Genomic DNA, 72,089 nt, shown 5'->3' with positions numbered 1-72,089 from the left:
ACCTGCGCTCCCGCGGTTCACCCCGTCAGCCTTGCCGACTCGAACTCCGCGGCGCTGCGTCGCTGCGTAACCCTTGACGTCTTCTGCGCTCCTGCGGTTCACCCTGTCAATTTTGCTGACTCGAACTCCGCGGCGCTACATCGCTGTTCCACTTGTGGCCTCTGCGGCATTCCTGTGCTGTCCGTCTCCGAGATTTCTGCAGCTCCGCTCAGCAACAATGAGCCTGCTGCTGACTGTCCAGCTTGCAGCCTTGCTCGTAGCTTTCTGCGCCATCCTTCCGACGCTGATGTCGTGTCCTTTCTTGGGGCCTCCAAATGCTCTCCCGCCTGCTTGCTCTCCGCCCAAGCAACCAACACGTCACTTGCCTTCAGAAGAAAGACGTCGCGATCCTGTCGACTGCGCCAGTTGATGTTCGCCTCCATGTCAGTGAGGGAAGCTTGAAGATGTTATGGATGTCGCAAAGTCACATTACAGTGGGCAAGCCAGCGACGCTGATTGCAATGGGGTTAACTGTTTATTTAAGATAGAGCAGGCAAGCGATAGAATGGAAAGTATTTACACGGACATCAAACTACGAGTCAAAGGTTAGAATTTTGTCTTCTTTCTCAGCCGAATTTCCACCGAATCCCCTCCAACGGCCCCGCACGTACCTAAAGGCATCCCCAGCAACCCCCTCGTCCCATCGTTCGTCCAATCACACTGCGGCGCGCGCAGTGTGCACACAACGGGGCTCCAAGGTGACACTATCGGGAGTTCCAATATGTCCAGGCCGTTGCCACAAATCCTTTGCAGTGCAACGAGTCCCCTTTTGTCTTACAACCTCGCAAAAGACACACTTCCCCGAAGAAAGCACTTCCACGCTCCGTTGGGGCATCTGGACAGTTTGCGAATGTCTCGGCATGGTGCGGTTCAGCGACGAGGGGTTGACTTCAAGGCCAGGGCACTGCTTCCGCGAACCGACTGGCGGAAGCCCGACACAGTCACTCCGCCGACGCGCTCGTCGTAGACCGCGGGTCCCCCACCCCCGATGGCTATAAATCGCCGCCGTCTTGGTGTCGAACCACGCGTCTCTTTTGACCACCCCGCGCGACCCTTGCATGCAGCCGTCCGCGCAAACAACGCCGAACTCTACTGCCACTATATGTGGTTCACGATCGAGCAACAAGTTTTCAAATGGCTGTACCTTATTCAAGACACTTCGACTGTTAACGTTTAACAACGTTTTTTTTTGTTTCTTGCGCTAGTATTGGCGTGTTACCGGGCGGTTTACTTCGTTTTTTTTCTTTATTTCCACGTTCGCGTTCTATGTTTGCTCAATTTGTCGTGCTTCTTTATTTCTACCCCGTTATTCTTTTCGTCATCCCAGATGAAAACACTGTTGTTAATGAATAGTTGTACGCTAACGACACCTTGCCTTTATTTTCGCGGTTTTGCTCAGCACTGTCCCAGAGTGTCTTTCGGGTCTCGAGAAGTTTTCGCGAGAAATCTTCCCCTATCGAGAAGTCTGAGTTCTTTATTTTAAAGCCGCTTTTAGTATGGCACTTTTATGTGTTGCGTCTAGTAATTTAAATATGACTGGCCTCGTCTTGTTCGGTCCTCGTTTTGCTAAGCGATGTATGCGCTCAATGGCCACAGGTTCGAGTTCAAGGATTTTTTTTAATTATTTCCTCGTTTACGGCCTCTTCTAGCGCTTCGCTTGTTCCTTCTTCTATTTCTGGTAGGCTATAAACAATTAGGTTTGGCCTAAAGCTTCGGTTATCTAGGTCGTCTATTCTTTCTTCAAGACTATAAACTACCTTATTCATCAAAGCCATGTCTGTATGACATGCGGCGACTTCAGCTTCAAGTTTCCTAATGACGTCGAGCCTGCTATGTATATCCGCGCTTTTCTTTGATATCTTTAACGCCCGAAGCAATTTCGGTAAGTTGACGATTTTCTCGAGGTCAGGGCCGAGGTTGCTTTCAATATCCCCGCCCATCAACAATAGCTTCTTAAAAGATGTCATGCACGATTCACACACAGCTCTGCGCTGCCATGGGCACGGCAACACCAGCAAGAAACGGTCACGCGAGCAGATGCATTTTCCAAACCGCTTTCTCGCCTGCAAAATGTAGACGAACAGGCGGTTTGTGAACCGCATGCCGACGGTGCCGCCGTGTCCAGTGACAGGGGGTATACTGTGGAACACGCATATACAGCCGCGGATTGTGCAGACTCTAGGTGGCGCTCTACAGCAGATGGGTAGGCGCATGTGCCGGTAAGCTGATGCGGCTGGTAGTCGAAGATCCGTGTTGGCAGCGTCGGTGCGTAGTCGTTCGTTGCACGCCGGTCCAGCGCAGTCGCAGCGGTCCCGGTAGTTCCGTGGCGCTAATCGCCTGCGTCGAGCAGCAGGCCGAAGACGAGCTGCAAAATGTAGACGAGCCGGTGATTTGTGAACCGCAGGTCGACGGTGCCACCGTGCCCAGTTTATATATATATATATATATATATATACGGACCACACGCCGGCTTCCTGAGCGAGACGTCGGCTCCCTCGCAGACAACTTCTCTCGCCCCAAAGCATCGCGTCGACGTGTCTCCTCCGTCGAGGTGCGCTGGTGACGTGGCATCGCGGCGATGCCATCTCCCCTTACGGAATAGCTAGCGCACTATCGAAGCAGCAGGTGTTCCTATTCGCCCGCCCTGCTCTTCCCAGGCGTGCTCGTGACCTGGTGTCGCGGCCAATGGAAACTTGGGCGCCGTCTCGCTGCTACAGAGGCCGCCTTTCTTGCTCAATGGACGATTTGATGCTTTCGCATCAATAAACGTCAAGGTACCTCCAGCCGAACGTTTCTTGAACACTGACCAACACCGACGCTTTCCTATGTGTCTCATTTCGTGCGCCACCGAGGTGCGGCGCGCCTAACACCGTCTCCAGCGTCCATCATCGCGCAATCGTTAAATTAAATTTAAATTATGGGTTTTTACGTGCCAAAACCACATTCTGATTATGAGGCACGCCGTAGTGGGGAACTCCGGAAATTTTGACCACCTGGGGTTCTTTAACGTGCACCTAAATCTAAGTACACGGGTGTTTTCGCATTTCGCCCCCATCGAAATGCGGCCGCCGTGGCCGGGATTCGATCCCGCGACCTCGTGCTCAGCAGCCTAACACCATAGCCACTGAGCAACCACGGCGGGTCGCGCAATCGTTGTGATAAGCAGTGTATCGGGAAGGGAAGTGTGCCTGCTACGCAGAAGGGGTTGTTACACATCCTGCGTCGCGACGTGTCGCTTACGTGTAATTGTTAAAACACTGTGCTATACAATGCTAAGCCATGTTAATTCTTTTAATGCTTCACTTTTGGTCCAAACTGCAAATTTTAAAGGGAATCTTCCTATACGAACCCCTTCCACGACTTTCCTGAACATGGCTGCTGCTTGCTGCGATCGTGCAGCTACCATGGGAAGAGCAGTTAGTACATAGATGTGTCTGATCTTTGTGCTTGCGGCTTGGTCCTTTACTGTGGCTTCATTTCTTACGCTTTATCTGCTTTCTGCTGCTGCGTGCTACTCCCATCTTGCCGAATAGGTGATACCTAAAAAACAAATATTGAGTTACGTGCCGGTCGATGGTGGCATTGAGCCTTGATCCTTTAGCACAGCAGCCCGATGGTTTAAGCATTAGACCACAATCGCCCGTATATTTACATTGGCGCGAACACCAACTAAACCCATCGTGGCAGCGCAGCCTGAAGTGTATGTATGTATAAGCACGGACGGAGCTTCTGTATATGTGTTACTACGACAAGTAGTTCCAACATTTTGGTGGCAGCTTCGGTTTCAGTTTCCACTTTACTAGCACGTCAGAAGATGGGATTTTTAGAGCGCAGCCCTTGAGCGTTCGTTTAGAAGACCTGGGAGCGGGCGCCGCCTAAGCAGGAGCTCATCGCCACCGCCGTCTGGAAAACCCTGCCGTTCGCGTGGCCGAGGTCAAAACTATCAAATTCTCTCCTTCAATATATCGCGAAATCAAAACTGCTAAACAACTGCGCTAAAATTTTGCATTCCCGAACACGTTACCTTGCGGTCACTCTGATCTTAAGCTTGTCTTCGCGTTGTTGTAATCCACGTAAAAGGCACAGCATCGCAATTCACTCTAACGACGACTCATACAACGTGTTTCATTGTAAATCAGTGTAGCAAATTTCTCAATTGCAAGCATACTTCATTTTGCAAGAATCGTAGTGTAGAGCTTATTTATTGTGAGGGCATTGCCAGCCTTGAGAACGAGGCCTAAGCCAGGAGCGGTTACAAAATTGTAATAGAATCCCTAGTGTGCGACACAAACTTGCTGCTGTTCCATTCCGCTCCGCTCAATGTCGCTCGAATCGCTCTCGGTACTCGAATCCAAAGCGTGTGAAATTTCCAGCTTGTCATGGCAATCGTCAAGGCCATCGCGTTGACAGAACGCTTCTTAGATGCGCTGAACATGAGCACTGCCCCGGGGCCAGTTTTCTGCATTTACAGGGCTAATAAATACTTACATGCAGCAGTTTTTCAACGCCGGCAAGAGTGAATGTGGTATTGTTAGCAGCAAGTTAGCCTTTCACCTGGTTTCATATTAGTTCGGTTCCATTTAACTCACCGTGTTGTGGATTGAGTCTCACAAGGTCGTGACTAGCTGCCTTAGCTAGAAAATTTATCCGATAGGCAGAAAAACTTCCTTGTGCTGTTAAAAAGTTGCAACAACTCCAACTTTAACTGGTCCGGAGGAAACTATATTCCGTTCTTAGTTAGCCAAGACTGAATGTCACTCTTTCGCGTTGGTGACGACGGAATGTTCTCCAGGCGAACGCTGTGGTAAGCTGCGTTGTCCATTACCATAACGCTGCTCGGTTTGATGGTAGGCACAAGTTGTTTCTCAAACGACTTCTCGAACCGCGGGGAACCATTTGGTGGTTGTAATCAGAATTAAGCGCCTTTCGCCCCTCGGAAAACGAGGAACGCTGTATTTACGAAGCCATCCCGGCTCGTAAAAGGATCCTGCTGGACGCATGAAGGGCTGTTATCAAACCTTGTCGAAAACCATCCTCGCCTGTAACGACGTTGGCGTCTTTCCAGAACTTTTGCTTTGTATAGCCAGCGTTTACCAAAGTTTCGTCGATGGTCGTGTGAAAGACGAACCTCTTCAGTCACAAAGTTTGCCACTTTCGCACAAGGTGCGAAGTCCAGAAAGCTATAGCAAGGCTTATCCTTGCACTGAGCCTCTTTGAGCAAAGTCCTAGCAATATGCAGGGCTGACGTGCTGGCGAGACGCAGCGCGTGAACCAGCCTGTGCGGCGCAGCTAAAGAATTCAGTGACGTTTCACTTCGACAACGCGCGTAACGCGCATGCGTCTGGGTTGTATTCCATTCTTTTGTGCATTGCACGTAGATTGTTTTAAATATACCTTGTGTGTAAGTGTGGCGATTTTTCCAAGGCTTACTCTTTATTTTGTATGTCTCATGTCCTTTATTCGGTTTCTATGAAGTGTAAATTGCCATTGGGAAAGATGCTTAAGACACTGTAAAGAAATACAAAGTCTTCATTATTTGAGACCATTTAGGTAATGTACTATTAACACTGTTCACTATTTATTTGCCCCTTCTTCTGCTTCTTCCCCTGCTGGAGTCTCCTGGGCACGCCAAGGCCGTCCGCGCCTGGCGCTTGGCGACGACTTCGGAGTAGGTCGACTCGCGCTCGGCCTGCTGCCGCTTGCGTCGCTGCTCCGTCCATCTACATCGTCGTTCGCCCTCACGATCACGAGACGAAGTCGGTAAGTCCGTAGCGCACACGTTGATCATAGTAACTGCCAGAGGAGTTCAACCCGGCGCGCCTCCGCCTAGCCTCCTCGTCGACAACGCTTCGCCTCCTTCACCCTTCTCCGCTTCACTCAACGCCACCTATACTTTCCTCTGATGTGACAGGATTGCGTCGTTTCGCTCGTAAAGAGTCGAGTTTCGCTTCTCCTAGCGAAAGACAAAGCCAGTGTCATTTTGCAGCATTTGCAACGTGCGCGCAGTCATTTTCGACATGGTCGCTTCAACGTCGCTTGGCACATCTTGACCGACATTCGCAGTGGTTGGAATTTCATTCCGCAGAAACTATTGGTGCACTTCTTTCGCGGAGCGGCGAGGGAGAAACTCGTAAAGCTGTGGACCTGTTCTTCCTGTTCTCACGGGCGTGCCTACAGCTGACATATGGAGCCGTTTGCGCTTCGGTGATTTCAGGGTACCAAAGAGTGCATCTGCCTTAATCCGCAATACACACTCCTCTCAGAGACATCCGTGAGGCACCCATCCGACGCGCTCCTCGCACAAACAGACGTAAAATTTTGTGTTGTGACACACCAAGTGGAGTCGCCGAACACGCCCGACTTTCTGCCGCTGCCGCCGTCGAGGTGTTTCAACCCAGGGACGCCATATTTATTTAAAGCAGCAGGAAAACAAAACATGGGCACCAGAAAGCTAGAATGCTATAAAGGGCAATGAAATATTCAGTTTTCTGAGGAAGCTTTTTATTCAACGTATTCTGCGCTACGTAGTCAATAAATGTTTACTTAGTGCACCACACGCAGGCGCGTAGGAAACACTTAGTGCTTCGGCTTCATAGCTTTGCCTGCGCTAGCGCAGAAAGTGGTCGGCGGGTACAACTCTTCAAAATAATCGCCGCGTGTGATATTGCGTTGCGTAGGACAGATGCGCGACATCAGAACCTCAGCAGATGCGAAGGGATGCATTTGTGCAGCTTTTACCATGGATGATAATGTCTCGGAGAAGGCCTTGGGTATGACGTTGCACTGACATTGCAATATAGCAATAACTAACACACATTTCAGAACTTTTCGTGCTTTTAAACACAGGTTCTCTGCATATGGATTTTTGAAGACAAGGTCTTCTTTGCTGACGTTATACAGCTTTTGCGTGTCTGGGATCTGGCTATTTATGTATGCAACCTCTTAAGAAATGGGGCGAGTTCATTAGTTTGGAATGTCACAGGAACCTGAAATGTTTAAAGAAACAGAAGCTAATCAAAAGTTATGGCGTAGAAAACCTAACATGGGCGATTAACATTGTTAGTCACGAAGTTAGTGAGTTTGCCATGCCAAAGTATTAGCTAATTGAACGCCGAGGTATTTATTCGAGCTAACAGCTTCTAAGATAGCATCACTGAGAAAGCACGGATAAGGGGTAGGAACGTTACTTTTACGAAATGCTCTGGTTACTTTAGATTTACTTACATTTAGTTTCAGTAGGCAAAGAGTACACCATGTTGGGACGTTGTAAAGGCCAGCATGGAGCAGCAGTGTGTCGCCTGGTTTACTTATATCTCGGTACATTACAAAATCCTCAGCAAAAGTGTCCTTTGTGGGAAAGCATGGCTAGGAAGGTCAGTAATATAATTTAGGAAGAGTAAAGGCCCGAGAATGGTCCTTTGTGGTGCAGCGGAGATGGCCGTAGAGTTCGGAGAGTCACAGCTGTTTGCCGTGACATACTGCTTTTGATGTATTAAACAACAACAACAACAATAACAACAACAACAACACACTGACGCGTTAAGGGTTTTCAATTTTAGAATTAGGCGGTAAGAGAAGTTGTGTAATGCTGTCTGAAAGTCAAGGGAGATGCAATGTGCCAAAGAGCTACGATCCAAGACATTAAAGAGGTCATTATTATAACGGAGCTGGGTTTCAGAAGAGTAATGTTTCCTGAAGCCGTGGTGATTCTCACTGAAGGTCTTACTTTCAAGGAAGGTTATGAGATTGGAGTATGTTAGATGTTCTAGCCGCTTTCATGGAATGCTGGTTAATGGGATGGGCCTATAGTTTTTAGGGCTGGATAAGTTACCTTGCTTGAGAACTGGTGGCACCCTCCCCGTCTTTCAGTCATCAGGGAGCTGACAACACTGCAATGACTGAGCCAACATTCATCATCATATTATTGATAAATATGTGTCAGCGCGCTTCGGAAACACAGCGATGCTTTCATCGGTACCAGGCGAAGATGGCTTCAGATTCTCGAATAATTTGACTATACTAACCCAGTTTACCAAGATTGGATCGATCAGAGGAAAAGTCACAACTGTAGCCTTGGGGGTTCTGCATGATACACCATTCGAAAACGGGGCAATAAAGTGGTTTTCCCCGCAGGGGCGTCTGCGTCAACAGGCGTTTGGTGTGTTGCGACACCACGTACCCGAGCACACGAGGGTTGGACCCTCCCGCGTGTAGCCGTGCGCGGCTTAGCCGTGTCTGGGGAAAGGGGGATCCTGGGGGTTGAGCTGATGCTGGGTGTTTGGACCTTTAAGGCCCCCCGGCGGAGGCAACACACCCCTTTGGCCTCTGCTTCACATAGACGGCACCCCCGGACTGACCCACCCGGGGGAAATCGGCAGTAGCCTTTTCCTGTCTCTTCCTCTCGAATCTTCGTCTTTATCTCTTACTTTTTGACCTTTCCTGTCTTCTCTTCACTTCTCCTCACTTCCCAGTTTCCCGGCGGCAAGGGTTAACCTTGTGTGGCTAACCTACTTTGGTTATGTCGTATTAGGTAATAGTTGAGGTGTACAGCTGGCGTGGGCAGGACTTGCTTGCGAGTTCCTGTCCCGTCCCCTCGTTGGGCTCCATGGTGGGCGGCTGGCATCATGACCGAACATTAAACGCACTTTATGGCTCCACCTCTCTCAGAAAATGATCGCACTCTAAAAAGAGTGCGGACCGAGTACATAACTTCCAAATGCTTCCAAAAAACAAACGAACATTTCCCCAGGTATCATGTGATACATAGTGAAGATCCAGACCAACCAGCTCGAAAAATGTCCCCATTCATAGTATCAAAATCTCTGACTCACGCCCTGGGCCTTGGCTACAAGGTGACGAAGCTAGCCAGTGGCGACCTACTACTCCAAATCCGAGACAAAGCACAATACTCGAAACTCCCAACCTTAGTGTCCCTTGGAGACGTCCGGGTAACCGTAACTACTCACCGCTCACTAAACACAGTCAAAAGATTAATGTCTGAGCATGATTTCCTGAACCTTTCTGAAGAAGAGATGTTGGATGGTCTGAAAGACCAGCATGTCACCAAAGTCCATCGTATCAAAATCCGAAAAGACGACAAGGAAATACCTACAAAACACATAGTCCTGACGTTTGCCTCCAGCCAACTCCCCGAATCCATAGACGTAGGCTATCTTAGAATAACTGTAAGACCATACATTCCAAATCCGAGGCGATGTTTCAAATATCAAAGATTCGGCCATGGCTCTCAGAGCTGTCGTGGCCGCCAAACATGTGCCAAATGTTCATCAAATGCTCATGAATCTGTGAACTGTACCGCTGCACCACTGTGCGCGAACTGTGAAGGGGATCACCCCGCATACTCGAGATTATGTCCAACCTGGAAGAAAGAGAAAGAAATCATAACGATCAAGACCAAGGAAAACATAACTTATCAAGAGGCACGAAAACGACACTCCTCAACATTTCACTTCAAAGCAAAAACAAATTTTGCCGATGTGGTGCGCAGGGGCGGCACACCACACCAGGCCTCGGCCACCGCCCAGGCAAAGCCTGAGGCAGGGCCACTCCCGCCCCCGGCAGACGCAGCGAAGGCTGCTCTGCCACCTCTGAACAAAGGCGAGCCGGCCTCTCAGTTGGCTGCCCGCAAGGCTTCCCCCAGTCGAGAAAAGCCAACAAATCGTACACCCGCGGGTTCACCGCGGAAGTCCAGAGCCTCTAGTGAGGCAATGGACATAACACAAAAGTCGCCTCTGCTGCAGCAGAAGCACAGCTCCCTGGAGCGAGAAAGAAAAGAAAAAACCCCAGTATTGGCATTCCTTAAAACCAGCAACCTAATTTTTAACTACACTCATCAAACATGGCGTTCCTTATACAGTGGAACTGCCGAGGACTAATAAATAAGTACAGTGACATAAAAGAACTGTTAAACACACTGTCCCCGGTGGCTTTATGCTTACAGGAGACCAACTTAGGTCCCAAACAAAAAAACATTTTAAACAAATACAATGTCTTTCGGTCTGACCGAGAACACGCAAGTAGACTGTCTGGAGGTGTTGCTATTGTAATTAAGACGGGTATTGCAACCCAAGAAATCAAACTTAAAACCAAATACGAAGTTGTTGCTGTCACTGTCATTCATTTTAAAACAATCACAATATGCAATATATATCTTGAGCCACACCTAACAGTAACACTTAATGATTTAGAAACCCTTTTAGAGCAGCTACGAGAGCCGTACCTGCTAGTTGGTGGTTTTAACGCCCATTCTGGTTTTTGGGGAAGTGCACACACCGATGCGAGAGGCCGTATGTTAGAAGATTTTATTTTAAGTAATAATGTTTGCCTCCTAAACACCGGCAAAAGTACATACTGCTCTCCGATCACGAGAAAAAAGAGTTCCATAGATTTGTCTTTTAGTTCACCCTCTGTTTTTAGCAATTTTAAATGGGATGTCATCGACGACCCATACGGCAGCGATCACCTGCCTGTATTAATCAGCCTAACATCTCCACCAAAAGTCATCCCAACAAAACCAAGACGGTGGAAGGTACATTTAGCCGACTGGGCACTTTTTAAAGAAAGGGCCAGCTTAGATAAAATAGTTTCAGATAATTTAAGCATAGACGAACTGAATGAAGCTATCACCAACTGTATTTTAACCGCTGCACGCCTGGCAATTCCTCAGTCGTCAGGAGTAGTAAAAGAGAATCACAAAATTTGGTACACACAAGAATGCCGAGATGCAAAAAGGAGACGAAACAAAGCCTGGGGAATTTTTCGCAGGTACTCAACGCAGGAAAATTTCATCAAGTTCAAAAAGTTCAGAGCAAAAGCCCAGTATATTCGCCGTAATGCAGAAAAAACTTCATGGCAAGGTTACGTGTCCTCAATAAATAGCACAATTACATCAAAACAAATGTGGGAGATGGTAAAAAAGATAAATGGCAGCGACTCCCCATTCACGGTTCCATTTCTCTCTGACCCTAGTATACAGACAAATATAGAAGAACAGGCAGATATTCTGGGTGAATATTTTTCTGCAGTCTCCAGTTCATCCCACTATTCAGAATCATTCCTGAAATACAAAAACACAGCAGAAAGACAAAGACTGCCGACAAGTGGCGGTACAAATGAACCCTATAATAAATTACTTACAGTTCAGGAAATTAATAGAGTACTGTCCGCTGGTAAGCAAACTGCACCTGGCCCAGACGAAATACATTATCATATGTTAGCTCATCTATCTGAACCAGCTGTGGAGGCACTTTTAAATTTTTTTAACAAAGTTTGGGTATCGGGGAAACTTCCCAAAGCCTGGAAGATGGCCATTATTGTTCCATTATTAAAACCCGGAAAACCATCCACCCTTCCTAGCAGCTATAGGCCCATAGCTCTAACTAGCTGTCTAGCAAAGTCCTTTGAAAGTCTATTGAATATCAGACTAACATTTGTGTTAGAAGACCGGGAGCTCCTGGATGTCCATCAATGCGGTTTTAAAAAGGCTTGCTCCACCACCGGCCACCTTGTCCGTCTTGAAAATACTGTTCGTGAAGCTTTTATACACAGGCAACACTGTCTATCTGTCTTCTTCGATTTGTAGAGGGCATATGATACAACGTGGAGGTTTGGGATCATTCAGGACCTGGCTGAACTGGGCATCCGCGGCACGATGTTGAACTGCCTGAAGGACTTCTTGTCTAACCGTACATTTCATGTCCGCCTTGGCTCAACCCTTTCAAGGAATTTTATCCAGGCAAATGGAGTACCTCAGGGATGTATTTTGAGCACAACACTCTTCATTGTAAAAATGAATTCTATCAGCAAAATAATTCCAAGATCCGTTATGTACTCTCTCTATGTAGATGATCTCCAGATAGCTTGCACATCCTCGAACATATCAACATGCGAACGACAAATACAGCTAACAATAAACAAATTAGCAACATGGGCAGACAGAAATGGTTTCCGTTTTTCCCCATAGAAATCGGTGGCCATTCTTTTCTCACTCAGGCGAGGCATACAAATAGATCCCACCCTACACCTGAACGAAATAGATATACCTGTAAAAAATGAACACATATTTCTAGGTGTAACATTTGACAGGAAGCTCACCTTCCTGCCTCACATAAATACTTTGAAAGAGAAAGCTTCTCAGTCCCTGAACATACTCAAAGTGCTGTCGAGAAAACACTGGGGAGCCGATAGGACTTGCCTCTTACAAATGTACCGCTCTGTAGTACGCTCTACCCTGGATTACGGATGTATAGTGTATGGGTCAGCAAGACCATCGTACCTGAAACGGCTAGATCCAGTACATAATTTAGGTTTGCGTCTCTCCACTGGTGCATACAGAACATCACCCATAAACAGTCTCCATGTAGAAACAATGAGCCATCACTTACAGATAGAAGAGCCATGCTCACATGCTCGTACATTCTAAAAATCCGTTCGCTTCCCAAACACCTATGTTACCCCATAGTCACAAAGTGCCCATCAGGAACACTGTTTAATAACAAACCACAAGCTATTAGGCCACTCCTCCTGCGTTTCGAAGAGACGTGCCAAAACCTCGGCATGCTATATATATTGTCAAACATTGCCCAAAGGCGAGGTCCACTGCAGCCATGGCACAAGTTTCCTGAAATCTGTGATTTCACTCTGACACGCTTCCGTAAAAAACAAATTCCGCAACAACATATAGTACAAGAATTCCTCACACTTGAAGAAAAGTACAGTAATCTTGCAGCTTCTTACACTGACGGTTCAAAAACAGATGCTTATGTAGGAAGCGCAGCTGTACAGGGGAATCGGATTAAAATAGTAAGACTTCCACAGTGTGCTTCCATCTTCACTGCGGAAAGCTATGCCATCTGTGTAGCCATAGAAAAAATAGTAAATGAGAGACTTACCAACAGTGTTATTTACACAGACTCACTGAGTGTGCTCACGGCCTTTCATTCTAGAAATGCAACGGCTCCTCTGCTTGGAGACCTCATACACAGCATTACAGCAGCCACAGCTCAAGGCCAAAACATCAGGCTCTGCTGGGTACCAAGTCATGTCGGCATAAAAGGCAATGAAAGAGCGGATTTGTGCGCTGCTCAAGCTTACGGCAAGCAAATTAAGAATGTAAATATGCCCTATAGAGATTGCATGAACTTACTACATAGTAATGCAAGAGAAAAATGGCAGTCCACTTAGAACAACAAACTAAATAACAAGCTACAATTAATAAAACCAGTTCTAGGTGAATGGAAGTCATGCGTGCACCAGAAGCGTTTCAAGGAAGTCATTATCTGCCGTCTCCGTATAGGTCACACACACATTACACACAACTTTCTGCTGAAGAAAGAAGACAAACCAATTTGCACTTGCGGAGATGAACTTACAGTCAATCACATTTTAATTTCATGCTGTAAACTGGAAAAACTACGGAAAAAGTGCTTTTCCCCGTTTTATAACCAATGCATCCCTTTTCACCCAGCACTGCTCTTGAGTGATAATGCAATTGTAGATATTTCTAGCGTTTTTATAATTTTAACAGAAGCTGGTATTCTTAAAAATATGCAAATCATCACGCAGTACTTCACCTCATACACCACAGCCACTTCTCATTTCTGAGAAAAAGGCTGAGGACTTTATTTGATTGGTTAGGAGCCTCGAGATCCTTGCCCTGGCAAGGATGGCCGCTGAGGTTGACCCCCTTTAAAAGGTTTTATCAGTACCCATTGTTACAATCTTTTTCTTACTCCATCATGAGGTAACTCTAACTATTTAAGCACACAACACCACCGACGACTATTTACATTTTTATAAAATTACACGGAAAATATTTCTATACCTCGAGCTTGGTGCATAATGGCCTTAGTTGCCTATGTGTCATAAAACACCACACACCACACACCACCAATAAAGTGGTTTTGAAGGATAACACAGTACTGACTGCTTGGTATGGTATCCCCTTACTCATCGCATAGCTGAATTTCCGGCTTCTTTTGCCCACTCACAATCATCCAAAACATCCGTGCGTTCGACTGCAACATAGATGGAAGTGTACCCCAAATCACGCTGTGAAGGTGGTTGGACTGCGAAGCTTGAAACCACGACTACAACGATTACCCATTGCGACGTAGGTTGCCATTATTCAGGTGGCCACATTGACATGTACATTACGTAATTATTAGCCTAAGATGTTTCGACGGCCTGCGGCTTGGCTTCTGCAGCTAGTTCGCGCACCTGCAAAGAATGTACCAGAGAGGAGGTCAACTTGCGCCATTCGTGTGCCCGCTGATTTTCAGGAGTCCTGACTATAAGTGTCCTTCCCATAGCACTATCACAACACAAATCAATTGCTAGACGGGTTCTTATTTTAGGTACGAACGTGTAGTTACGTCACTCCCTGTTGGCATACCACAGTAAAGCTGCCATCGCCGCGACAGATTGCGCAAAAGTAATCCTTACCGGGGAGCGTCTGCTGGGAGCGCTACCTGCTGTGCTTTGCGTGTAGGAGCAGGGGCGCCTTATCATCAATTATGATGTTCGCATGCTTGTTTTGACCTTGTTTATTGAAACGTGTTTATTGAAACGTATGCTGTTCTGTGGGATGTATGCGCGATTCCAAAGAATACATGCACTGCTCGCTTCACTTGCTGAGTGCTCGTAACCTCTGCCTTACGGGGGTATGAGCCATTGCATCTGGGGGTGTGAGCCATTGGTGATGAAAGTTTTACTACGAGAACGTTAAGTACCCCATGTCACAGAGAATCTGGTGTCGGCTTCAGTGGCGTTGTCCGTTAAGAGAAAAATCATCCCGAACTACGCAGGTCCTCCACGCGGAGCAAAATCGTTACTGAGTTAATTGAATTTCACAAAATAAAATGCGTTGGAAAATTCGTAAAGTACGGCTTAACACAACCCACAGGCATGGTAATATGGGAGTGTAATTTCAATGTACGAAAATATCATTCTGTTACGCGGAAACTGGAACCCCTTTTCCAGCTGCTGTTAGAGATCTGTCTGGGCAACGGACGCTCGGTGCGGATGCTACGGAGACCTATGAGTGGGATGTTGCCTCTAACTAAATAAAGTGGGTAAGGGACATGTACTGGCGAATTCTATCACGGTGCACTCTTATATATGAAGCTTAAGCATCCTCCAAGTTCTTCTCTGTCGACGTTATGCCACGAAGAAATCCCGGCATTCTAGCCATAGACAGCTTATCTGTAAAAATTTTTCTTTGGCTGCCCCAAATGCCTGTTTATACTCTCAGACCATGCTATGGTACGGCGTCCATCTTTCACTGCTTTCATAAAGTGACGCGCTCCGATACAATATCTCTTTCTTCTTGCGAAAGCGGTTCCGCGTTGACGAATACCAAGGGAACCGGAAAGAACAACGAACAGAACGCCATGGCACATACTTATCAATTAGCAGTAAGACTTACTCTTTGAAGATGCATCAGTTTTGTTAAGCCGAACGCCGTGAAAAGCTGCGTGAGAGCCCTAACAAATTACTTCCATTTCAGCGTTACTTGAGTCGAAGTTAGTCTTTGTAATGGCAAATAACATTGGTAGATTATGCCTTCCGCACAGATTAGATGTTACACGTAAGTGAAAGAGTGCAGTAGTCGCTAAGCCCGGCAGATGTGCTAAATAGAAAGTCTTTTCAGGCTCGTGAGTTAAAACTGAACCTAAGAGATTTGAAGAAGTGGTACACATATGCTGGAGGCTTCACACGCTGCGTTAAATTGAAGTCGTTGCACAGGTACATGAAGCGTACGCCTTCGGAAGGGTGTGACATGGTAAGGACCACTGCTTTTGTCTAAGGAGATAGCGGGGAAATTGAAATCGCCAACGAGAGCGATAGGAGAGGTAGGGTGCCGAACTATAACATTGTATGCGACAGAATGTAGGGCGTCGCAAAAGTTGGATGAGGAATTGGGCGAACGGTAACAGGCACACAAAATAACATTCTTCTCGCCTAAGCGCACACATGCACACACAAAAAATGTAATTCGTCCTACATCACTTAGCCCTAGTTCAGAATAAATGCCGTTACATTAGTTTCACCCAACAAGAATTATTGCGACTTATTAGCTTCACCAGTTCGGTAATTGCGATTGGTCATTGCAATGCTTGCGTTGCATTGCGTCATCCCTGGCACAGGGAGCCGCGGTGAGCCTAAATCAGCCAATCGATCAATCAATCATTCGCTGCATGAGTGCAAATTGCGACACTGGAAATAAAAGTTCCGCATTACCTGAAAAGTCCCACTAAGGAGTCTCCCTACCAATCTTTCAAACCGGAAATCTACCCGAGCGCACAATATGCTGTAAATGTGACGCTCGAAAATTTTCACGTACAGACTGGCATAAAACATGTGCAAAATCTCTCTGTTACTCCACGACGCAGTGCGATGGCTGATACGACTGGTCCTGTTTGGCGCTGCTGCCCTGGTAGCCACAATGTACCTGACGCCCCACTTGGCGTCTCTGGTGGCGCCACCGTTGCGGCAATTTGGAACTACGGAGTACCACAATCCGCCAACCCCATCCGCCGACCCGCTGCCGGACCAACTGAACTGTACGTCGAGAACTTCCATCGCGGGGCAACTTAGATCCCAAATTTAGCTCAAACATCTTACCTATTGCGAAAAACTGAGCAGGAAAAAAAAGAAAAGAGATACGAACAGTAAACGGCACTGGCCTGGGCTGGTCGAAGATACATTTGAATTGTATTTTGATACAGGCAGATCATTACAGTTGGCTAAGCGATGACGAAGTGCGATGCAGCTAACGTTAAATAATCACGCAGAAAATGTCCGTTGAGTTTAATGACTTCGAACAACAACACGTGACTTCAAACACGTGCGCAGGGACGTGTGCAACAGCGGCGACCGGGTAAACTTCGCTAGTGGGCTAAGTTCAGTAGAAAGTATCGTTCTCGACTTTACTGTAGTTTTCGCCCCTTCGTATTTTATTACAGAGCATCTGCTCAGGTAATTAGCGTTGACTGGATCGGCGTCGTTAAAGTTCACCCTCAATTACGGTGCTCCAAAAATGCTTTGCTGCTCCAGGTAGTGTGTTTGCAGAACGTGGAAAATGAAGCTTAAAAAAACTCCTAACTTGGATATGAATGCAATTTATGATGCATTTTCAGTCTATATACCTCATAGCTGATTCAACGGAGTTTTAGCAGAAGAGTGGGTTTAGAGAGCTCGCCGACTTAATTCTAGAATTACTACGCGCTTCCTAAAAAGTTAGTCAATATTGTGAAATTTTAATGATGTTATTCTTTTGTTCTTCACACCGTAAGGCTGATTAATCGTTTGACGAATAATGATGACGACTCTTAGCTTTGGGTAACCATGCTTGTTTTCGACATTCCGTGCTGCGCTGCAGAACGCTCTATTTGCTCGTGAAGGTCGAGGCGGCCTGAAATTCGCCATTATTTAAGTTGGAGAAAGTCAAGTCCCTAGATGGACATGTATTTTAAGTTCCTGGTAGCGTGTGGTTGTTAGAAATATGAGAATACGTAAAATTGTAGCCTATTGGAATAAGCTTTATTTGCCGTAATTTATTAGTCTGCATTGTCCGTGGGCATCTGTCTTGCGATAGATGTATCTTGTACCTTAAGATCCACGATACTTCAAGTGATGTATCTAAGACACGGACAGTCATACACGTCTTTCCGAATGTATCATAATACATATACAAGATACCAAAACGTAAATTCAGTACCTCGGATCGATTCATCTTCGGTACTGCCTAGCCCTGACGCTAGCTTAACTAAACTGTTACAGCATTGTTTCAAAATCAAATACAGTGAAATTTTATTTTCTGACAAGAGACCCCATCAATGCTTTTTTGAAAGACGCCTAATTGTATCGTCAGCAGTGACGCCGTCCGCCATATTCCCAAACAATCTGATAACTGAAACAAATATATCCTAGGTTCATTAGACTGTCCTCCTCCATGTTTTAACTTTCCCTCAAATTTCATAGGTACAGTTTTCTCACTAATAAAGATCACCAATGCCGGGCTCGACAGCGCTCGCCTACTCCACACAACTAAGCGAAGTTCGCTAGACGTTTCCGTTTTTCAGCATTTCTGGTCCAGTACTTAGCGAAATTCGATACGTAATGTTCGTGCGCTGAGGATGGGGTAATCGCAGTTTTCTTCTCCCCGCTTCCAAAAACATTACACGACGATCATTTCCATTATTCCGCCTATTTCAAATTATGATCTGGCCACTACGTAAGAAATCATGCGCGGTCTTCCACAAAAATGGTGGTTCTTCGCTCACACAATCAAGGGCACGCATTAACAGCGATGCCTCACTGGCGCAGTCAAGTCAATCGCTTACTGAACGTGTTATTACACGCAGGGACAGCCTGTCCAAGCGAGCAGGACATTCCAGCGGAGGGGAACTTCCGTTTGTGGGACCAAAAGCTCGCGCAAGGGCTCCGTCTTTGTGTTCAAGGATCTCCGAGGACGGAGCAAGAGTCGTGGCACGCCATCACAGACCACATCCACGTCTTTTCCGCATTCCTGGTCACCACTAACGAGCACGCCATTCACATCACCAGCCTCGTGCGAAGCCACGAGACAAAAGGAAATGGCGCTCCCATCCTACACCCACCTCTGGTGTGCATCATTCGGACCTCCAAGACGACCATAACGTTCAAAGCCCACATCCGGCTGGTGTGGACCTATTATAATCCGAGCTTCAGGAACGCCCTGATACTGTGCCCACCGCCGAAGAAAGCACTTCTCCAGGATGAGGACATAAGAGTGGCAGTCGCGGCACAACATTCTCGCGCGCGTTCATTGCGGTGGCTTCGACTGCATCGGCCGCCACAGAAATCCCCAGAGAAATGTTGCGCCGTATGCATTAGGCCTCTGTTCGGTGCCCTAGGCCTGTGGAAGTTCGTCGAATTCATTGCGCATTACCGGGCCGTGGGAGCGACAAGTTTCTACTTTTACGACCTGAATGTGACCTCGGACCTGAAACATCTTGTCTCCGGGATGCAATCCTTGGGAGTCGATCTGACCTTCATCCCGTTCAAGCTTATTATGGACACTACTGTCGAACACGCCCACGTCCACGCTCATGGCCAGATGCCCGCTCTGTACGACTGCATATTCCGGTCCTTGTCCAAAATGGACTACCACGTGCACGTCGACATCGACGAGCTCATGGTTCCGATGCCGAATTTCAGCATGCCGGCCATGGTCGAAGAGGCGGAGCGCATTAGCAATCGTTCTCTCGGAAGCGTTCGGGTGCCTAGCAGGTATCATTGCCTCGAATACCCTCAAAACACGCAATACGCGATGCCGCGGACTCTTGCCCCTTCAAACGAGGCTGTCTGTCTACCATCCCGGGGACATAAAAGACTCGGGGTTCACGAAGTACATCGCTCGCTCGAGAACAGTGTGCGAGGCGGCGGTTCATGAAGTCCTGAGGCACTGTGCAAGAAAGACTTGGTCATTTTTAGATAGCTACAAGCCCTACATCAGGCACTACAGGCAGTGCTGCCGTTTCGCTGAGTCGAGCCATTGTGCCAAGGTCGGCCACTTCTGGAACGTTACTAGCCTGTCTGCTGATACGTCATTCATGGAGTTCTCTGCGCGTATTGAACGCGATCCTGTTGTGAGGACACTGATGGGTTTAACTATGAATTCGTCGTCTCACTGACGTTGTTTCCCTCAATGCTACTAAGGAGTTTAACAGCACGAAGAATAATAAAGACTAATATTTTCATGTTCCTATGTTGAATCGTTCTGCTATATATGTTTTAAACCTAATTATATCGGATCCATTTCTTTTTCGCCGTATGATGAAAATGCCAACAATCTATTGTGAGAGATGGTAGAACGCGGACATCTGTACATCCCAGAGCGGCGAGGAAGGCCGGAAGCATGCAGAATTGTTTTCGTTCGATAGAATTTAAAATTTACAATATTCTTTTGACACGTCTGAATTTGGAGGAATAAATGACGGCTCTTTGCATATCTCGCGCACACCACGATGTTGTGATATTGTCGGATGGCGTACTTGCTGTAAACTGTTGCTATATGTAAGCTAAAACAAAATTTCGCGCAAAAAATAAATTATGGGGTTTTACGTGCCAAAACCACTTTCGTATTATGAGGCAAGCCGTAGTGGAGGACTCCGGAAATTTCGACCACCTGGGGATCTTTAACATGCACCTAAATTTAAGTACCCGGGTGTTTTCGCATTGCGCCCCATCGAAATGCGACCGCCGGGGCCGGGATTCAATATCGCGACCTTGTCCTTATCAGCCCTACACCATAGCAAAATTTCAAGCAATGTAAACTCTACAAACTTTATCTGATCACGCTTCACAACAACGCTCTTATTTCCGTAGCCACATGCGTGATTCTGCCCGTCATAACAATTTTTATAGCACTATTTCGTTGAAGTGTTTTAATACAAGTCGTTGTGAACATAAGCCAGATGTCGACTTGTGAGTCTCTACTGACCGAACATCGCTATTACTGAATATGGCACGCAAGTAAACATATAATAATGATGGAAGAGTTTATTTGGAGAAAATGGTAGGCGTGAGTTAGAAAGTGCAAGAAGATTCGTCCCCCGAGTATTCTAGAATTGATACATTGAGATAAATGACCAGTTCGTTTCAATTTGTTTCAAGGTTTTCAGTGAATACTGAAATCAGCAGAGCAAGGAGGTTCATTTTTTGACAGCACGGTGATGACGTTGATGGGGATTCAACACTGCTTTAATGCTGTTGTGGGGAAGTCTCGGGCCGGGACGCCGGCTTGCCGTTTCGGGCTGCACCTTTACCGCTATTTGGTTTCCTCTTCTTTCTTACGTCACTGCCCCTCTCATGGAGGAAACCGCTCACGGATGGAAATTTCCCATATTAATAGTTCCCACCCTTTTACAAGGTATTTCTTAATATAGTAATCACAGTCATCGCGCTGGCATTGATTCAAAAGCGCAATATTACTGTAGAAGTTATTTGTTACCGAAACAGCTTTGATTATTAATTTAGTGACTATGTTTTGACAACTGTACTAAAGCCAGGCAGTGCTATAGGCACCGCCTTTAGCATTGCGCCACCTTCATCAGCGACCTAAGTGATGACGGAACGGGCTAAAACGTGTCATCGCCTCAATACAATGAACCAGTGGTTGTGCCATGATGTTGAGGGTGTCGTTTTGCACACGCTCGCGTAAAACGCTATTAAAAAGTGAAAAGCATGACACACGCTATTAAGAAGTAAAACACAGTAAGGCTGGGTACTGCACCAGTGCGGCAATACCGGTGCATGCCAGCTTTTGTGCGTACTTGGGCTGCAACTGTCGGAACTTGGTAATTCCATATTTGTGCGCCGAGGCTGTAATCGGTCCTGGGGGAGATGTTTTCTTGAAAGTTAATGTTACTGCATATGGTAATGGATTACACAGCACTTCTGAACTGCCAAACCCGCGAGTGCAAAACAGTGGCTCCGCCATTTCATGGATCACGTTAATGAAAGCGATCAAGTTGGCCCATGGTAGAGTTGGTAACCATTAAAATTGAAGTGGCTTCTAAAGGCGATTTCTCACGCTTGAGTTCCATGTTATTTGGTCCTTGTTTTTTGTTTCCCTAAAGGACAGCTGTCTTAAATGCTGTAGGTTTCGTACACAAGGTTTTTTTGAAGTTTCCTGGTATGTCCGCGAACTTGTACTGGCTTAGGCACAAGACATGACCACTTAGTGTCGATAGATATAAATACGCGTCATGTAGGAACGATATAAGAATGTACAAAAGAAAGCAACATGTCCAGTCTACTGTGGTTTGATATCTACGAAGCTATGAGGCGGAGAATACTACGCAAGCCTCAATATATACATTACATACCTGCAAATTACCATGACAAGTCTGGTCTAGAATGTGAGTTCGAAGTTGGCCCAGCCAATACGGTTCATAAACGCACGTCTTTACTCTCCTGGCATCGCGGTCACTTGAGGGTATCGAGATGAGATTTCTTTTTTCTGTTGTCGATTTGCTAGTATCATTCGTAGGCGAAACACCTTATGACGATGACAAACATGGCGAACGATTGCCGTACTTGGAAAAAGAAGAGAAATTGACAAATCACGAAGCGTGCGACCGACAGCTTCTAAAACACGAACATAAAACACGCACTTCGCGCCAGCTGGATCACGCTTCTGCCGCAGAAATCGTGACGGAGCGAGAATGTCACACATTTCGTAAACTAGCTCCAGAGAAAAGGCTGGGTGCGAAACGAAGCAAATGCAAGGACGCCGACATGTTGCTACCTCTCATTTCTGTAACGATAAAAAGAACCAAAACATTACTCGAGAACAAGCATCTACAAGTAGGAAGCTCTTACGGACAATGTGTAAAGTTGATTTTCCCCGAGTGTGCCATGGCTCCGATGGTTCTTTGTAAAATTACATGTAAAATTTACGGTTCATGAAAGGGAGTGTTTGCAGGAGCCTCAACTAGATGACGCCACCATCATGGCGCAAAGCTCGGCGTCGCGTTTGATTGTGCGTCTCGTCTGGAGCGCATCTCGTCGTCTGCGTCAGCGCGCGTGCATACCGTAGCAATACGACAATGGTCTTTGGCTTGCCGATTTCAATTCGTGGGCGGTACGGGAAGCTTTTCCTGCGGAATTCGTTATATTAACTCCACGGAGAGTGCAAACCTAGTAAACAGGCAAAGAAATGAGCGTACTCTCCCACCTGACAGGCGTGAACCAACAAGAACGGTTGGCCCCCATGGTAGCCCTTGAAACAAGCAAACTGGTGCCCGATAACTAATCGCAGCAAAGCCTGCGACTTTCAGCGCCATGGGCGCAATAAATTATCCGCGAGAGGCCGTATCAGCGCTGAGAAAAGTACCTTTTCAGCACTTGCCAAACACTTAGTTAGCTGCACGCCCCGCTGTAATAGAAGTCGCAAATTTGGGATTTTCTCATAAGTAGCCTCTCAAGCAGATGATATCGAAACACGGTCACGCTGACTACTTTCTAGTCACCGTGGTAGAACCTCAGCTTTGCCCTTGTATTGCTGTGTACTAAGCCGTGGGTTCGTTTGCCGGCCGCGTTGGCTGCATTTCTATGGGGGAGCCGTGCAAAGGCATTCGTGTACCAGATCTGTAGGTTTGCGTTAAACAATCCCGGCCGGTCAACACTGGCACCGAGCTCCTTACACAGCGGTGTCCTTCGTTTTTCGTGAATGGCTTTGGGCGTTAAACCGAAAAAAACACTATTTTTAATTTGGTGTCATTGATGGAAACGATACGCAAATATCGGACTCATAAAAAAGACCTCATAATAATGTCACTTGGAGAAAGTTGGAATAAAGAAAATGAGCACAGAAGCTGCCATCGAAACCAGTGTATTTTTTTTTTTTTCGTGAGCAGAAACATGGGACACGAGGCGCGCAGCAAGCATAGCGCCCTCTCGTGCTGGGCGTCTGTCGGCACTGCGGAACTGAATGGGCGCTGAAAATAAAGAAAATTCCGGCAGAAACTATATCAGAATGGCTTCGCCGACGCTAAGGCGATTAGCATTGAAGAAATGTAGCAACACGCCGTACTGACATCGCCTAAACGTGTCACGTATTACGTGCGTACTGCAGTCAGTCACCTCTGACGCGCTTCCTTCTGGATGCGCAGCGCCATCTGACAGCGCCGCGGGAACGTTTCCGGGTGGCGCAAGCTTTCTGCCACGCGCAGCCGCGGGGACATCATAAACGACGTTTAATGAGGTTAGCAATCTTAGCATACATCACGCACTTTACGGGGGCCATCAATCTCATAATGTACCTAACCGTTTTTCCTCAAACCTGAGTGCTTGGGCAAGCCATGCATTGCAAAATAATTTACACCCTTAAAAGTGAAAAAGGGTGTAAATGTGTCTATAACTCACGCCCTTAGTTTGTGATTTGTACAACGCATACCATAAGGGTGTGAGTTATAGACACATTTGCACTCTTATTCACATTTAAGCGTGTAAATTATTTTACGGTGTGGTCGAATGGGCAGCTCATCGGGCTGCTGCGGTGAATCAACAGAGTTCGAAACCAACCGCAGCACCGTCTTGGACCACTGGGTATGTGGATCTGCCGTTCTTCGACGAACCCCCTTTGACGCCAACGTGGGTCACTCCACAAGGATGCGGGAACGGGTGTGTGGCACGGTTATCTACCGCTGTTCAATGAATCCTCTTTCCTGCTTAAGTGGACAACTCTGTATGTGCTACTTCGTCTGGGCCGGCTCTTCAATTAACCTCTTTGATAGCAGCTTGGGTCACAGGGAATGTGCCAGTAGCTGCATGCCGCACTGCAAGGTACGTTTTTGATGCCAACTTCGGTATTCAGGCATTGTTTATACCACGATGACACATCTTCCTCGTAGCATGGACATTACCCACTTTCCGGCTTCTCCGTTTGCATTTTACCTATTTCGCGCAGTGACCCAAATTTCCACTAGCTTGGACTATTAGGTGTGCGTTTTCTGCTGTCTTGGTGAGCCGACAACACGTGCCGCTGTACATGTGGCCGTGTAGGGAACGTTCTGTTTTCTAACCTGTTAGGTAACTTGGGTCACTGGCTACGGTGCCCGAACAGACTTTTACCAACACAGTATGAAAACTAGGAAATCGCGAGACCAAATATCTGTTATCTGCGATTTAAATGGGCGAAAAATGGGTAACCGGGAAACGCAAGAGAGCCGAACACACAACCTCCTCACTGGGCGCGCGATGCTCTACACGTCACACTACGAGTCACACTCACGTCCACTTGCCTAAACATTGGCGCATGCGTACTAGTTACTACAACTTATAGGTGGTAGGGAGTTTTCAAACACGCGCATGCACAAGCGCTTAGGCGTGCGTAATGATTTTTCCTTGTCTATAAGGGTTAGACAGTTCCATTCATGGCCGTGGCAGTGGATTTCTAACCGCAGGCGCCGCGTGATATGGGAATAAACCTTTGTAAGCCGCCCGACTGGCATAAAATATGTGCTAGTCTAGACGGTCGTTTTGCAACAAGCGAGAATAATTGCAGAGGCCGTAAAGATAGTTTCTAATATATATATATATATATATATATATATATATATATATAGAGAGAGAGAGAGAGAGAGAGAGAGAGAGAGATTTGTTAAACGCAGCGTATGTTGCGATGTTGGCAGGACCGCTTTCTGGAATATGCTAACAGTGCTCTCAAACAGGATGAGATTCCTTAACACGAGAAGTGCTGCAACTCTGTCCTATCAAACAGTCACACTAAGCTGATGGAGCAGAGACATAATTATGGCCGTTGCTGAGAGCTAAGCTGAGAGTAGAGACGATAATTATGGCCGTTGAGAGGATGCTATGGCCGTTGAGAGGACTCGATCGGAAGGTCCAAACGAGTTTCTCATGTCGCCTTTCCTCTCTGCCGCGCTCCTGCAATGTATATACATGCTCTGAGCCGCCTCCCGATGCGGCGTGCAAGACAGCGACAGCAGCAGCAGCTGCTTAATTTGCTAGAACGGTTTGAAACGGGCAATATAAAAATAAAGCACAATTTATAGCATGAAATTTTCTCCTTAGAGTGATGGACCGCGCGAACGTCATGAAAGCAGAAAAGAAAAACGACAAACACATTTGCAAACTTCAAAGTAGCTCTTACAATTTCAATAAGATTGTGATGCGTCATTAGACTGCTGCTTGATGCAGTATCAATGAAAACATTATTGTTTATTATCTGGGTTTGACTCTCAAGGCAAATCAAGAGTACACTAATACCGCATGCAAAGATGTTTACGTACACGTCGTTTGCATTTCAAATCCTGCATACTTATAACATTCTCGTAAATAAAATGCCTGGGCTGTAAATTTGGCTCCCGGATAGAGGTCAAATACAGCCTGACCAAAAAGACGAGAGTTGTTCTCCCTTGTCAAGGAAAGTGCGCCATCCATATAAAACACGACGTGAAGCAATTTATTAGGGCTACATTTATCTCTTTCATCTCTTTCAGTTCTTCCCCGTGTGTGACCTCGTAGAAAGCTGAGGTTTTGCGGTGGTGGGACAGACGGAGAGAAGCTGTTCAGCGCGGAATAGAACAACACCTGCCCCATTAGAGCTGGCACATACACAGCGCTCCTATCGTTTGAATTGCCTGACGGTCTTACAGCAAGGTCATGCGTAGACGTGAGTGTGTTTTCTTTCTTTGCGCGCCCACACACACACACACACGCGCACGCAACAATGTCTGACAAAATACGTGCTACTGTTCTTTCTTTCAAAATGTCAAGAAATGGGGTGGTTTCCGTCATTAACTTTTGAAAGTATTGCACTATCAATGCCTGTCCTGTCAGTCGTTACTAAACCTCAACCCGCCGTGGTTGCTCAGTGGCTATGGCGTCGGGCTGCTGAGAACGAGGGCGCGGGATCGAATCCCGGCCGCGGCTGCCGCATTTCGATGGGGGCGAATTGCGAAAACACCCGTGTGCTTAGATTTAGGTGCACGTTAAAGAACCCCATGTAGTCGAAATTTCCGGAGTCCTCCACTACGGCGTGCCTCATAATCATAAAGTGGTTTTGGCACGTAAAACCCCATAACTTTTTACTAAACCTTAGAATTCATATCGTGGCTCTTCAGAGCGCTGGCTTAGTCTTATCGCTCGCTACCAAGAAATTACAAAAACCTTTAATTATTGCAACACATTGGACCCACGCTGTTCATCATCATTCTATTCTATATCCAAGGCCGGACGAAATGCTCTCTTTCACTGAGGTCTCTAATTAGCCTTGTCTTGCACCAGCTGACCCAATGTCGTATCTGGAATTTCCTAATTACACCACACCACCTTGTTCTGGGCCATCATCGAGTGCGCTTCCTCTTCGCATGGTACCCATTCTGTAATTCTGATGGTCCATCGATTATCGGCCATGCACATTCCATTGTTTGCCCAACGCCATTTTATTTTTATAATGATAATAATAAGAACATCGATATCCGCCACCTCTCTTTACTATAATATTTCGCCTCAACACCACCACCCTTCCCCCGGAAGTTGTTTACAGCTATAAATGTTTCTAAATTTTTTAAAAGGATGGAAAGCTGGAGCTCAGGATAAAGGACGAGGGCTACATACTGGACTGCGTGTCATTCCCAGTCACGATTGGGCTGTACTGAAGAAGACGTCAGGATTTGAGCAATACTATACAAACTGAATGGATGTAGATAACTTAGCTCCGCGCTCACCGATTTTAGCACACAGAAGTTAAGTTCACAAGTTTGTATTGGAGGAAGGATTGTATACTGGGTATTGTATAAATGTGGGATCCCATATCTCTCACAGGAGTTGCAACAAGGATCTCTAGACAGTATATTTTTGTCTAAACATAACCAACAAATGTGTGAAGCAAAGCGAAAAGACAGTGTTTGTGACAGTACCAACCTGCTGCTCTCTTATTGATTCAGTGATGCGAGCATGAAATTTCGTAGGTTAGCTTTTTAAGAGGTAAATCACCGTTCCGATTGCATATCGGTCGCTAATTTATTCCGCAACTGCGCTGTGCTATAAAAAAAGGAAAATGAGCCATACTTAGAGAGCCATTTTTTGAACCCAGAAATATTAGTCGGGCGGCATTGAAAATGTTTATTTCATTAGGCTGCAAATTAGTGCACGGCTCATTTCTTTTCAAGCTATTGTTGACCCGAATAAACTGGTTCTGTGAAAAGATGACGTATATGTTTCAACGCATTCCTCATTTTGTTCAAGAAATGCGCAGCTTCGTACAGTGGATCATCGCGCAAGTATATTATGGCGTTCGGACGTTGTAACCCACAAAGGTATGTCAAGAACGTCTGCAGATGTTTTTTGTTCTGCTTTTTTATTGGCAATATATGAAGAATCTGTTTGGTTCTACGTGCTAAAAATACAATGTGATCATAAGGCCCGCCGAAGTAGGGGACTCGAAATTATTTGGCAACCTGGCTGTCCTGAATTCCACTCGGCATCGGATAAATTTCAGGGTTCTTTTCTTCATTGTAGAGCGGCACATTCCCCTGGACGCGTACCTTTTTGTCCAAGTTGGCGTCAAGGGCGTTCATTGAACAGCGTCTGCCGGCTTATACCCAATGAACAAAGTTGGCATCAAAGAAGTTCGTTGGAGACCAGCATAGACCTACTTGCACATACACCCGGTGCTCCAAGTCGGTGTCGAAAAATTATATTGAACATTGGTAACTACCCATTCCCGCATCTACAGTGACCCATGTCTGCTTGAAAGAGGTTCGTTGATGAGAGGTATTGCCACATACTCGGTCACCCAAGTTGGTTCAATGGTTTTTTTGGAACGCTTTTGCCTCGGCACAGCAGCCCTGTGTGCTAACCATTTGTGCTAACCGATGACTCAGGTGGGCGGAAAAACGGTTCAAGGCACAGATGCATAGAGGGTTAGCCCCGGAAAGTGCGAGAAGCACTCTAACAATTCAAGCGCATAAAAACCATGACTGAAGAGACGATACTACCGGTACTATCATTTCTTTAATTTAATTAAGAACTGCAGCTAATTTTGCCTATGCTGTCGTTGGTGTGATTGTCTGTGGGCTTCCTATGATAGGACTAATATATATATCGGGCCCCCTCGGTTTCTTTCTTCTCGTTAACACGAGAAGAAAGACACCACACACACACACACACACACACACACCCACACCCACACACGTGTGTGTGGGTGTGTGTGTGTGTGTCGTGCTGTTTCTTGAGTAACACAAACATTTATTTATCTAAAGCCGGCACTTCTAATGTCGGCCCAGAGGCTTCAACAAACACACCGAACTGTTAGTGGAACGGTGAATTATATGTATCGGATTCATCGATTCAGCTTACTTGATTTGATTTAGCCACTCCATATGTTCCACTCTGTTCTTAGCCAATCATCCAAAATAGGCATGTGCCACTATTGACGACTGCTGCATAAACGACTAGATATAATGTCGACTCACACATATATGCATAAAGCACACCCATCAGTTAGTATAACGGCTGCTTATATTTATTGAAGTTTTTCATATTTTACTTTCCTTAATTTGGGCGTCCGGTATGTACCGCTGCGTGTGTGCCCGTTTTTGTCCGTTCCTTCAGAATGAGAATGCTCCACTGTGACACAACACGTACAGAATCTCTATATGCTACTTGACACGTGTCACACCTTTCTGTGCGCACACCTGTCGTGACCAAATTGCACGCATCGCCGTTAGGTGTAAAGAATGTTGTTCGTCGCTTTGCTTAAGCTTTGCTTCGCAAAGATTCCACCATATGTATTGGATGTGGATGCTTCTTTTTTTTTTTGTCGCTACGCTTCATTATTGTGAGACGCGCCCTCATCGTTTCTTATTTTGTTATAGGTCAAGCTTGACACGGACAATAGAAGGCACATTTGACACACACAGCGCTACTTTCAACAACAGATTTATTTCTCGTTCTCGTCGCTATATATACACCCTCGACCCGTCATACAGCACGTGTAACATTTTTGCAAAAAAGCGACGAGAACGAGAAACAAATCTGTTGTTGAAAGTAGCGCTGTGTGTGTCAGATGTGCCTTCTATTGTCCGTGTCAAGCTTGCGCTATAACAAAATAAGATACGCCGTACCAACAAGCCCCTATTGCTATCCTCATCGACTCATGGTTTCTTCTTCCTTTCATCCATGTCAACTTCACTGCACTTATATTTTTTTCGCTGTTTTTTCGCGAGCCGCGTTCTTTCGTGGGAGATTAACAATCATGCAAATGAGACGGGAATTTGCATGGCGCTTGTGTAACTGGACGCAAGCTTCATCAATAAAACCATCAGTTAGGTGCTGTTTTTCTCAGTGTAGCTCCGAACTTTCGATTACTGTTGGACATAGTCACCATATTGAAGGAAGAGGAAGACGCGTATTCGCGTGTTTTCATTTATGGAAGCACCTAAAAGACGTCCATTCTGTGTGATTGTACGACAAGAGTGCGCAGGAAATCTGGCATTTAACCGCCAAGGTCTCCAACTAGGCGATGCATTTGAACGTCGTGTCAGTGCCCTGTCAGTGACCGAAAATGAACTGCTGGGCTTATTCGGCCCCAAATTCAAATACAAAAAAAGTCACATCTTTTTCTCGAATTGAATCACGCGCTTAGGATCATAACAGTACAATGAAGGATACGGAAAGTGTACCAAAAAAAAGGTGTACGTTGTCTTTGATTGACAGTTATGAAGCTCTCATATAGCTGTCGTGGCTTTATCGTCTGTTGCAGAAGACGCCGCAGGCATAAACCTAAGGACGTTTCTTTCTCCATTGGTAATAACAACCATATATTACGAAATATAGCAAGCAACCACATTGCTCTCGACCGAAGCTGCTAATTCTTTTGGCTCTTTTCTTCAGCCAACGGCCGTGAGCGCCTGAGCATATAGCAACAGGCGGATATAGCAAGATATGAAAGAAAGGAAAAGCGAAATGCTCAAACATGAAACTATGGTTCAACGTAATAAGTTGACACCAAGAACATGCGATAGTAGTCCGTCTAGAAAAACCACAATGTCGCGGTTGTTTATGGAAAGACAAGAGGGAACCACTACTGCATCGTTATGCAAACGTGCCATCATGGTTCCATCCTACGTCTCTCCTTGAGCAATGGACAACGCTTTATTATATTTATTTTTCTGCTTGCTATCGTAAGCTTACACGAGCATCGCGTAAACCGTACCCGTTTTGAATCGGACAGATCAAGAGCCTATATGAAGCCCAGTAATGTCAAGAGCTGCCCGTGCAGTGAGATAGTAAATCAAAGAAGCTTCCTGAAACCACTGACCTCTCCAAATGCCATGTCAGCGTGACTCAGATTTCGGCACGTGTTGTCATCAAGCACTCGCTATATAGCCAAACTGTTCTCAGTTAAGAGAAGAGTAAACAACAATCTGAGAGACTGTCAACAGACAGTCAACAAATTACGCGTGCAGGCTGTAATATGTAAATTTAGACTACTTGCCGCAACTTCTATAATCAAGATAAGGAAAGCTGGAAGGCTAGCTAACCGAAATGGATTTTAACGCAGTGAGTGTAATCAATCCCTAGCACACAAGCGTGGAACCAGAGGGGGCGGGCACCGGAAGTGACGTCTACTGCTGACATGTCGAATAAAAGACCAGCAACTTTGTAGAGAGGCGAAGGCGGATTTAATGTAGCAGGGGCGGTCTTCACACTTCTTTCACTCTCGTCGGCTCTTCTACCTGAACAACAGCGGTGCTTGAAAGGCGTAGGCAGCACTGTCACGGAACACAAAGCATGCCCCGACTGACAGCGAATATGCCCATAATCGCTTGCCTTAGCTTCTTGGTTGCCATACACCTGGCAGCCTGTTCGTCGCAAAGCCCAAATGTGACGAGGTGTCCGCGTAAGTTTGTTGTGGATTTTCAGTTTTTTTTCTCGACCAGAACTCTCATACTCCTGGTTTGCATATCTCTGTCGCAACTCGCACTCGTAAACTAAGAACGTTCACAAATTAACAACGGTCCATTCAATTAGTTGTAATGGTGGCATTCTAACTTTAAGAAAAAGAACCTAGTGAAACATATTTGTGAAAGTATAATTTTTCCATGGAGCATTAGTTTTTTTACATGTTCATAGTTTGCTCTTGTCTGTTTTACGCTATCTGCTTTTCGGGGTATGGGTTAAAAAATGGTTATTTTTTACTATTCCTGTGTCAAAAAAGTCTAATTAGCAGTCGAATCTTTCTTACAATGTTCTCGTTTATTGGGCGTGAATGGTGTCACCCTTTTCTCTTACAGAAACATGGCTAACTTACTCGATCAACAGTGCGCTATTCTAAGCTCTCGCGTTGAGTGTAAAACATATTGCTTTCAAGTGTGATGACATGCCTCATCATATCCAGATACCAGCAAGCATCATGTCTGATTTTTTATCTTCTAGCAAGTCACCTTTTCAATGTGTTGTGTTAGGATATAATTTCCCTGCAACTAGGGCAGTCTTCCTGTCCGGCCATCCCATAGCCGGTAAATTGCAGGGGTGTCGCCTGCAAATCGGAATACGCTGTGATACATTGATGGGTCAGTGGAATACAATTATGCATATGCCATTGTGTGTCGTCGCCGTCCAATTCCAGCTTAGAATGCTTTCAACAGTGTTAACTTTTCACACAGGTTTGACCTTGACATTGTAAAGAACTGTGTTGCGATTGAACAAATTAGGAGAAAAGAAGAACAAACTATCCCGAATGACGCAATGTGTGCGCCTTATACAAAAAATCAACTACAAGTTATCGTTTACAAGAGATCGCGAAAAAAAAATGTGGTAGCAGGGAATGTAATCGCGTAATGTGGTTGCAGGGGCCCATGAGACGTAATTTTTTATCGTTGTTTTCTCCTATGATACTTCCTCTGGACTCGCACACGGGATATTAAGTATGGATTGTTTCCATTGTAGACGAAGTTCACGCCATAATCCATGAAACGGGATGAATTTCAGTTACGTTTCAAAACACAGCGAGTGACTAAGACATTCGGACCTTCCGTGGTGACTCAGTGGCTATGGAGATTTACTGCTGTGCAAGAAATCGTGGGTTCGAATGCACACAGGCGACGGCCGCATTTCGTTGGCGAATATCTGCTACCCTTAGTATACTGACATTTCGGTTCGTGTGAGAGAACCTCTGGCAGTGAAAACTAATCCGCAACCCTACTCCGCGGTTTCTCGTGGTCACAGTGACTTAGGAGCGTTAAACCTCGCGAAGAAATTGTTGCAGAGTGCTGCGTTATGTGGCGTCCCATACAGACCAGGGGACGACTCGAAGAAGCTTTTCTTTCTTGTGTGCTTTTTACCATTGGCTGGCCGCCTTGAATATTATTTCCCAGCATCAGGATTGGCTAAAAGAAAGCTCTTGCGAACAATTTTGTCGTAAGAGCATTTCGTTAATCCAAGAATCTTAATCTCCTGCCTGCCATTAGAGCAAGCGCGCCTAATCACGAATCTCGTCACCATTAGCCGGCATGGCCATCGTGGAGGCTGCTGGTTTGTGACGGGGTGGCTACCGACAAAGCCATTGAGAGCATACGTGCTAACTCTCGCAATTCTATTGTAAAGCTCAGGAATTTGGGCTCACTCTACTATGCCGGGAATGTCGCGTCAAGTTTTAGGAAACAAAGATTCTGTCCGAAAAAAAAAACATGTAAAGGCAGTAAAGAATGCGTGGTGCTAAATTTATATAAAAACTGCATAGAAGGAAAAAATAAAGTATGGCGCCTGTGTCATGCTGCTGTGGAAGCGGAAAACGTCTTCTGGCATGGAGCATTTCCTTCGAGTAAGTTTATTCACCTTGCATGACAGAATTGCGCGTTCTGTGATCCATGATGGTGTAGCCATCTATCGGTGTGACGGTTTGTGAAGTGTCGTGACGACTCCTCCTGATGCTTTCTTGTAGGTATATATTTCTGGCAATTGCCAATAAACCAGTTAGAACTCAGCGCTCTGTTACTTTATCTGGCCTGCTCGGCTGGTTTCTTCCTTTGTATGTTGCGCTGTACCAGTTCGAGAATGCAATACCAACTCGCCCCCAATCCTCAACCCTAGTAACTTCCCCCTGTTTTTTGTGTCCGCGGTATTTTAAAGAAGTTTGAAGTACACAATGTGGCAGTGTATGCCCGAGAGAACATTGGTGGCACGCATGCGATGATAACAGGCCGAGCACCATAACACCCGTTCGTTCCGACAGCTCCCGTAATCGCTAGAAAAGATGGTCATCCCTTCACAGCGCTGCAGGTACTGGTCTGTAAGAAACAATTTTTCTGGCGTTCTCGGTTGTGCCACGTTGTCGCAGGGTCGGACTTATCAATCATCGACATCAACAACGTCACCATCGGCAACGCAGAGTTGGGACAGGAGGTGGCCGTGGACGTGAGAGTCGAAGTTCTCCGATCTTTTGGAAGCTATCCCGTCTTGGAAATATACGTCAACACCACAAAAGGAGAGCAACTTCCGTGCTTCTACAGTTATCTGCCGAAGTAAGGATTATTGTCGATTGTATTAGGGACAACCTCGCCATCACTACTAGAGCACATCGCATCACGGCTGCCATCGAATCTACCACTACACTCTAGTGACTGCCAATATATGATTTAACACATCATGCTTGGGACCCTTGAGAAAGTAATAACTCAGGTGCTGCGTGATTTTTATGCCGCTTCGATTTCTCGCAGTATTTATATATTAATTTATTTATTCGTTTAATCATTGGTTACCTATTTTTAATTTGTTTATTTCCACCCCTAAAAGGCAAATATGGGGTTACAGAAGGAAGCGCGCGTAATGCAAGTTCACTTGTTTAATGCGCACCACGGAAGGGTGCCGGAAGAATACTAAACTAAAAACATCCATCACACAGAAAGGAAAAATCACGACACAATCATTAGTAAAGTAAGAACATCTGGCTTGCAGAAAAAGCAACACAGTCACAACGAAACGTTGAGAAAATATAGATTATACGATGTTTGGAGTTCTAGGCATTGCTGTGATGTGTATTGCTTCCTACAGTGACGTGGCAGCGTGTGCGAGCGGCAAACGTTACCATATATTCAAGCGAACCAAGATATATTCAGACGCACCCACACCACGGTAATGTGGTGTCAATAAAGTGAATTTTTTTATTGCGCCTATATGAACACTCTCGGCGCATTTCTGCCGACGCAGTCGGCCTCACCATCGTCGTCAGTTTCTGTGTTTAGTCCAAGGGCGACAATATCATCGCCGCGCGCCGTGTGATGTATGCGCGAGTGAAAGCGTGCGAGGGTGAGCCGGCGATCGCAGCTCAATCTCACGCACGAAAGGGAGGAAAGTGGGGAGGAAGCGCGCCGTCTTCCGCCGCGCGCGAGGCTCCGGGGGGAGGGTAGGGAGGATGGCGCATTCTACTCCGGGCGGCCCGGGAGGCCGCGCCCGCCCGCCCGGGCCGCTGTATCATGAGAGCCATCTGTGCGTGTGTGTGGGGGAGATCATCGCGAGCTGTTTCCGTGGCTTAGTTCGCGTTGATGCGAGACGCAGCACCAAGTTCGATTCGCTCGCTGCTGCTGCAGCGCTACCTAACTCTAGCGCTTTGACAGCGAGTTTGCGTGGTCGTCTTGTGAAATGTGTTCGTTTGCTTGTTCGCGCGTGAAACCATGCTTGTTAATTTAGTTAGCGTGCCTATGTTTGCAAGTCTACGCGGCCGATAAAACTACTATCCTACTTCGTATAGCTGCCCACTAATTTGCTATCACAATCAATGCTTAGGCTTTCGGGCGAAACTATGACTTTTTTTCTCTGGCAAGGAATAAGAAGTTCTCTTGTTGGTACGCATGTTACACTTGTTGAAACGTAAAGGTTGTAAAAAAGGTGAACACCTATTCATTTTGCGCACTTCTTTTTATCTCTTGGTGTAAGGCAAGGGCCAGTAGCAGTTCGGAATATGCATATTTTGTTGTTCCTTATGGGCTCTAAGGCTTGTAGCGTTTATCCAGCATGTTTACTTTAACTTTTTTTTTGAAGCTACCCCGTGATGCGTCATAACTTCTGATTTCCGCACACGAAAAATGTATTGTAGCCGCTCTTTCTGAAGAAAAAATGCCTGACCCCTGGAGACTAAAGAGAAAAAAAGCGAACTTCTCTGCATTGGATATTTGTTAGGTTTCTTTTTTCATATAAAGAATATAGCTAACAACATCTAAGAACAAATAGAAACGACAGGTATAATAGCCTCAACGTAGTTCGTTATTATCTCGTGTAGCTCGTGTGTATTTCATGTATCGTAACGTTCGCTGAAGTCACCATGCAGTGCATCTGGACGAATGAAAATATACAGCGATTCGCATTTCCTGCTTCCTCTGTCATACTTCTTTTTCGAAAGAGAGAGCTCATGACCCTCGGACATTTATAGTCTCTAAGAACAATTAACGAGGTCTTTTGCCTTTCCCATTGGAATAGTCTACAAGGCAAACTGCGATGACTATGATCGCGATGAGACTTTTAAACACGTTCTGCGTGACTCCTCTCTACACAGCATGTACAGAGACGCGAGCTTACCACTGCGCCCATTCGCATTGATCACAGACTACTGTCGGAGCAAGCCATTTTTAAATGCCGACCTAATAAGCCATCACAGCAGAGGCCGACGAGTGCACTAAAGTGAAAAAAATTACTTGAGCCGTATTAGTAAGAACCTTTATACAACACCAAAACAACCACTGTTATCATGAAAGCAAGCTTCCCAAGCCAGACGAGACTCGAAAAGGACTGACCGGTAGCGACACCACCTTGAAGCTTTCGCAACAGCTCGCCATGACGTCAGCGATTGTGGCGACATCTTCTCACACTTAGGTAATCTCTTGTTGGTAAACATGGACTCCACTGCATTCTTAAAGAGCCAAAGGCTGCATTTCCGAAGTTTCGACAGGTTTTTTCGAGCCACGACTCACCATACTACGAAGCAATACTTTGAAATCTGTGACGTCGCACTCAGTGTTCAGGCACGCAATTAAAAACCATGAAACTTTGAGCTTTATTTTCTTGCCTAGCAGTCACTTACTCACTCCCCGAATCAATCAAGCAATAACTTATTCCGTCGATCTATCTATGGATCAACCAGTCAAAAAGTACTTCATTATTCAAATACACTGAAACGAATACAGAAATGTCGGGTCAGGTATCCAAGAAAGGCTAGTTTTCGGTCCAGCGAGAGAATACAACAGACTCGTATAGGTCACTTGCGGAATTTTCAACAAAACACATTGTTAACATTGTTCAACTTGTAGCCTAGCTAACAAACACACCGGAATACACAAAACAAATCTGTTAGTGAGGCAGGTTCTGAGAAGAAACAATCTCCAACTCTTCTTGACGTTAGGTGGGGTCTTAACATCCAGGAGTAACATATTCGAATCATTTTACCATAGAATTCAATTACTCTTTCGTCGTGTACATTGTAACACTATGGCAGGTGAATGTTGCCTTTGGAAGCATGCCTTGTACTCCGTGCTGGTATAGTAAAGATGCTTCGGGCAATAGAAAAGCTTTTCCGTGAAACATCGTTGTCTGGAATGGAGACATTATGGCTGCTTAGTGCCGTCGCCGACAATACGGGTTTCGTTTGGAAAATTTATTTAAATGCATAATTAGCGGAGTACGAAGTAATTGTCTTCAAAGCCTTCATCTGTAGATTTAGCAATGTAAGTGCGTGAGGTACACCACGTACGCCTCAGTATTCCAGACAGTAACAAAGATGGCTATGACAAAACGCAAAATACAATGATTTAAACATTTGCAGGAGTAAATATTTCTTAGCTTTAATTAGCATGCAACAGCCATAGGCAACCTCCTGGCAGATATTATGAATGTGAGCTTCCCAGTGTAAATGTCGGTCGAAATATGAAACCCAAATGCTTGGAAGAAGCAACTTCTTGAATGGCAATGATATAAACTAATATTTATTTGACTAGTGTCGACATTTTGTCTGCTCGAGCGCAAAACAACATATTTGCTCTTTTCGCTGTTTAAAGTTAAATTATGTCCTAAAAACCGAGACTGAATATTTGATAACTCAAGCAGTATATCAGATATTATATCGGAAGAGTGGAGACTGAGTCGCCGCTAAATATTAAAGCAGTGTCATTGCATACCTTAGAGCCTTTGAGTTCTGAAGAGCTTGAGGGAGATCAGCAACATACGGCGAGATATAGCATTATTACTCTGAAATAAACGAAAATAAAGTTATTGAAGATTGAATTACAACCTGAATTACTTTAGGGCTTCTTTCTAGTGCCCCTTTAAGGTCAACGAACCTGTGCAAACGGTCTTAGCCGTCATTTGTGTTCATTGTGCTACGCGCGATGAAGTGCTGTTATCGGAAGCGGCTGGGTTGATGCGGCTGCACTCTACCTTTTTCTCTGCCTCCCCATCTCCTAGTGTACGGCAGCAAATCTAGTAATCTGTGATAGGTAACTGCCTCTCTCGTTTCATTCCTATCACTCCATCTTTAAGAATGATTGGCCAAAGCTCCCACCTTTCACTTCGCACAGATAGGGCTGGTGACACGTGAAGCTGAGAGGCTAAGCGTTGCATAGCTTCGTTCTGTGGATTCAGCTTCCCTTGAACTCGCTTCATCAATACATTCGTATCTACTCTCCGCAGAGAAGCGAGGCTTTGTTACGTCACGACGGCGGTGGAATTAAAACTGAGTTCAGAGTGGAACAACAGTTGCCCCATAAGACCAGGTGGATACACCGCCCACCTTGCATTCAAGCTTCCTAACGTTCCATCTGCGGAGTCCTGCATAGGAGTAAGTATATGTATATTACTTTTGTTGCAAGCAAAAACAGTTATTGAAAGCGCGAGCTTTGCTTATGATCGCATTGGTATTGCAAATGCCTCACTTAAAAAAAGAAATAAAGGCCTGAAGGCAACCCCGAAGTAGAAAAATAACTAAGCCTTTCATCCTGCAAAGCACATAAATAGCAGATCATACGTATACATACATACGTATATATATATCATACGTATACATACATACGTATATATATATACACCGCCTTTCCGGGGCAGCCGCTCTACCATCTGAGCTAACCAGGCGGCTAGCAGATGGCAGGGCGAAGTCGAATTTGTCGGCAACACGAAGCAAAGGCAAGTGGTGTTTGATGTAGTAGTTCTGCGGAATCCCGCAAGGTGGAGAGAAGTAATGAATAAAGGGAAAATGAGACATCCACCCGTTCGTAGCAATTGCTGCAAAGGAAACCAAGGAACCCCCGTTGCCATGGTGTAATGCGCGCGACGGAAGACGGCGTGCTTTTACTACTCACGTATGGCACAGAAAACCAGTAACAACTGCCAGAGGGCGTCAACCCAGCGCGAATCCGCCTACCTTCTTCCTCCGCGACGCTTTGCCTCGTTTCTCCATCTACACTTCGCTCAAGGTTGCTTACACATTCCTCTAGGTGGCGGTACTATGCCGCGCGCTGCACGCGCTCCTCCGTACTATCGCCGGCGCGCAATTTTCCTCACCTTTAGGCGCCTTCCTCCTTCGCTTGCTTCGATACTTCACACATCTATCGCGAATTTCAAGAGCTGGATAGTTATGCTTCTCGTAAAAAGAAAGAACAAGAACTTTTTGCCGAAAAGTGAAGACACACTTCAGTCTGCTATCGTTGTGGCTGTGCGAAATTATTCGAACCTGCAGGTACGGTTGAATAGTTATACTGTGTCTTCCTTTATAATTTTCTCATTTTCTTGTAAAACGTTGTTGCCGTTGTTTTGGTCGATGTTCTAGTTGTATTATTGAAAGTACGGTTGTGCGCTTGCGTCTTTGACTGTGTCTAGCGTTCGTGTTAGGGTTGCTTTGTCGTGTTTTTTTGTTCGTTATTCTTCCTTGAGTAGTGTACTTGGGATTTCGGGACAGCCGGATTATCGTTCTTTCAATAAAAAAAAAAAAACCTGCACCATTTTCTTTTTCATTTCAGGATGGGGATTTGGTCTTCACTTTGAAAATCCGGGACGAAGGTTATGTTTTGGACTGTGTGACATTTCCTGTCAAGATTGATCGTCGTTGAACACGGCGCCAACTCTTCACAAATGATTCGAGCTGTATTTTGCTACAATGAAAGCAATACAGAAGGGAGAAATATGAACCTATAACTGGGAAGTTCTACGTTGGTTACAGCAGTTTCTCTATAAAAAAAACTATTGATTGTATGCTGTCTTTGTTTCCTTTAGTAGAGTGAGACTGAAAAAAAAATCATACATTTTGCTGCCTGTGCTAAAACGGGCGGAAAAGAAATACCTTAGCTTACCTTTCTTTTGCAAAACGTTATTTGCAAAGAATTCGCATTATTGGAATAGAATGCATATTTCTGTCGTACTTGCCCAGTCACAGGGTTCGGTAGTTAAAAGAACATGCTCAAGTGATGAACGTGCAACATATTCTAATTAATGAAAATAAGTTGTCCAGAATTGCTGCATATTTACAACATCGCCAGCATGGCAATGTAACCTGAGAAGAAACGAAGGGCCGCGCAGTGAGGGATAGAAAAAAATGCTCAGTCTACTGTTAGGTTACCTGAAGAGGGCAGCGTAGATTAGTGCGTAAACGGGTGTGGATGGTGTTGTAGTTGAGACTAGAAAGTGAAGTGGGAGAGAGAGAGAAAACAAGGGTAGGAAAGGCAGGGAGGTCAACCAGAACAGCATCCGGTTTGCTACCCTACACTGGGGGTGGGGGAAAGGGGAATAGAAAGAGGAAGAAAGGGAGAGAGGAAGCACTGAGTACGTATGGGAGCGACACCATCACAAGGACACTATAAACGGTCTGTTAAGCCCGTGCACTTCAAGTACCGCACTAGTGCACGAATCGCTTTTCGAGCCAGTGACGGGTGTGGCCACTGTCCGAGTATCTTTGACTCGGTGAAAGATCTCGAGTCCAGTCTGCGTAAAGTTGCCCGCGGAGAGAGGCGTTGGACATCGTAGCGAGGGCAGGTACACAATAGGTGCTCGATGGTCTCCTCGCACCCACAGGAGTCGCACATCGGGCTCTCGGCCATTCCCATACGGTAGGAGTATGCGTTCGTGAACGCCACTCCCAGCCACAAGCGACACAACAAGGTTGCTTCGCCGCGGGGAAGGCTAGATGGCAGTTGTAGCCGTAGTGTGGGGTCCAGTTTACGTAATCTGCAATTGCAGCCACTTGAAATCCAGAGATCTTGGGACTTCTTACGCGCAAGTTGGCGAAGTTCTCTGGCAGCGTCCGACCTCGCCAAAGGTGTTGGACGCGTCTTGGTATCTTCGTGGGCACACCGGGCAGCCTTGTCAGCTAGGTTGTTGCCGACGATGCCACAGTGAGCAGGAATCCACTGAAATATAATGTGGTGTCCACTTTCCAGAGCATGGTGGTGCAGTTCCCTGATTTCAGATGTCATTTGCTCGTAAGTTCTGTGACGTAATGCGGACTTGATGATGTGAAGGGCTGCCTTAGAGTCACAAAATACGACCCATTTCTCTGTAGGCTCTTCGGTGATGTACATCATAGCGGCATGGATAGCTGCAAGTTCTGCCGATGTAGATGTAGTCGTGTGCGACAATTTGAATTTAACTGTAGCGTTCTTGGCTGGAACGACGAATGCGGCAGTTGAGCTGGTAGGTGAGGTGGAACTATCGGTATATATATGTATGCTGTCATGATACGTCTGGTGCAGTAATATGAGCGTAAGTTGCTTCAGAGCCGGCGACGGATGATTGGACTTTTTTGTAATTCCAGGAATAGCAAAATTCACTTGAGGCTGTCGCAGGCACCACAGGGGAGAGGAAGGCTTCGCCGCCGGTGTAAATGGTGCCGATATGTGCTCATGATGAGCGCTAATAACTCGTGAAAAGGTCGCTTGAGGTCTCTCGGCTGGTAGGGAGGCCAAATGATGGTCGGGGATTCTTGACAGATGGCGAATGTGCGCTCTGAGAGAGTCGACAGCTACATGTGTCTGGATTGTATGGTCTCCTGCGATGGCGATTGTCGCTGCTGTTGAGGTGCACCTAGGCAGCCCTAAACACGTGCGTAGGGATTGACCTTGTATGCTCTCCAAGGCGCGAAAGTTCGTCTTGCATGCATTTGACAATACTGGTAGGCTGTAACGAAGGAGTCCGAGAAACAAAGCCCTGTACAGCTGCAACATAGAATGGACTGGTGTACCCCAGTTTTTCCCGCATAGAAATTGGAAGACCTGAGCAATGGCGACTAGCTTCTTCAGATAGACTCAGTGAGGGCTCCACGAGAGGTTGCGGTCAATGATGACGCCCAGAAAGCGATGCGTCTTAACATAGAGTACAGCTTGACCATTGATGGTAACTGGATACGATGACATTTGTTTCCGCGTAAAACCAAGTAATGCGCACGTTTCAGTAGACACACTGAGGCCTTGCTCTCGGAGATAAGAAGCCGTCATGGTTGCCGCCCGCTGAAGCCTGGTTCTTAGCTGAGGGCGAGTCACCGCAGAGGCCCAGATGCAAATGTCGTCGGCGTATATTGAGACATGTACTGTCTGCGGTAGGTAATCCGCTAGTCCTACCAGGACGAGGTTGAACAAAATAGGGCTCAACACTCCACCCTGCGGCACACCACGGCAGATGGAATGGTCTGAAGTTGGGCCGTCTTCGGTCTGTAAGAAAAAACGCCTCTCAATCAAATAGTCCCGAATCCATTGATACATCCGGTCACCAACTCCAACAGCCTCAAGTGAGTTTAGTATGGCCTCATGGGTGACGTTGTCGTATGCTCCTTTTATATCCAGAAAAAGTGCCGCAGATAGGCGCTTGAGGCTTTTTTGATTTTGGACCCATGTTACGATGTCAATGACGTTGTCGATGGACGTGCGACCTCGACGAAAACCTGTCATGGCGTCCGGATAGATGTTGAATCGTTCTAGGTACCATTCCAATCGAGCAAGAATCATTCTTTCCATCACTTTGCCGACGCAGCTCGAAAGCGCAATCGGACGATATGATGAGATCTCAAGCGGAGACTTTCCAGGTTTCAGAATGGGGATCAAGCGGCTCGATTTTCATTGTTTAGGAACGGCGCCGTTCTGCCAAGATTCATTGTAGTAGTTGAGCAGCTCATCACGTGCGTCATGTCCAAGGTGGCATAGGGCAGCATACGTGATGCCATCAGGTCCTGGTGACGAAGAACGCCGGCAGGTCGCCAACGCAGCATCGAGCTCTTCGAGTGAAAATAGCACGTTCATTTCTGGTACACGTGCCTCAGGGATGTCATTCAATGCTGCGTCAGTAATGATGGCCACGGACCCAGCAAACCGTGCACAGAACTCTTCAGCCACTTGAAGTTCCGAGCGGAGTTGGTAGAAGGCCAGAGCAGCGAAGGGCTTCCTTTGATGCGGAGATGAGCGAAGACCCCTAACCGTTCTCCATATGTGCGAGAGCGATTTGCGGGGATCAAGCGACTGACAGAATGCTTTCCATCTCTTATCTTCCAATTTATCCATGCGACGCTGGACTTTCTTTTGTATGCGTCGTGAAGCCCTCAGATCCAAGACGGACTTCGTGCGCCGATACCTCCTCTCCGCTTGTCGGCGTGCTGCACGCAGCCTCGCCAGTTCCATGTCCAAGTCTGTTCGCCTTGTTGACCTTTGAAGCGAGCAGATGGATGTTTTCAATGCCTCTGCGATTGCTTCTTCGATAGTGTGTGAGAGGCCTTCCCGACATGTGTCATCCATATCCTTCTGAAATTTTGACCAATCAACTGTACGCAAGGCAGTAGAGGAGCGTTGCTCAACTCCTCTAATCTTTATGTATGTTGGAATATGGTCGCTTCCATGTGTTTCTATGTCTGTAAACCATTGGACGCTCGAGGCAAAGCGCCGTGACACCAAAGTTAAATCCAAGCAGCTACTGTAGGTCGTGCCTCGCAGAAATGTAGGGCTGCCGTCATTCACGCAGCACAAATCATGGTCGGCAGCAAAGGAGGCAAGGCTCCTGCCTTCGGAGTCAATTTTAGCGCTTCCCCATAGCTGGTGATGCGCGTTGAAATCACCTGTGATAACCCAGGGGCCATTGTTCATTAGTAATATTTTCTTGAGTCGTTCGCCGTCAAAGTGACCCGCTGGGGATATGTAGGCTCCAATTTGCGTAAATGACACATTCTTCTTTTGGACATTTACGCAGACATATTGGTTGTCGTCATGAGGCTCTATCGCATTAGCGACATATGTTAAGTCCGTGCGGATGTAGATGATCACTTTCGTGCTCGCACCGCATGTGGACGAGACGAAAGATTCATAACCGGACAGTCTGAGTGGAGTTGATGTATTTGGTTCGCAAATGACCAGTATGGGGAAGCGATGTGTGAAAATGAATTGGCGAAAGTCTGATATACGGGTCCTTAGACCCCTGGCATTCCATTGAAAGATCGACGCACTTTTAAGTTCAGTGCGGAAGGGGACTATTGATCGAGCCATGATGCTTAAACGATGCTAGCAAGCACTGGATTTAGTGCATCCAGTATTTGCAGAGCGCTTCGAGCTGTTGGTGTTTGCAGCTTGTTCAGTATAATGCGCATTGTATTAATTAGCGATTGCAGCATATCAGCCACCTGCCTGTCGTGGTCGCACAAATCACCGACAGTAGACGTCGGGGGTTGTCCAGCGAAAGCTTGCTGTGTGTCTGTTGGTGAATGTCGTCGTTTCGGTAGAGCCGGCCAAGATTCGGCAGATGTGGTCTTCTCAGTGGACTTGCTCTTCGCGGTCCTGTCCACATTGTCTGGCCTGGGCGGTGGAGGAGGAGGTGGTGTTGTAGGAAGTGGCATGCGCCTTCCTTGAGGAGCCTTCCTTGAGGAGCGCCGGCGACGTGAACGTCGCTTCCTGATTTTTTCGGCGGCTTCGCGATGAGATGAATGATCTCTCACCATCTCTTTCAAGATGGCCATTTCCTTCTTAATATGTGGGCATTTCTTCGATGAAGCTTCATGTGATCCTCCGCAGTTGGAACACTTCACTACAGTCGCGCCACATTTATCTGCAGCGTGGGGCTCTCCGCAGCGGGGGCATGCTGCCTGATTTTCGCAGACGCTGCTCACGTGTCCCAGTTTCATGCATTTGCGGCACTGAAGAGGTTTCGCAATGAAAGGCCGCACTGCATGTCTGAAGTGTCCCACCTTAACATGCGAGGGTATATATTTACCCTTGAATGCTATTTTCACGCAGCGTGAACTGCCTAGCCGCTTAACATCAACGATGACCTCATCATTGGCTGGCTTGATAAGAATCGGCAAGTCGTTATTAAGGATGGCAACGTCTACGTCGTAGATAACACCGGTGACTACGTCAGATCCCAGAGGGATGTAAGAGCGCACCTGAATGCCATCGAGGTCCGTTACGCTGCGTAGAGTGGTCAAAGCAGCCGCATGCTGGACATCAACCGCCAGAAGATTTTTTCGGGTGTTCACTCGAATGTCCGATATTTCGTTTGGCACCAGAGCTTCCAGTGACATCGACACAGATTGCCTGTTAAGTAGCCTCATGTTGACGTTGGGAAGCAGGGGCACAAATATGATGGTATTGGCGTCCGGCCTCTGCGGCTGTCTGACTGTTTGCGTGCTTGACGATGAGGACGTCCTGGTGTTCCTTCTCTTCGCTCTGCGGCTCTGCACAAGCTGGAAGTCGTCATCGGAAGTGTCCTCACTGCTGAGAGAGTAGACATGGGTGTCCTCGCTGTCGGTGTCGCTCTGTTGACCGATCCGCTTCCTGGAGGCGGCCGCCGCTGACGCCGCCGTCGCCGGCAGACGTGCGGGGTCGTCCACTTCCATTACGACCGAGCAGGGAGCGAGGACCAGCGGATGAACTTAGGTTTTCACAGAAATAAGGCGGAGCTAGAAAGAACAGCGCTGTATCAAAAGACACTTCGTCGTCGTCCCAAAAGTGAAGTGGAATTGGTGATGGGGGGGGGGGGGGGTAATCTGGAGTGCAAATACCAGATGATCTGTTCACAATAAGATAACGAGTGTTAATAAACGAAATCGAGGACGGCGTAGAATTAAGTGCTGAGACAACATGAGCCAATTTACCGACATTGGATGGAGTTAGCTCAGTTAAGATATTGGTAATTACTAATTCGGTATAGCTGGGAAATGCATACGTCGTGCAGTAGACGTGAAACAGAACGGTGATGATGATTGTGCTGTTTCTGTGTGATAAAGTTGTTGGTGGGAGCGCCGACGATGATAATTATATGTGCCACTGAGACAGGAGCCCAGTTCGTCTACAGTGCAGCACCAACACGTCTACTGTGCCTTGGCAGTATTATATTATATGCTGTATGGTTATCCGTCTAGAAATGTACAACGGAAGATTCTCGTATGATCTTTGAACACAAGATGATAAGAATTGTAAAATTGGGAGTTTTGTGCGCAAAGTACGACAAATATACAACGGGCCACTTGTACTTTGTAATGCATATTTGCCGTGTGGCTGCCACTTAAAGCCAGCAATCTTTTTAAGCACTCTCAGCCCTTTGCAAGTTCTTAAACTAAAAGCAGACCAAGCCAACAATTAGCGGCTGATCGGATGGGAAGTAACAGAACAAATATATATATATATATATATATATATATATATATATATATATATAGAGAGAGAGAGAGAGAGAGTCATATCATAAGAAGCCAACAAACACTGACATCAAGGATAACAAAGGGGAAATAACTTGTGCTTAATAAATGAAACAAAGAAACGATAAATGAATGGAAATGAAAGTTGGCGAAAAAACTTGCCGCTGGTGGGGAACGATCCCACAAAAATCGGGCCCCTCGGTTAACCCTCTTTCTTGTTTATATATATATTATTTACCTGCAAGGCAGAGAGATCGAATTGTGCTGGTGCGCTCTAATCTGATACTCTGCACTGGGGAAAAGGGAAAAGGGAGTGATGGTATTGGGAAGGATGATCACAAGGAGAAGTGGCGAGTCTTCTGCACATTAGGTAGTGCCCTACTGAAGCGACTAATCTAATTTTCTGTCATGCAGGAACCTGAACAGCCCTTTCTTTCTCTCCATCGCAGTTATATAGGGTGATTATTTTTAAGTTTTATGGTATTTTCATAAACCGCCGGCGGCAGGCAGCATAATTCTTGTCCTTGAGCTGGCTTATCCGAAGAGGTGGACATTGCTAGCACGACAAATGGAAACACATCTTCAACCGGTGAACGAAAAATGACTAATTCACTTCTTAGTTAATTAGTTAACGGCACTCAATGCAATTTTACGAATTGTAGCCGGTGAGCTTGCAAAACGCATCCATTTGCGAAGAATTTCCAGGATGACAACACTTCCGGGATATTACTTCCCAAAATGTATGATGAAATACGTCGACGTTCTAGTTGCCTTGATGTTCCAATGCATGAAATGGCGTTTGATGATGTTTACGTTTAGTTTGATGGAGCTTATGTGCACGCTGATGCCATTCTGGAATTCATTCCAAGTAGATACGCCTGACCAACTCAGCGGCTGTAATTCGTAAATTGCAATATCTGCCTGAAAGTAAGCAATTGTTAATTTAACTAGTAAACTTTTGTTAATTAGTTGAATACGTGTTCCCATTTTTTGTGCAAGTAATGTCCGCCTATCTGAACAATCCAGCTCAAGGACTAGAATTAGGTTATCTGCAACAGGCCATTCCAAAAAAATATCCTTATAAGTTAAAAAATGACTGCCCTGCAGAATCAGGCTACGGGCTGAGAACAGCGACCTCCGACAGTGGTTCGCTGTCTATGCTGGCAAGGAAATTTCCCAGCGTCCGTCTCTCTGTCATATGTGCTGCGCTAACGCATAATATGCGTTCCGTCGTTTCAGGCAGCTGATTGTGTTCACAGTCTGGGCTATTCGACTGGCTGATAACGTTTGCTTTGTGGCGGGTGAAGTGAACGCCCAGCCAAATCGTGCGTAGCAGTGCGCTTGGCTTCGTGTAAGCTTCAGGGACAAACGGAATTTCCAAGCACAGTGGAGAAAAAGGAAACTGTGAATTATCGCGATATAAGACAAAGAATTTCAAGCAAGGCGGTGAGATCGAATGACACCGGAGAAAATGGCTTAAACGCTGTTTATGACGCCTATAAAGAATCATTCTGGGCTGCTATCAAACAAAGCCGCGACGCATTTCTTGGTGCTCTGTAGACCACGTTTTTTATAGCCTCGTAGCGTGAGTGCCAGGCGCACCGCTACTCTCGACACCGGGTGCTACCTTGTTGCGAAGGCAGCGGGAGGCGGGAGAAAGTGGCTGCACTTTCGGGTGCGTGTTCGCGTGTTGTAGTGTTTTCAGACGTGTCCTTGATGCATCTGCTGAGGTCTTTGCTTTAGACGTGTCCTTACCGCATCTTCTGAGCTGGACTTACAAAGGTAACAGTTTTTTTTTGTCGCGAGCACCGCGGAAGTGTGGGTATCGCCTTCCCGCGATGACGGCCGGTGAGAAAAGCATAACAGTACTGTTTAAGGCAATCGAGCGATCCTTATTTTGGGTCTGCTCGTGTAAGTTTACGAGTGAAAAGCCCATGGTGGAAAATCCGTACCAAAAACTACGGATTTAATACGAAATAAAGGTAAGGGGATAGCTTTCTGGCGTGCGTGTCGACTTAGGAACTTGCGCAGCGGATGTTCCGTTATGGGGAATAAACGAGACTGCACAGAACCGGCCGGCTTTCGTGTCCCGTGTTTTTCACGCAGATAAATCTGCCGCATTCGAGAACTCGTGAGGGTGGAAAAGAGAAAGTAACATAGGACTAAAGTGTACGGAAACAGGCTTCGGCACGCTCCAGTGCCTCACTTGATATTTTCTTTATTTATTTGGACACTCCAGACGAATTTCAGTCGCAGCCATCGCCGTGATGTTGCGCCTAAAGTCCTATGGGAGACGGCGCGAAAAGTATCCGCCGTGGCCATGGTTTATTTAGTGCGGCCAGGCATGGTGCCGTGGAAGCGGCAGCAAAGGTGGAGCGCGCTAGCGTGTTCTATTCTCGGACTACATAAACGTGAGCCGTCTTGTTCGCCGGCTCTAGAGGTGATAGTGGGACCGCTATAGGGCGCCGCTCCTAGTGCGAAATTTGATTGAAATATGTTCAAATGGCGCGCGTGTAGAAAGAAGAGAGACTGCAAGCCTATATGTACAGGAATCGCAATTCGTAGCATCCGTTAAGGACTCCAAGTCCGTGTTGCGACGAAGGGCACAAATCGCACTTTGGTGGTCGTGTCTGTGAGTGTCTGAATACAAGGGCGCACCGTCTTGTCCGTGGAGGACGTCGTCTTGCGTTGCCCACGTCTGCGCGCTCTGCGCTGTGCAATTCGGCAAGCCGAGTTGAGGCGTATTGGCCGATGCTTGGCATATGCCTCAAGTTGAAGCCGTTGAGGGTAGCAACGCAGAAGACGGTGCCATCGAACGGCATGCAACGGTGGCAGTGGCGGACAACTGCGAGTGGTGCTGTGCCTTGATGCTCTTGCTGATTTATGCTGCCTCGCGATTTCAGGTGCGGGTACGGGTGGGCAGGGCGCCGTATTGTGACGACTAGCAAGACCTCGGTCTTGAGATGGCGTGGTCAGTGCGGCTTCTGCTCGTTTGGTACGCAATTTGCCATGCGTTTCGTCACAGTGGTGCGGAAAGCAGATGCTGTCGTTGTTGGTAGGTTCTAGGGTTCACGCAATCCGAGAGGGGTGTACCAGGCAGCACCGGCGGCGTACGTTGTGAGTAAGGCGCCGCCACAGTGATGGCATAGTATGAAATCATTGTCTGCCGCAGGTTCTCGTAGATGCCAGGGCGTGGTAGAAGTCGGAGCTCCGAAAGGAGACCGTACAGCAGCTCGCGACTAACGTGGACATAGCGGAAGTCTTGGTGACTAATGCTGCCAACGTAGAAGTGATGCTTGAGCTGAACGAACCAGATGCCAGAGCTGCTCCTGCAAAACTTCGGTAGGCCATGCTTCAGCGGAAGGTGTGATCACAGGATATCGGAAGGCTCGTCTGCTGTTGCTTGCGGTGAAATGTCGAATGCCGATAGCATCAGGGTTGCAGTGGTCACTGAAGGCATCGCCAAGGTTGGGCTTGTGCGTCGCCGGGAATGTGAGAGTGAAATTCGCGCCTAGTGGAGCCGGCGAGAGAGTCTCTGAATCTGCGATGAGTGACGTGCTGCCTAACGGAAAGCTTGCGGAAACGTCCGAGGAAGAAGAGCAGCGGGTCGTGGTGTAGCCCAAAGCGCTTGCGTTTGGTCAGTCATCGCGCAGCTGCCTTTGAGCTGGGGAGGAAGCTCGCGGACGAAGTAGAAGTTCGATGCTGGGCGCGTGCCGATGAACGGCAAGAGTGGACACAGGCGATGTGGGACGTCAAGACGTGGAATGAAGCGACGGTTCAAATGGCGAAAGCTGTTCTGAGTGCGCGCTCGAGGTGACGTAGTGAACAAGGACGACTGCCCGCAGAAGTCGTGGCCGAAGGATGACAGCCGGAGCCTGAAAGACTGTTTATACGAAAGTGGCTGTACAGCTGGATAAACCAGATGTCCGGCATGTCGATGTGGAATTCCAGAACACCCTTAACCGCGGGAAATATTCCGGACAACGTGATGCACCGTGACTTTCAGCTTCATAGTGTCGGTACATTGGCGCTAGCATGGCTAGTATCGGTCGTCCGGTGTTACCAATTGGTGGGAGGCGGTGCGATGAGGTAGCCGTCGTAGCGACGGATAATTTAAGCCACGGTGCCCTGGGATCTTTGGAGCGGCTGTTACCGCAGCTGCTCAGGTTGAGCATGCTAGTGTTTTCTATTCTTGCGCTACGTACACGTGAAGTGTCTTCTTCGCTGGCTCTTTAGGCGATAGTGACACCGCTACAGTCCAAGAGCGATGATTTCGTCGCCGCGCGCCATATGTTGCATGGGCACTGAAAGCTTGGGAGGGTGAGCCGACGGTGGTCGGTCAATCTCGCGCGTGCAAGGGAGGAAAGCGGGAAGGAAGCGTGCCGTTTTCCATCGCTCGGAAGGCACCGCAGGGGAGTTAGTGCGTTCTACTCCCGCGGCGACTGCACGGGCCCTATCTTGCACGTGATCTGCGATAGGGACAGAGTGAGCCGAGGGCTGATAGCTTCGTGTGCGCTGTGGTCTCGCCGCTTAGCGCTGAAGCGAGATGCAGCACGTAAGCCCATTTCGTTCGCTGATGCTGCCGTGCTTCCTCAGTTCTGCGTTTTGACAGCGAGTGTGCGTGGTCGTCGAGTATGATTCGTTCATGCTTGATTGCGTCTGCGCGACACCATGCTTGTTAATTTAGTTAGTAAGCGAATATTTACTAGTTTACACGACCGATAAAACTACTGTCCTTAATCCGTATAGCTGTCTACTAATTTGCTATCGCAATCGATGCTTCGCACTTCGGGCGAAACTGCGACTTTTTTCTTTCTTTGTGTGATTGCTTGAAGTGCTAGAATTGAACAATGCTCACACTCAACCACACGAGAAGCACGTTAAGGCGTTCGTAACAGAGCTGCTACGTGCCCCCTTCCGCGATGTCGTACATGGTTACGCAAATTATCGTGTGCTCTCTATTGACTGCCCGGCAGAAAATAATGAAACGTCTGTAACTGGTAGCACACGCGACATAATATATAACGCTTCGACCTTGTGTGCATTGTACTGCCGCGCTGAATGGATATGTTTCTGTATGCGTACATTTCCCGTGCGAAATAATGTTCATACTTTTGTCGAAGTCTTACGCAAGGACGTAGGAGCTAGAGCTTTCCCTGCGGCTGTGTGCAGCTCGCAAAACTAGAAAATAACTTTATTGTATACATATCAATCGTGGCAGCCTAAAATCACACGGCAATCGAGATTACAAAGCAGGGCAAAAATACAGCACATTGTGTTGCGCTAGCGCGTGGTATTATAAGAGTCTTTAAAAAATGAACCAGGTGTAGCGTACTAGATGCCGTCTAGTATTTTTTTATGTAGTGCGTCAAGCTCTAAAAACGTGTATAGTTATGCAGATCTCGCAGAAAGAAGCTAGGCAAACTGGAAGACGTTGCAAATGCAGTGAAGCAGACGAAACTCTATTAAAGTAGACGATGCCGCAGCGTGTTCTCGTTAAATTAAATCCGTGGTACATTTCTGTTGTCAGATATGTGATCGCATTAAAGAATACAGACCGCCATTCAGAGACAAGATCTCTGGAGCGCATTCGGAACCAGCCACCACAGGCAGCTGTTAACCGCAAACAGTTCTGTGGCACGCTGTTCACCGCGCCGTTTCCACAGTGGCCTCTCAACTATCATAACAAAAACGTGGTGGCCTCCAAGAGGTGGTGGAAATTCTGGTCTTTGGGCTTTGTTTCAAAGCAAGGGTTTCAAACAAAACAGAGGCTAACAGAGGAAGATGGCGACTTGAGGCAGTCAGCATTGGTAGAAGAAAAGTTTTCGTCTCCAGACTAAGGCATGTTTCCGTGTCAAGCTTCCAGTTCCAGAGACAAGTGTCCTTGTCGATATGCTGGCTCCAGAGACGTGCTGGCCTCAAAAATTGTGCTGCGTACCGTGTCATGCCATATGAAAGAACTGTAGGCGTGACGTGTATAATGAATGTCTTTTTGCGCACTGCTGCACGCAGTTCCTTATCTCATGAAAGAATTGTCGGACACTGTGCACCACGCGCTCGCATGGTTGAACTTGTCCGTCATCCAGATTGAAGGGGTCATCGACAAAGAGCTGGTAAAGGATGCAGCAGTGCACTAAAAAGTCCACATTCTCAGAAACTTTGGCTCCTACGCAGTGTTGGAAATCTATGTGAACACAATAACAGGAAAGTCCTTTCGTTGCTTAAACAGCCACTTGCCATGGTGAGAACAGGAAATAAGAAGAAAACAGGTCTGTTACCGCAACGTTATGGCCCAGCCAGCCCACCTTGTCCATTCCGTCTACCCATTACAATATCCCACTTTTATGTGCTATCAAATACGGCAACTTCGTTTCTTTGTTTAGTTCGTTTCTTGTAATAGTATATGGATGATCCGCCTTTATTCACCTTTGAAGGTTGTGATTAGGTAACAAAAACTGCGAACAGGCCTCGCATCAAGTCTTTTTCGACTACACAGGCTGCAGCATAGTGACATCGTTCCACCTGAAGAGACATACAGTTTGATTTAGTAAAGCTCGTTGGCGATTCGTGTAAGTAGGTGCTTTAGAAAAGCAGTTTCACTTGAACCAATTGAGCAGACGCCCAGTGTTGCTAGTTTAAACATTTTCTAGTATGATTCGCCATGAGTTGTCACTAAAACTAACAAACAAACTACTTCTCTCGACGAACGGTGTTACTATCCACATTATTGCAATGCAGCTGCTTGCACTTTCGAAAGTACCTGGCTGTCATTCCTGTTGAAACGTTTATTCGAAACGTAGGCTTTCAGCTCGAATATTAGGTGTTGAAAAAAGGTAACAATTAAAAAATTATACTGTCAACTATACACCTACCACTTTTCCCAACTACAGAAAACCACAAAGTGCTGGGTTAAAGGATATTAGAGGTTGGATTGCGCAACATTTTGACGAGACACAAAGAAGAGAGACACAGAATAAGCGCTCTGCGGTGTGTGTTTCTCTTCTGTGTGTCTCGTCAAATTGTTGCGCAATCCAACCTCTAATATGCTGTGCCAACACGCCCAGTCTTCAACCTTGGGATAAAGGAACTTTTTTCCTTCAAGCAATGGAGTAAATAGAAACTGCTGGCTGTGAAGCTTGCACTCTAAACCCAATCGCTTGCAACATCAGTCAGCGCGGGCCCATGTAACTTTCCTCTCATTTCGCAATATTCACTTGAGATATTCCACAGTTTGCATTGCGGAATATCGTGTTTGAAAGCTTCCGATCCCATACTTGGTTCTGTGTTTAGAAGCTTTGCACAGTTATTATACTTAAGGTGATTTGCGTAGGAAATCACCTTAAGGCTTCACTATGTTCGGGATAATAATTTTCAAAAGTTTGACAAACTGAATTGGCTTTGAAGTTACTTTTGTGCTTCATACATAAAACAGCGTTTTCTTTCAAAAAATTAAGTGGAGCAACATCGCATTTTTACCGCAACTTTGACGGTGCGTATATTGAAACTGGTGCCATCCTCAGAATTCGTTCCAAGCGGATGTCTTGCAAGCTCACTAATTACAATACGTAGATTGACATAGGTGCCGTAAATTAAATAATTAATAATTTAATTATTGTATTTATATATAAATATTCTGGTCAGCATTTTTATTTCTCGTAGAAGTAATGGCCCCCTCACTGAGTAACTTTGCTCAAGGTTTAGAATTGTGATGATCTGCCACAGGCAACGTTTAATAATTTCGTGCACCTAAAATACACTCTCTCTATAGGCAGGTTGCGCACGTAGTTCCCGCGCCTACTAGGGCGCCCCTCGCGGCGGCGAGCGCGGAACCGGCAGGATACGACCGGCTCGCTTGCGTTCGGAGAGCCTGTATGTGCACTGTTTCGCGCGTAGCTGTTGCCTTTTCTGAGCAATGCCGAAGTGCAACCCGAGCTGTTGAGTAGTGGGCTGCAACAGCACGTACACCAACTCACGAGGAACAAAGTTTTACAGGTTTCCAAGCCGACCACAAGAACCAGAACGGCGTCAACACTGGATAGCGCTCGTCCGACGGCATAAGCTGTTTTATGTTCCGGCGTTATGCCAAGTGCGTTATAACGCTGAATTCTTTGCTTTTACAGCAATGATGGCAGCAACGGGCACCTGCAGTCAGTGGCATAGCTAGGTCGTCTGGCACCCGGGGTCCATCGGTCTTCTGTCCCCCCCCCCCCTCCCACGGGTTTATTCGAGGAAGGCGAGGATATCAACAATTTCCGCGTGTCTCCAGACGTATATGACACCCCCTCCCCCCCACTGGCCCCTTGCACCCGGAGCCCACGCCCCCCCCCCCCCCCCTGCTACGTCACTGCCTGCAGTGCGTACCGGGATATGCAGCAAACAAAGTAGTTTGTTCCCACACTATACCGCAGTAAAGCTGTGGAACTCTTTCCCAATCCTCTCCCATTCAAACAGCGCTAGGGCTTGCTGAGAGATTTAAGGAGGGGTTGCAGCCGGTTGAGCTGGCATACACCCTTCTGCGCCCAGCATATCAACGAAGGGGCAGATGAGATCACCAAAATTTTTGACAACGTGGTTTATTGGAACCTCCTTTGCACGCACTGAAAAATCGCAACATAAAAGTATCGCACTTCCAGTAACTTGGGCGAAAATATTTTCCCAGCGTAGTCTAACAACTGGTAAGTTCATCCCCTTTTTTTGTGTTTGGGGAGAGCAACGTTAGAATACCTCTGGTAGGTCTTACGAGTCGTTCGTACGCCCCACGTTCTTGGATGAGATGTTTTGGATTCGTTTTTGCCGTCCTGTATGTACAGGGAAACTACCGCGGCGTCCTTGCACTTCCCTGCGATACCAGCACGGCAATCGCAGCTCCCCGCTAGGATTTGTCTGCTGTCGCCGATCTTCAAGAATCAATGTCGCCTATAATTTCATGCGTCAACACCATAGATAACGAAGTAACTTAAGCTGAGCTTCACGCATCTCGCTGGTGCATTATTTTTCGTTTGCGGAATAAACCTAGCAGTCACTTCCGATCAGTGCGATTTCAGCACTTCGCTCACGCCGTAGACGTGCCCCACTTCAAATAGACGACTTCCTTTCTCTAAATTCTTTTCCCTAAAAAAGCTATGAAGATCTTGTAATTCCCGAAACCCGGTTAAAATTAATATCGGCACGCTGTTTCGCGCCATCGCTGCCGTTTGACAGGACGCCAAACACGCAGCGCGGGCTGCTGACGCCGTGAGTAATCCTACCACATTCGCGCAACTATTCGTCAGATGGCGCTAGGGGTCGGAAAGACAGGGCGCCGCCTAGCACTTGCAACGTGCCCATATATCTGTGTTACTGCCAACATTCCTGTGTACATTAGGGAAAAAAAGTTCACCAAGTGTTTAGCAATGCATTTTTCTGAGAAATACAGAGTGAAAGAATGTATTTTAGAAATGCGCACGTTCTGCGTCCTCATTAGCTCCCATTATGTGGTAGCAATAGGACCCCAGATGTGTAGTTAAAATGCAATTAGTACCTTTTAAAACGTTTCGTCGCGTTAGCATTTTCTCTGCCCACGATGACGCAGCACTGCTGCAATATTTTTTCCTTTCTGCCAGTTATAGCGCGCATGAGTATTTTGCACACATTTCCCCTTTTTGTCACATTCATTGACGGGGCACCATGACTCGAGTCATCGTATAATTTTATTCGAAGATGCTGCAGAATATGTTGAAAGAAAGGAAATATGGTACGAAGATACTTGTGTCATTTGATTTCCTTAACTAGCCTAGCTACCTGATATATTTGTTTCAAAATCTTGTAAAGATTTCTAGAACCACTTTTCTGTGAATGGATTTTTGTATCCAAAAGGTTTTGCTTTGTATGCATGATTTACCATCACATGCGCGTAATTCCCCGATGTTCCATGCTTGGTCTCAGCGCGCTATTCATTTTTCTTATTCTCCCTTCCCTTCATGAATTTTTCAGTGAAGAAATGCTTGTACCTTTTCGTATATGTATAACTGCTCTCCCAAGCTGCAGTTATGGAGGTCGCAGCCTTGTCCAGCTGCCTAATTAAGCAGCTTCCACGCAGTTGTAGCTTCCTTTGTAATAAAAGAAAATAAACATTATTTGATCGATTTGATTTCATGGATTTTCTATTGCGTATTCGTATATTTACAAATATTTAAATTTGACTCTGTCTACAAAAAGCAATGTCACATTTTATATTCATAAAATTATTCCAATCACCAGTCTGGATAATATGTAGCCGTCAGTTATTGTTTGAAGGCATAACGAGGAGCGAAAAATTACTACTTCCTTGATAACGGAACACGTTGTGTCGAACGCTTCGTCAAACACAGTAGTGCCTTCAGTAAAGTGGTCATCTGTAGCAACACTCAGCCGTCTTACTTCAACTGGAGCAACATCGGGTAAGCAGAGGGATCAGTTCACCAGTAGCTCAGTTCCAGTGTCCTTGTTCTTGTCGATTACTGCACATAATTGGGAAAAAGTATTTACGCACACAAATGCAGACACCGTGATCTCAGCGGTTACCAAGTATCGAACAAGTACGCGGCCTTTTTCACGCGTGGTAAAGTCAGGAGTTTTCAGTACACTGCAATAATAAAATAAAAGAACGTCTTAAAACCATGGAACTAACGAATTTCACCTTAGCCTGATTGTGTATTTGCAGATGTGCGCAGTCAAGGATGTTTTAGCCATTGTTCTTGGTTAACAAAAGAGTAAACAACAATTTCGTGAAAGCACAAAATTAAAATCAACAGGTGCTGAGGCTAGGATACGTAAACATCGTAGTGCCTGTCGAAAATGCTATAGAGGCAAATGTGTCGTTAAACCTTGAAGTCTATCTGACCGAACTCCTTTCCATGCAGAAGTACCATCTACAGTGTGCACATTTGTGCAGCAACAGAAAGCAGCGGAAGTGACGCACTGTCGATGCCTCAAAAGAAGCGCTGGCAGCTTGCCCAACGAGGCAATCCGGTCTTCAAACCTGCTACACTCTCGCGGGCTCTTCAAAGTGCGCAAGAGCGGTGCTTTAAGATAGGCGAAGGCAGCAGTGTCGAAGGACACAAAGAACTCGTATGTCCTGGTTGACGAACAGTATGCTCAAAATTGCTTGCTTCTTGGCCGTCCTACATTTGGTGGCCTGCTGGATGCAGACTCCTAATGTAACGAAGTGTTCGCGTAAGTCTGTCGTGAATTTCAAGCCTTTATTTCTTGCCTTATTCCGTATTTGTGTTTCATATCTGTCTCGTAAATAGAATTGGTAAACGAATGTCACTATCTTTCCCTTCCCTATCGGAAATATTACAATTCACAGTATTTTCTTATATGAGTAAACGTAGACATAGAACATATTTGCGCAACATAGTTCTCACAGGATGCAATTGATGCTTACTTCCTTTTGTTGCCAGTTCTTGTCTATCAATATATCCGTTTCTCTGTGCATTTTAAGAAAAACATATTTATCGCTTTCCCTATGACAATGACCGATGAGCGTTCGCACACTTATTTTCATTCTAGTCGTGTTGAACCATAACAAGTGCCAACGAAAGTTATTCTAAAATCCAGAATTTATTATTTGCGTGTCTTACTTTCAAATGCGCAGGAAGTTTGTTCTGGTATTGAAATGGGGGCCAGACATCTGCAAGTCTAATCGTTTGTGCTAGTGGAGCTTGCCTTGTCTTCACTGTTTTGTGAAGCGATAACCTACTTTTTTTGCCACCGAGTGGTTCGCCAGTTTCTCAGACCACTTTCTCGTGTCGCACTTAGCTGAGATTTCAGTGATCATTAGACGCAGAAAAAGTGATTTGCTTTGCCGAAACACAAATATTACTCGATGACAAAAAGTGTGTACGAGTCAGCAGTTCGAGTACTCTGTAGGCGGGTCTTCCAATATCAGTATCTGCTCACTTTTCTCGAAGAATAATGGTGGGTCGCCATTGCTAATACTGCATTCATAATCAACATTTATGATATGCAAACTTCCCTAAGCGGGCTTTCCTACACATCCAGCATGCCCTAACCAATATGGCCACGTTCCCACTAGCAGCATTGTGAGACGTGAGAAACTTCGTTTCGAAACTTCGGACAGTGCAGAAACGCGAGGCATGAAGGAATTACGTCACCAGAACCCATGTTCACCAGACCTTAACTACGATTCTAGCCATGAGGTACGCCATTTCGGTTCGGTTACACGAAGTGTGAGGAGAAACGCACTTGCAGGTTCTTGCATATATTCCATTTGCCTCTTCTCGCGAACAGCTCATTTGTGCAGGCCTTCTTCGTGAACACATGCCTTCATATTGAGAACGCCACAATCATTTTCTGTAAAGTGTGCCTTTGTTATGTGCGGCACGCTTCAATTGTAAGAAAGCATATAAAAGCGCCGCTTTATGTATTTGTGAATGTGCCTCGACGCCTTTGCTGAAAGCTGTCGTTTGTGTTCCTTTTCAATGCTAAATTTCATTATTGTGATGCTTTTTGCAGAAATGAGGGAAAGGAAGCGGTACGGTTGGCACCGAAATTATTTTTTTTTTTACTGCCGACTTAGTTTAAATGGATATCTATAGGGATTATTTTTGCTAATAACCTTTACTTTTACGTGTCTTATATTGTGGTGTCCTCTCTCATCTATATGTAGATTGATTTGACAAATAACGATGCCGTAACCCGCCGTGGTTGCTCAGTTGCTATGGTGTTGGGCTACTGAGCACGAGGTCGCGGGATCGAACCCCGGTCACGGCGGCCTCATTTCGATGGGTGCGAAAACACCCGTGTACTTAATTTAGGTGCACGGTCAAGAACCCCAGGTGGTCCAAATTTCCGGAGTCCTCCACTACGGCGTGCCTCATAATCAGAAAGTGGTTGTGGCACGTAAACCCCATGTGTTTTTTCTTTTCTTTTTAACGATGCCGTACCAGACCAACCAGATACCCGGGTCTGCTCCCACCCATTGTACCCTTGTCTCGCTATTGTTCGTTTCGAGGCTCCAACGTCGGTAATTCTAGGCACATCGTGCTCTCGTTTCTTAGGATTGGCACAATTAAGCTGACATGACTTGATTAGGGGTCGAATTCAATTTCGCAATTTCAACACGTCAGCTAGCGTGAATAGATACTTATCTAGAGATATTCTAAATTGGACTACGTGAAAATTCGCATTTGAACCCGCATGGCTCGTTCGCATGCGCCTACACAAAGAAAAGAATAAATAGAAAGCTTCACCTTAAAAACAGCCAATGAGAATGGACAGGACAAATCGCCTTACTCGAGAGCCTCCCTGCCTGGTGAAGCCATTGTGGCACATATAAGACAAACACAAAGAACAGAAGACAGGTCACCGTGGATGCTGCAATACGTCAGTGACACGTGTATCTGTCTATTACGAAGTGTGACCTATTGTTTGTTCTATTTCTATTACATGTTAAACCCGTACGCATGCGCAATTATCTAGACGTTTCTTTTTAAATTTTAGTCGAGGGAAATGTATTCTTTGAGCGTAGTGCCCGTGGTGTCTGGTCTTTTTTTTTCTATTTGTTTTACTCACGCCACCGTGGCTTTATGAAGTACCAACGAACTTGACCAAGAACAACATATTTTGATCCCTCTGTCGTTTCTTATGTTTCCTCTCATTCTCTTTGCCTCGTAGGGAGCGACTTTTTATTTATCCAGATTAGTGGCGTCACCATCGGAAACGCAAAAGTTGGACTCGAGATGACCGTGGACGCGCACGTCCGAGTTCTTAAACCCATCGGCTCGTACCCTGTGTTGGAAGTCTACGTGAACACTGCCAGTGGAGAGCGACTGCGCTGCTTTCACCGCTATCTGCCCGAGTAAGAGCATACAACTTCAAGACAGCGTATAATTCGTATGCCAAAACGTTACGGCTTGCTCGTTGAGGTTGGCCCGTATGGCCTACGCGTTGAAGAACTGGACGCTTACATTGCGTATTATAGACTGCACACCCACGCACACGTAGCACATTTCTGGTGGTAGCGCATGGAGGGCCCGCTCTCGTTCCGACCTCTTTTGCATACGGATGTCCAAGCAGCTAACTTTCGGAATCGAATCGATTGCGAATATTAGAGTAAGCGACCAGCGAACATCGAATCGAATCTCCTTAACTTTCTATAATAACATTCCATATTAGTGTGCTGGCAGTCCATTTGTGCAAAAAAGTATGAGGGTTATTCAAATTATCTTACACGTACGTGCACTAAACTCGCAAATACAAGTCAAGATAACTAAGAAACTTAAGAAATAGATACAGCTTTCAGTTATCTGGGGCACCATGGCAATGACTGTGTTGAAACACGAGATTAGCACGCCACCGGTTACGCGCACAGTGTTGTGTTCATTGGTGGTGAGGTGCGTGATGCCACAGGATGGCACAGTGTTTAAAGTGAGGCAAAAATTGGGAGACTCATAAATGGTATATAGAGACAAACTCCTATAGATGTTGTCTATATGCGAACTGTTCTTATTGAATGGTTGGAATTTATAAGCAGAATCACTGCACCGTCCGTGCACTCTGCAACTCCTGCCTCGGCGCGGGAATCGCAACTCTCCTGAAACCGAATCAATCGGAACAGTCCTTACTTCTGTGGTTCTCTCTCGTTCGGAACTGTCCGACAAGTGGTGCTGTCCCTCGTATGTTTTCAAGCAAAGAACACACTCCACGGCTTCGAACAAGGAATTTTCTAATCGGATACGAATCGTACAGGAAGAAGAAACCGATTCATATTAGAAATTTTGGTTATACCCATAGCCCTACCTTAGAAGGGCGTGTGGCGCTGAGAAAAGCTGCGGACCAGCGTAGCTGGTGGGCTGACTTGAGTGTACCCTTTGCGGGCACGTGTGGGTAGCCCATATACTTGCAGTGCAGTCATACGGAATTTTGCATTTTTGACAGCGTCGACAATTTCTAAATGAAACCTATTGTCTGCCAGTATACGGGCAGCTGTCGCGGGGCATGTCTTTCGTGATAAAGCACTCAAGCAAGTCGTAGCACGGCCGTAGATTGCCTTGGCTTACTCGTATCTTAGGGACGGGCGTGGTCCGTAGAGGTGGTACGTATTTAGCGGGTGCGAACGAGGAGAAAACTTGACAGCAACTAGAGAAGACAGACGACCGGCAATCACCTGTCTTCCCTCGTCCCCGTCAATTTTGTGCTTGTTCTCACGCTCTAAATAACTCGTATGTGCACATGTTTTTTCCGCCACTAAACATATCACTTTGTTTTCTCCCAGAACTTAATGAGTTATATCGTTGCTATACAAGCTCAGTATCCGTAACAAAGGCAGTCTAAAAAGGAATTCCAGGAATTATACGGCTTAAAAACCTGATAACTGGCTTGGGAATTGCTACACCACGAGCTGTGACAAGGCAACTGCTCGGTTTTCGGTAATCTGCATTATTAAAGCAACTCCTGCTGTGTCTTCATGTTGATTTACATCCAAATTCATGCGCAGAACTTTGAGAGATTTGGAAAGTGTTTTTCTGAAGTTTGTATTTAAGTAGTCATTTCTTGCATTACCGACAATAATCACAGGTAAGGCAAAATAACAAAAACAAAACAGAGCAAAGCACGCAGATGTTTTTCTTTTTATTGATGTTCGCAGCATATAATAAATGTTGTGGATGGCATGTGTTCTGCCTTGGTCGAGACTCTTTGTTCCAGCTGTTATCTTAAAGGATACTTATTATATATTTAATTCTTCGTATATATTTATGCAATGATGCTCGACTGTACATTGTCCGGCCTTCTTGTTGTTTGTTTGTGATGCATGAATGAAAATAAAGATTCCTGACGCCACGTAGTGTAAAGCCGCATAGATCTGCGGATGGAAGCCGTTAAGACGCGCTTTTTATGTGTTATATTTGGCAAAAATAAGACACAGGTTTGGACGATCTGTACCCAAACCTCAGAGTGTGTCGGTCACTTACGGCATTTGCCGTAAATTACGTATTCATGCACTACCAAGCACTGTAAGTGTGTTTTACAAACTGTGAAGAAATTAGCCGTCCCTCTTGGAAGAACTGCAACCGCCGCCTCGTTCAAACATAGTTAAAGTAGTTAAAGGGGGTAACAGTCTCTCTCATATTTTTGCAAAGGTAGGTGAGTGTGGATGACTTGCAGCGTTTGTAAAACAATTTTTTAACGTACTCGAAACAAGCAAAGGGCGTTATTTTCTGTTTTCCAGGGCCGAGAGAGCGCTACGTCGCCCCAATTTCAGATTTGATGAAAATGGGGCGCCCTAAGTGTAATAATGGGGTGTTGCAAATAATTACTAAACACTCAACTTTCTTGTTGTAATTTTAGGTATTTTGCGAACGCTCAGGGTGTCTCCGATAAAATAAACGAGTGACGTCATTTTCTTTTTCAACAGGCGTCACATTATGGGTAGTGTGCAGTTTGATGCGGGGGGTAATTAAGGCATTTGCAGAACATAATACAATGAAGCGTTCCGGAGCAGTATAAGCTTGTATTACGGAAGGCGGCGAACTTGACCAGGTGTCCAGAGAGAAGTGCAACTGCCATTAAGATAACCTTTAGTGAAAGTAGGAGAAACATGAGGGCTAATTTCAGTGATGTGGGATGATTAGGATGGTGTAACCTTAGAGTGAGCGGGTGGGGTACGGCGCGTGTACCACGGGAGAGTCGTTCGCGCGCAATGTTTTCAAGTGGGTGGTTCATTTACAGATAACTGAAATTATTCATGGACTTGCTCTAGAGAAACAGCTCCGCTGGACATTCGGTTGTGATTATGTTAGGTCAACACAGATGTAGTCTTTTTTTCTGCTGTGTGCTTGGAGCTATGTCATGAAGCATAATTTCCTCTAGTCTGCACTGAAAATAGTCAGGGAGGGAAATGTCTATTTGCTAGAGAAAATAATATAACACCTTCTTGAAAAATTGGAACGGAAGCTACCACTTAGCCACTAGTGGACTACGCTTGCCGTACTATTTTTTTTCTCAAGGATACAGAGTACGCAGCATGAAATAACAGTTGTCAATGACACTTGCAACGCCAACACACTGCTTACTATTTGAGGCAGTATGGATGCGTTATTATTTATCCGCTGAACCTTCACAGAGTTCATCTAAGCCAATATACACTTTGATTGGTAACATAGTCTTCAGACCTAACTTAGAGTGCTTGTTTCCAAGTGTCTGCTTTTCTTTCTTCTTTTGGTTTCAAGTATAGCAGATTTGGTCACTTTACGACTATTTGGGCCTTGCAGGAGGAGTAATTTTTTTATCTGGGTCTAGCCAGTCAGGCGAGACAACTGGGTTCCAAACGAAGTGCGGTACAATTGCGCCTTTTTGTTTGTTCACACTTTCGTCATCATGATCATCAATATCAACATCGGAATCATTTAAGCCCGAGAGCCTCTCCCAGCGATTTTCAACTGTCCCAAATTTCGTCAGCTGATTGCACCTAATATATACTCGCAATTTTCTTAACTTCATGACACTCCTTCTATAGTACTCGTCCTGTAACTCCAACAGACCAACGGTTATACCCCCAAAGCTATCACGTGGTCTGCCAAACTCCCTTTTCTTCCTGCTAATGTTAACTTAAATATCTGCTACTCATGCTTGCTCTCTAAGCTACGCCGCTCTTTTCCCGTGTCTTATGCACTTGAGTAATCCGCACCAACTCCCTGCAGCGAGCTTAGGCTTTGCCGCGGCCGCACTGTTCTGGAACGACTATTTACCGAAGAATGGAGAAACCGGTGTCCGCTAAGGTCAGGCCTATACAGCGGCCACATTGTATTCAAGCTTCCTCGCACCAATTCCACCGAGAAGTGCATAGGGGTACGTAAATTTCATTTTGTCTTATCGGTAAGTGTACTCAAACGTAGGAGCAGCTTTTGTTGAAGCTTCTCAATTGTAGTACTCAATACTACCGAAAGAAAATACACGTTACGTTTTACAACAGGCATTTCACTTCTAACAGCTTAATTGCCTCATTTTATTTAGCCTTCCTACGATAGTTTTTCGTTTTATTGTGTGTGTGTTACCGATCTTTTATTGGGTGAAAAAAGTTATCATTTAGCATTATGTATACTAAACACGCAAGTGATACATCATAGTGTTTTCGCAACGTTGTAGTGGCATTCATGTCAATGTGCTACATGCATGACGTACGATGTTGAATGTAGAGGCGACACTCATTAAGCTCAACTGAACACACAATAAACTCAATAAAATACAAACTTATGGGGTTGTATTTTATTCTGCCGCTCAGTCTGTCGTGTCATGTATATTCTCTGACATGCTGACGAAGGACACGGCAAGAACACGTAAGCAAACGAGTTGAATAGCGGAGGTGAGTTTTACATTTTCGCACACGACGACGTATTATGCAAAACGTTTCGGAAATCCGCTTCCGCAGTAAAAGATCCAGGTGGCCCTCTCGCCAGAGACTCGATACCTTGAGTTCAGACTGTTCTCTACGCGCGAACGCATTCACATTACCCCTTAGGTAAAACACATGGCTCAGTGTAACTCCTTCTACGTAAGCTTTCTGTCATGCGGTTAAAGCATAGGTTGTCACTTTGCTTTCGCTTTGAATTGTAGAGATTTTCGATCAATTACCTTATCAAGAATAAGGAGTTTATCGTTGGACTAGAGAGCTCGGCTATCTTAATATGCCGTGTTGGCAAGCTGGTTGGTTCATAGCATTAACAAGCGCACACATTAGGTGCGACAAGGGCGTAAACACAAGACAAGCACTAACCCGCAAACATAGTTTATGCGGAACAGACAGCATACGTAAAAGAAAAAAAAAATAGCGCACAAAAATCCCGCAACTACGTGGTCGTCTTGCGATGCATGCAAACAACCAAATCACATCATTATTTCGATGAGGTTTTGGTAATTATTTCGTAGCAACATATATACATTGTTATACTGCGGGTGTCCCTTTGACGCACATTTTATTTTCTTTCATTTTCAGGATGGTCATCTGGTTTTCACATTCAAGATACGAGACGAAGGCTATATTTTTGAGTGCGTGAAATTTCCCGTAGAAATCGAGCAAGACTGAGCGAGCAGTCAGCTCTTTGCAATGCTTCGCACTGGATTTCAATTTCAAACAAATAATAAAGACACGAGCGATACGCCAACATACGTTCACTGTTCTTTTTAATTAGTTATATTGGTTCGTTTGTAAACCATCTAGGTAGATGCTTCTTTCTTTTTTTTGCGCCTTAATTAGGCAGTAAAGCAACAAAGCAATAAATATGTTTTTCGCGACATTCTCGAAGACGTGCACAGAAGGAAGGCCTTCTGTATTGTTCTTCGGACATGCCAGGCCCGCATCTCCCTAATAAGAGAGAATGCGGGGTAATATTTTGTATACATAGACATGGTGGGCAGCGTCTATTAATTTTACGGCATTAACGAAAGGGTAGCAACCATTGTAAGAACGCTGAATCAGAAGTATAAGTTTTTGTACGTATATATACAGGACTGCCCCTATCTATAGGGAAGGTGATGAAGAAGCGGAGTGCTTCCGAGCAGACATCAAACTAGCAATAATAAAGGAACTGTAGTACACTGCAGCAGACAGTATCGCTGGTCGACTTCAACGCGAAAGCGGGGTAAACGTTGGCTGGAACAGAAAGTAAACTCAATGTCGCATAAGTATGAACGCAAAGTATACATAACTTTCCCTGCTAAACGTCTGGCTCATTCGAGCTGAATTTCAGGTTAGACGTACCACTTCGCAGTGGGTTTCTTTAAAGCCCCATTTTTGGGCATTCCATGGCGCAATAAATGTAAAGTGGATGTCGTCTGCAGCGTCACCAATCAAATTTTGATTTCGCTGAAATGGAATGGTGGCGCCATCTATCATGCCTTAGGCTGATATGCTGCGTTTACCCATGGCATCCAACATCGTGCGCGCACGGTTCATCATACCATGGCCGTACGCGACAATTCATCATACCATGGCCGGACTGAACTTCAAGCGCGTTAGGGGGACACGTCCGGATCCAAATCTGGCCTTGACTATAACTCGTGGCAGTCACAGGCATCCCGTTACAGTCGAATAACCCTGTTTTGAGTGGCGTATCCGCATACGACGCTTACTTCGTATTATTGGATATGGAACTTCTAACCAATGTCCACAAACGTGGCAGTGAATTAAATTCCCCGCGGCATCCTACTTCTGAGCCGAATGGCCCAACTTCGGAAACAAAATTCAGATAGTGCCTTAAATACCTTCCAAAAAGGCAACTTCGTTATCGCGTAACGCAGTAGAGGGGTGGCTAGTCTACACGCCGCCATAATTTATAATTTCAAACGCTCAGATCATACGTGGGTCAGACCAGTATACAGCATCATGCATCCTCTTCAAGATATTCGTATCCCCAGAAATGATTACAATCCATCAAAACGTCAGTCGCCCAGCGAAAGATAGAAACTGAGACATACTTGCCTATTTGTGCCGTTCACTTTCGGTTGAAGCCCTTGAGATTACTGTCTGGACCTTTATTACATCAATGTCATCGAGTATAGCGCTATGGAATGCGTAAAAACTTTGCGCTCTTTCATTCATATGCATTCCCTCCGCTCAATGCACTCCAAATCGAGAGCTCAAGCGCGCAGGTCTCTGCCAGGGTCATAGAGGGTCAAAAGTCCATACGAAAACTTCGCAACATTGCGCGTGGTGGGTAAACTCTTCTCATTCGGAAAAGTTTCACGTGGGCTTAGAAACTGACGTCATCCATCACGGCTCAGTGGAGCGTTTGAGTAATCCCGAAACATATCTCACTGAGTCGTCACTAATGCATTGGCCAAAATGTCTCAGTAGTGAATTTGTAGATAGCTATACAGCAAAGCTTTCTCTGCCTTGTCATCCCCTCACCACACTGACAGACGCTTTACGGGTGCTTCTTTTTCTTTGTTAAAAGCTAAACAATAGAAGTATGGACAGGAGAGGGGCCGGCTATCGCTATATTATAGTGATGAAAGAGAAAAAAAAACAGTTAAATCGCCAAACACTGTCAAAAGCATATTACAAAAGATTTGCAGATCCAACGCACAAGTCGGAAAGCATGTCAAGCATCGAAAATTTAGTGAGGGATGCCCTAGTGTCGAGGTTATTTAAATTCTTTACAGCTAATGGCGATACGTACGGTTTTGTATACTTTCATCTTATGCAGCGTGGAATCTTATTCAATGTTTACATTTATCCACCACAAGGGTAACAACTTCAATATCATGCAATTTTTTTTAAGTTAACGCACTGCACCATTCACAAGCTATGCCGAAATTGAAACTCAATCAGGTGGATGCCTAGTGTGAGGCGTCTACGTTGCTATGACGCGAAGACAAACGCAATGTATGTTGCTTGTCGAGAGAAGAGCGGCGATGACAGGGTCATGCACGGAGAAGTATGACATATATCTAGATATGCTTCACGTTCTCTCCTTTGTTTCGCCACAGTGACACAAACTCAGTGGCACATACCGAATGGCTAAATCAACGAAAATCTGATAATTGAAGGAATCCGTTGAACAGAGTTAAAACAGGAACCGGAGGTTTTGACTTTGGTTAACCTCCTCGCCTTTCTCTCATTTGTATCTCTCTCTTTCGCTCTCTCTGCAGATACGTCGGCTCACCTATCGAGATAGATCTGAGCCGACATTACAGGTGCAGGTTTCATGCAAGAATGTGTTTTTCTTACACAGAATGGAAGTGTGCTTACTGCTTATCTTTCCTTATTGGCACTGCTTTATTGGTCAGCTTACAAGTGTTATATGACCCCGTTCGGCGCTACTTGCATTCTACGCACATATAAATTTCGGGTATACGAGCGTATCCAGGATAATGACCAACCGAGCAGCAAACTGCAGCAGTAGCAGCATCCGCGCCAAACCTAGGAGAGTATAAGCAAAGGAAGCTTCGCTAAAATAGCGAAACACTAACAATGGTGTCTTGATTTACCAGACAACTTCGGTCACGAAAGCGCTGCTTGTTGTATGCTTATTCTTGGTCATTCCCGCAGAATTACTGTCCGCAACTGGTACACAACGGTTCAGCAGTTTTAAATGTACTTAGATGCGTGTCGGACCCTTTTGTGTCTTCGTCACTAATCCGGATTCTTCAATCGACAGCAGTCATACATGGGCTCCGTACTTGTGACACATACAGCTAAAAGCTGCAGACGACGAGGCCAGGCTTGGTTAGCCGCTACGGCTGCTACCTCACTAACTCATTATCAGTATTTTTCTCTGCTGTAGCACCGGCGAATCGGCTGATAGGTGGAAACCTGGGCTGCGAATACGTTGGTCGTAGGTTCAAATACTCGCTGGGCGATAACAATTTCTATCTTTGTAAGTGTCTCACAAAGAATTTCGGGAATCCACTAAAGACACCGGCGAATATCAAAGCTACGAATGAGCCCGTAAGAGCCATCGCTGGGAAAAAGCCCATATGCGTCGTACCATTATCCTATATCGTCACACGATGAAAGAAAAAAAAATGGTATTCACCCGATTTGAAGCAGGAAGCTACAAAAAGGAAACCCGTACGAATTTCTCAGAAAGAACGCTTCTCAGTTCAAGAAAAATTTGTCCTGATCCGGAACTCGAACCCGGGACCAGCGCCTTTCCGGGGCAGTCGCTCTGTCATCTCAGCTATGCAGGAGGCTAGCCGATCGTAGGGCAAGGGCGAATTAATCGGCAACTTAAGGCACGGCGACCCTGAATATGGCAAATTAGTTCTGCGAAGCCCTCAAGTACATGAACCTTTTTGTATTTCCCTCCACCTTGTGAGCTTCTGCAGAACTCATTTGCCATGGTCATGAGAGTTTAGATGGAAACATATGGCTTTTTATATCAGTGCTCCGTACGATCATATGATACCATGCGTTCGGGGCATTTCGGGCAAACGAGTCTTTTTCAATAGGGTGAGTTATTAGAAGGTGATATAGTGAAGCTTTGATACTTAGCTACCTACCATTGCAATTTCTCGGACGAGTTAATGTCCGATTCTTCACTCACTCTTCCTGAAGAGGCGAAGAGCGCCAGGCAAAATCAAAAGAAAGCATATTCAGACAAAAAAAAAGATTACAAAAAGTGAAGGAAGGCCTTCCAGACTAGAGCCCATTATTTGGAATGCAACGTCCTTTCCAGCTCAGGCACAATGTGTTACACACCGGTTTTCTACAACAGTAAATCAAGTGAGCTTCCTGAAAACCTTGAACTCGCGAAATGTCATGCCGGCACAACTGTTTTTTTGACATGCGCAAAGATATATTCACACTTTTACGAGTAAAACTTCGTTGTTGAGATAACTGAAATCCAAACGCCGAAAGAGCTGGCAGCAGAAATCGATTGTTAGCTGTTGCTATTCATTCAATGATGTGACTCGGAAATATAGGATTCACTCTTCATTGAACTCATGTGGCCACTAAATAGAATAAACAACGTTTTTAAACCCCACCTCGTTTTTAAAACCCCCATTGCGGGGTCTTTAAGGAACTAAAAGTAAAGTGAAGAAGGGAAGTAATCCCACAAACATAAATGCTGAGCTCTAGTAACCAAAAAATGCAAAAGAAAAAAAATAGCTACAAGAACAGAGCAAACGAAAAAGAACCAAATTAAATAAAATCACTTATGCAAAGCACAGCTTGGTATTATGTATTAACAACTAGCACTAGTCTCTATGCATAGACCTAGGCCTCTGGTTAGAATTTATTTCTTGCCGTTGAGCATTTTCTAACAAAATATCGCTTTATCGGTTTATCGTTTGATATACGACACTTTGTGCTTACACTTGTGCACTTTATGCTTTATTTCGCTAACATTGTCGCCCGGTTTGATTAGATAGTAAGATAGAAAAAAAGCCAACCATATCTGGCAATGCCTAGCGTGCTATTACATTACAAATAGCAAATATAGCCGGTTGAATTTTTGTCTTTCATTCTGAGTGGTGGCAGTGCGGTGTCGTAGGACATTATTGTGAAAACCTTTGAAGTCACAGCCATAAATGATGCAATGGATGACACTGTATCCACGGCTGTCCTGCCGAACCAAACCTGAGCAGTGGCGACAGTGGCAGCGGTGGTGAATAGGCCGGCATCGATGGCGGGATGCGCATGCGCAAACAAATAAATTAATCCCGAGAAAAATGTAGTTTCCTCTTTTGGAACCAAGGAATCTCGGGGAATTAGGCGCGGTCGAAAAAAAAAAATCGAAAAAAAAAGAGGTGTGGCCATGTAGGGCCACACCTCTTAACGATCGCGAAGAAAAAAGAAAGTAATGTCTTCAAACTAGGGTACCTATACCTGATACGGTGTTTCCATTTTGCCGCCCTTAAAATGGAATGGTATTTGCAATAATCATTACTATGAGCGTGTCCTCGCGGTTCGTTGGTTCAATAAATTCAGAGGTGAACGTCCAGAGCAGCGAAAGGAAAGGATTGGGAATCGGAGAAGTACGAGAACCGGACGGGACATGCCGCCGGCATGTCGACTAAATGCCTCGTAACTGTCACACAAGCGTCAGCCGAAAGAAACAAAAACATGCGGTCTTCGAACTTCCACCGGAATCGGCGACATTTCGGCATGCGTTTAAAAGCCAAGGGCGTCCTGCTGTACAACCAGCAGTGTTAGGTTTCAGCTGACAATGAAGACCCTAACCATCGCGAGCTTTACCTTGCTGGTCGTCCTGCAGTTTGGCGCAGCATTGAAGGGGGAGCAGCAGCCAAAGTTAACCAGATGTTCTTGTAAGTCTTGCGCGCCTTGTGTATTGCTTATGCATCATTTGATAAAAACACTTTTCTACAAAGCCTCATTAGTGTTGTGCGTGCTGGCATTAATAATTACGCTGGGCTTCTGAGTATTTGCATGCCAACTTCGTTCGTCGTAAGTACAACCTCCGCTGTTATCTTGGCTTGCTGAAATGTTCCATCTCATTGTAATTTCTGTTAACGGCACGCCTATTGATTTTAGTGTCATCGATTTTCTTCTATGTGTGTGTGTGTTCTGTGACTAGATTATCATAACATAATACGTGTCACTTGAGTATACGCCGCGCATAAAAAGTTGTCAACAAAGCGATTTTTTTAAGTGGTGGAATTCGCGGCTGAAAGCGAAGTTGCCTTAGAGGTTACACAAAGCTTTCTTAACGCACTGGTACTGTAAGATTAGTGTATTATGGTTTGTTTCGGTGCCACATGATATTCCGTTGGAGTTATAACCTCAGAGGCTTAGGTGACCGATGACTCTCGCAAGAATAGATCATAGGACCTTGGCCGAAGGACTCCTGCATGCACAAAGTCAGAGTAGTACTACAATGGATTTCTGAAGAAGTAGGAAACTTCCCTCCTCGACGCCCGGTTACTCTACCGAGTTCCGGAAACCTCCAACGGTTACCAGCCAGACATGCTGATGCGTGCTGATTAGTGATGACGCTCGGTCAAGGAACAACATGAGTTTATTTTACGTTTTAGAGCCATTACGCTAAGAAGAGGAAAATTACGAAAATTGACATGATTGCTCTTGAGGGAGACACGACAGCGAAACGAACGCTGCCTTCGAAAAGTCTGAGGATTCCCTCACCCATACGAGCACTGCTGCTTTTCACACCTCTTGGCCCACCCGGGTTGGAAATGGGCTTCTCTACTTCGGGTTCTGTTAAGTTGAGAACGTCCACTGTCCTGCACTTGACGTCAGCCACTCTGTCCCGATGACAACGAGTTTCCGTTGTGGTTCTAGCAAGATGACTTCTCTAGAGATGATTCACCTTCTGCGCGGTGGCGTCGATGAATTCGCAGAGGACGACGCTGGAGTCGAGTTCAGAGTTCGGGCAAAACTCGTCAAAAGGCACGCGACCGTATG

The 72,089-nt window shown here is 45.9% G+C and overlaps 1 protein-coding gene and 2 long non-coding RNA genes across 6 annotated transcripts; 2 read left to right on the top strand and 1 right to left on the bottom strand.

Moving 5' to 3' along the window:
- Positions 1 to 33,925: 33,925 nt before the first annotated feature.
- LOC129387958 (uncharacterized) lies at positions 33,926 to 39,863 on the top strand. Its single transcript, XR_008615100.1, has 3 exons — positions 33,926 to 34,103; positions 38,257 to 38,404; positions 39,579 to 39,863. It is a non-coding gene; the product is annotated as an uncharacterized lncRNA (long non-coding RNA).
- On the bottom strand, positions 35,893 to 58,595 carry LOC129387957 (uncharacterized). The gene is made up of 4 exons (XR_008615099.2): positions 58,448 to 58,595; positions 56,209 to 56,697; positions 37,746 to 37,815; positions 35,893 to 37,161 (listed from the first exon to the last, which is right to left on the bottom strand). It is a non-coding gene; the product is annotated as an uncharacterized lncRNA (long non-coding RNA).
- Positions 57,005 to 65,364, top strand: LOC126546136 (uncharacterized). 4 transcript variants are annotated; one of them, XM_055077832.2, is made up of 4 exons: positions 57,005 to 57,245; positions 59,879 to 60,062; positions 63,904 to 64,051; positions 65,196 to 65,364. In XM_055077832.2, the coding sequence occupies exons 1-4, from the start codon at positions 57,164 to 57,166 to the stop codon at positions 65,283 to 65,285; spliced, it is 504 nt and encodes a 167-aa protein (XP_054933807.1). In that variant the 5' UTR covers positions 57,005 to 57,163; the 3' UTR covers positions 65,286 to 65,364. The 4 variants fall into 4 exon arrangements, 2 of the variants coding, with proteins under 2 accessions (XP_054933807.1, XP_050050206.1); XM_050194249.3 differs by having other exon boundaries at positions 57,012 to 57,412; XR_011890647.1 differs by lacking the exon at positions 63,904 to 64,051 and having other exon boundaries at positions 57,005 to 57,412.
- Positions 65,365 to 72,089: the final 6,725 nt, after the last annotated feature.

The sequence above is a fragment of the Dermacentor andersoni genome, chromosome 10 (assembly GCF_023375885.2).
Source record: "Dermacentor andersoni chromosome 10, qqDerAnde1_hic_scaffold, whole genome shotgun sequence".
NCBI classification, from domain to species: Eukaryota; Metazoa; Arthropoda; class Arachnida; order Ixodida; family Ixodidae; genus Dermacentor; species Dermacentor andersoni.
Note: the sequence above shows the minus strand (reverse complement) of the source record. Positions and strands in the feature narration are given on the sequence as shown.

Bases quoted from the DNA above. Each gene is read 5' to 3' on its own strand.
- LOC126546136 (XM_050194249.3), top strand. From the start codon at position 57,310: ATGTCCTGGTTGACGAACAGTATGCTCAAAATTGCTTGCTTCTTGGCC. The intron at 60,063-63,903 runs GTAAGAGCATAC...AACTCCCTGCAG, and splicing joins TTTCACCGCTATCTGCCCGA to CGAGCTTAGGCTTTGCCGCG. The intron at 64,052-65,195 runs GTACGTAAATTT...TTTCATTTTCAG, and splicing joins CCACCGAGAAGTGCATAGGG to GATGGTCATCTGGTTTTCAC.